General features: G+C 47.0%; 3 protein-coding genes and 4 long non-coding RNA genes across 9 annotated transcripts in view; 4 read left to right on the forward strand and 3 right to left on the reverse strand.

Annotated features, from left to right (window-relative positions):
• The first annotated feature begins 8,216 nt into the window (after window positions 1–8,216).
• LOC135293089 (uncharacterized) lies at window positions 8,217–19,056 on the forward strand. Of its 3 annotated transcripts, XR_010355223.1 has the most exons (5): window positions 8,217–12,812; window positions 13,173–14,370; window positions 14,603–14,690; window positions 16,096–16,302; window positions 18,535–19,056. It is a non-coding gene; the product is annotated as an uncharacterized LOC135293089 (long non-coding RNA). The 3 variants fall into 3 exon arrangements; XR_010355222.1 differs by having other exon boundaries at window positions 13,173–14,690; XR_010355224.1 differs by having other exon boundaries at window positions 13,173–14,690; window positions 16,096–16,230.
• A 554-nt stretch (window positions 19,057–19,610) lies between these two features.
• On the reverse strand, window positions 19,611–29,501 carry LOC135293070 (serine/threonine-protein kinase PAK 3-like). The gene is made up of 13 exons (XM_064407078.1): window positions 29,301–29,501; window positions 28,367–28,404; window positions 27,843–27,965; window positions 27,203–27,325; window positions 26,796–26,976; window positions 25,778–25,841; window positions 23,929–23,977; window positions 22,670–22,782; window positions 22,029–22,146; window positions 21,291–21,390; window positions 20,661–20,857; window positions 19,936–20,073; window positions 19,611–19,788 (listed from the first exon to the last, which is right to left on the reverse strand). The coding sequence occupies exons 1-13, from the start codon at window positions 29,374–29,376 to the stop codon at window positions 19,699–19,701; spliced, it is 1,410 nt and encodes a 469-aa protein (XP_064263148.1). The 5' UTR covers window positions 29,377–29,501; the 3' UTR covers window positions 19,611–19,698.
• A 117-nt stretch (window positions 29,502–29,618) lies between these two features.
• On the forward strand, window positions 29,619–31,201 carry LOC135293083 (uncharacterized). Its single transcript, XR_010355216.1, has 3 exons — window positions 29,619–29,935; window positions 30,084–30,614; window positions 30,816–31,201. It is a non-coding gene; the product is annotated as an uncharacterized LOC135293083 (long non-coding RNA).
• Window positions 31,202–31,205: 4 nt separating this feature from the next.
• LOC135293082 (uncharacterized) lies at window positions 31,206–33,914 on the forward strand. Its single transcript, XR_010355215.1, has 2 exons — window positions 31,206–32,833; window positions 33,447–33,914. It is a non-coding gene; the product is annotated as an uncharacterized LOC135293082 (long non-coding RNA).
• A 595-nt stretch (window positions 33,915–34,509) lies between these two features.
• On the reverse strand, window positions 34,510–47,442 carry LOC135293078 (uncharacterized). Its single transcript, XR_010355210.1, has 4 exons — window positions 47,229–47,442; window positions 46,159–46,265; window positions 35,008–35,091; window positions 34,510–34,791 (listed from the first exon to the last, which is right to left on the reverse strand). It is a non-coding gene; the product is annotated as an uncharacterized LOC135293078 (long non-coding RNA).
• Window positions 36,481–44,779, forward strand: LOC135293077 (uncharacterized). Its single transcript, XM_064407085.1, has one exon. The coding sequence runs from the start codon at window positions 37,110–37,112 to the stop codon at window positions 39,102–39,104; it is 1,995 nt and encodes a 664-aa protein (XP_064263155.1). The 5' UTR covers window positions 36,481–37,109; the 3' UTR covers window positions 39,105–44,779.
• Window positions 47,443–63,767: 16,325 nt separating the features above from the next.
• LOC135293071 (RNA polymerase II elongation factor ELL2-like) overlaps window positions 63,768–69,947 on the reverse strand; it is an 8,562-nt gene continuing 2,382 nt past the window's right edge. The window contains exons 3-7 of the mRNA XM_064407079.1: window positions 69,189–69,509; window positions 66,350–66,416; window positions 64,681–64,852; window positions 64,172–64,216; window positions 63,768–64,033 (exon numbers count right to left, since the gene is read on the reverse strand). Coding sequence (XP_064263149.1) covers window positions 63,935–64,033; window positions 64,172–64,216; window positions 64,681–64,852; window positions 66,350–66,416; window positions 69,189–69,509 — 704 coding nt within the window. The 3' untranslated portion in view covers window positions 63,768–63,934. The remainder of the gene's footprint in view (window positions 64,034–64,171; window positions 64,217–64,680; window positions 64,853–66,349; window positions 66,417–69,188; window positions 69,510–69,947) is intronic.

A 69,947-nucleotide genomic window follows, 5' to 3' on the forward strand; every position in this document is an offset into this window, starting at 1 on the left:
TCTTGCTAGTCCTGGACAATTGCTGGGCTAATTTGGTCATTTCTTTTTGGGGAGAGGCTGTGCATCCTTGCGTGGGCGATGTCTTCTCCTGTGCGTGTTCCTCTCCTTGATGGTTGCAAACTCCCTGGAAGATAGGAAACAAACCATCCATTGTTAACTTCATACACACCGAGATCAAGTGTGTATGAAGTGCATACAAGTGTTGAGATCTCCATTTTTTGATGAATTTCCCTCTTTTCAGGCTGACACATTTATTAAGTGATCAGCACCATGAGTCTGATCTTGCTGGTTTCAATTCTTTGAAATGTCTTCCTCCTTTTGCTTCATCCTAGGTTTAATTGGATCAGCAGCAGTAAAGCAAGCTTTGATGCATGTGTTCCTGCTTGTATGAACTGTGTCTTGTTGGGGCATGGCAAGGTTTCACTGGGAATGCTGGGTTTGAACAAAGCTGTTTGGGTGTCAAGTGGGCTGTAAGCTTGAGCAGGGCTGCCAGGGGCGATCCTGCAAGTGGCCTCAGCTTGCCCTGTGGTGCCTTTGGAAAGGGTCAGCGTGCTTTAGGCCAAAGGGGCAGCTGGGAGCAGAAAGAGGAGGAGCTTGCGCACCGTTGGCACTGCCCGCACGGAAAGGGGCCTCCCGCCGGCTGGGGCGGCTGGCGCGGTTGGCAGCAGGGACACTCCGCGCTGCCAGCCCGCTTGCGGCTTCTCTTCCCGGTCTCCCCAGTCTCCTTCCTGGGAGGGCTTTTCCTCCTCTTCCGTTTGCCCGCAGTCTGGAAATCAAAGAATCCTTATCAGTGCTTCCTTCCTCTCAGAAAGCTGGAATTCGCAGCGTCCACCCCAAAAATCTATTGGCCTAAGCAATTTCTTCCAAACCCCGCGGAGCTGAGAAAAGAGCTGGATATGGCAGTGGGCTGCGGCAGGCTGCCAACCCAGCACTTGGAGGAAAATACTCCCCTTTCCTACAGCTCTAAGGGGGTGGGATAAATACGTGGCTATCTCTAGTTGTACATGTCTTATTTCTACCTCTCTCCCTAACATCTATTTATCTCTGGTTTTCCTCCCCACATGTCTAGGGCATGGCTTTTACATTCAGTCACACTAGTGAAGACACATGATTACCCATTTTCTCCTACCCAAAATAATCTCTCTCTCTCCCTCTCTCTGTCTGTCTCTGTGAAGCAAATTGTTATTTGCTGGTAAGGAAAGTATTAAAGGTGCCATGGCACCGGCAGCTCCTTTTTGGGGATACGCTGTGGTGCTACAAAAGATCTCTAAAATTTGGCAGCATCTCCATGAAGGCAGCCCAGATGGCTGATGTTAGCAAGCAGTGGGGAATGAAGGGTCTGATTGGAACCTGAGGGTGCCAGCCCTTGAGAAACTGATTTGTAGAGAGTCAAAGCCCATTTTGACAGTGGTGCTGCTTTGTTGGGTCAAAGTTCTGCTCCAGAATTCCATATTTTAGGGTAGCAGCACAACAAAAGTCTGGGCAGCATCTGCTGTCCCTCTCCCAGTGCGTGGGACCAAGGGAGCCTGGCAAAGTGGCATCTGGTGTGGCTTGCCAGCAGGGTTTGTGCCCTTCTGCCAGTTTCTTGACCCTGCTGGCATGTCTGGATTTTCTTCCCACTCACCTGAGCAAGAGTGCTGCTGGCAAGTTTCTGCTCTTTTTTCCAGCAGTAGTAATACTCCACACACTGTGCCACAGTCTTACTCGGGATCTGTTGTGAAGAGAAAAAGAGGGAATCTGAAACAGCGTCCTGTAGGGTGCATTGGAGAACAATGATAATACAGAGTAAAGTAGGAATCAAAATGATGGAGAAAATTGAGGAGGGTGTAAAATGAAATCAATATGCAGGAGTCAGAGAGGCATTATGCAATGTAATAAACCGAGTATTGTGCTACGTGGCACCACGTGTAATGCACAGATCAACACCAAGTCCCTCTAGCAGAGTTCTTCTTTGCCCCATTCACTGCAGTTATCCCAGCACAAGGTGTTGTGGAAGCAACAGCACACCTGGGAGACAAGTCTGACAGAACAGAGCTTTGTCTTCCAAAACAGCCTGGAGAGAAAGGCTGCAGAGGCAGGATCATCATTTTCACACAGGCCTTCCATGTCCTGTTCTGTGACTACTTTAACAGTTTTGAGAAAAGAGGGACATAGGTGCAGTATTTGGTACCAGCAATAATCAACATGTCCCTTCTGATGATCTGCCAAGGTGAGGAATGTCCTGTGGCTTTACCTGCTTCTGGATGAGATGGAAATCCTTGCCATAGGTGTGGAAAGCCTTTTGGAAGGCCTCCTTCTCCTCAGCTGTCCATCTATCAGAGCCTGGCAAGAAAAAGCAGCAGCTGAATTGATCCCTCTAGCCACTTGAAGCAGATCCCACTGGCTGCTGAAAGCCAGCTGGCACCAGCCATCATTCAGGTGTGTGCATGTCTGCTCCCTCAGAAGGTGATGAAGACGAGAGCAGGCATTCCCCAGGGAAAAAAGCATGGAAAATGAGTCAAGCTGAAGGAGTAGATGCTGGTGCTTTCCCCATCCCCAGAGAAGGCGAGATCTTGTGCTAGTTTAAAGCACAACTAATTGAAGCAGAAATGCTTGACACGGCCATTAAGGGCACGGCAGCATGTGTCAGTGAAGGAAGAAGCTGGGCTTAGGTTACCTGCATAATGATAATCAGCCAAGGGATGGTCTTGAGCTGTTGGAGGCCCCCCCGAGAGCAACATCTCCAGAGCCTCCTGCAAGATGCAAAGGAAAAAGGGTTGAGCTGCCCCACAACACAAAAAAGGAGCCAAACCCCACCCATGCTGCTTTCAGCTGCTTTGCCTCTTCAGCTGAGGATTCAGGCCACTGCCTCTCATATGGGTCAAAGACTGTGCTTTGCTCCCAGTCCCTCGTTTCTGCTGCCCAGCCCTTGGCTCCTGCTCCCCAAGGGTAGCATTTTCCTCTCCAACTCCATGATTTTGCTCCTCCTGCACCCCAAATTGCCTCAGCTGACTGCGGCTTCTGGGAATTGTCCCTCAAAATGTCTTAGAGAACACAGATCTCCAGGAGGTTTTCAAGGCAGCAGGCTGCAGGACCCTGCGGCGCTTCCTCCAGGAGAGATCTTGTCCCTGCTGGAGCCATTTGGGCTCAGCCCTGCCGCAGCTGGACGAGACACAGCAGGCAGCGAGTGCTCTGCTGCTTGTGAACTCCCTTCTTCAAGGAGCAGCCAAGAAAGGCTGTCCCGTTGCCCGGGCCTTATCAATTCCCTGCCCACTCTTGCCCGCGCCCAAACAGCCGCTTCCTACCGGAACGCTGCCGCGAGCCTGGTGCAGGCAGTGCAGGGCGAGCTCCAGCTGAGCTGCTGCCCCGGGAAGGCCACGGGAGCTGGCCATGTCCAACAGTTCTCTGACTGCAAGCACAACAAAAACCCACCCAAAGTCAGTCTTGAGCCAGCAAAGTGGAAGGCTTTCCATACAAGGCAGAAGGAAAGCACAAGAGCTAAAGCCTGCAGCTTGGAGAGCACGAAAGGGAGAGCAAAGCAAGGGACAGCTGAAGCAAGGGCCCACCTAGTGCTGCCCCTCCCTTCCATGCAGCTTTTGGCATAAGGAGTGGGGGCCAATCTCCCCTCTTCCAGTGGCACATGCCTCTGAACCATTTGGAGAGCAGCACAGTTGCTCTTTTTCTTGCTCGGCTGCAGAAGCAGAGCATTGTCCTTACGCCTACCACTTCCACAAGGGAAGATGGGCATGACAAGGAGAGAAGCAGAGCCTGCCAAAAGCTGCCTTTTTACCCAAAAACCAGCATTTTCCATGCCTGACTATCTCAGGAGTGGAAGGAAAGCTAGACAGCTACCTCTGTCCGGTTTTTCCATGTCAGGGTCGTCTTCCTCCAAGGGCTTCCAGACCAGGGTTGCAGGCTCTTCATCCTCACTTGGCGGCCCGGTCTGCACCTCAGGGAGCTCGGCCTGAAAGTCACTGCCAACATTGATGTGTCTAGAGGAAGAAGGAGGTGGACGTAAGAAAGGCAAGTGGTCAAGAGACACCTGGTGTGCAGCCACGGCCTTGGACCAATCCCACCCTGACTCTGAAAGAGCAGTTGTCCTGCTCGCCATTCCTCAAGTTTGCTGTCCTTTAACCCTAGGCCAAAACTCACGGCTTAGTGAGGACTCTTGCTTTCCTTTTCATTGTGCCTCTCCTTTCCACCTGAAAGAGATCAAAACAACGCTCCAGATAAAACTCATTCTGCCAAGATGTGTCGGTAGCCTTGCTTCTCATCCTCACCACTGAAAACCCCAAGCTCCTCTGTCCCAGCTCCTCTCCATTAGGTGTCATTGCTGTGTTTTTCACTTGGAATGTCTGAGGCAGGTCCCTCTAGCAGTCTGCAGCTTCCTGAAGAAGGAAAGCTGAAGGGCAGGCACTAGAGTGCCGTGAGTCTTGGGGCCAGTGAGAAGAGCCAAGAGGATGCATGGAAGATACACTACTGCAGGCTTGGGTTGGATGGAAGGAAAAGGTTCTTCAGCCAGAGGCGGCTTGGGCACTGGAACTGCCTCCCCAGGGAAGGGCTCCCAGCACCAAGGCTGAGAGAGCTCCAAAAGTCTTTGGACACTGCTGTTGGGCACAGGCTGGGATACCTGAGGCTGTCCTGAGCAGGCCCAGGTGCTGGGCTCCATGATCTTTGGGAGTCCCTTCCAGCCCAGAAAATGCTGTGATACTGTGATTGTGTTCCTGAGAAGCACCACTCAAGAGGGCATCTCACAGCTGCCTCTGACCGTGAGGCAGAGCCAGCCCTACACACATTGAACAACACAGACAAATCTAGAGCAATATCTCTCTGGAAAAGAGATGCAAGGCAGGTGGAAAAAAATCAAAAAAGCTATGAAAATAGAATATTGTTCCAGTGTCTGGAAGTGATGTAAGTATGTGAGTACAAAAGAATTGCTGCAACCAGATCATTTTGGAGGATGAAAGCCAGTATTGCAGGACAAGCCCAGCAAACTCCTTGCATGCTCTGATGGGCAGGCATCCCAGAGGAGAAGTCCCATCCTTCTGGTTTTTGAAGCTTTGCAGCAGGTGTGACCAGAGTGAGGGCGTAACAGGATTTGTGGACACTGAACCCCTGAATTCCTTGGGAATGACCAGTTGGTTTTGGGGTCACCACAACGTAGTTTTAGGACTTAAATGGGTGCCACGAACTTCTAATCAGGCGATCAGTAAACGAGAATCTACAAGTGCACCGTGACAGCTCCCTACGTCCTCTATGGAAAGGTCTGCATGTCCTCTGGAGGCAGCATTATTCCTGGAGAAGTTGCAGCCTGCTTTCATGTGCAACCTCTTCTGGGGAAAGTGACCACACGCCGTGTCTGTGGTGGTTGGTGGCAGAGCCAGCTGGAGCCTCCTGCCGTTCTGTAGTGCTTTGGGGACCCACAGGGATTTTCTTACCTTGCTCAGTGCCAAAGTGCTGTGGGGATGCCTGGCGGCAGACGAGGAGATGAGGATGTCGCTGCAGAGGCCAGCTGTGGCGCTGAGTGCAGAAGGTGGCTGCTGAGGGACAGCCCAGGAGCAGATGCTGCAGCTGCTGCTCCAGCGCTGCTCCACCAGTGTTCCACCAACGGCCGCAGGAGCAGCAGACAAGGGCAGTTGCTATGGGCACAGCCCAAGATTCCATGCAGAACCCCAGGGGAACCATGGGACAGAAACAGGGACAGGCCAACTTTGCCCCTTCTACTTCTTCTGCTGAGAGTTTGCTCTGAGGAGCTCCCCATTGGGGCTTTTCCCCTCAGTCCTCTGGACATGGAAAAGCAGAGCCGGGACAGCTCTGGCTCTCCTCTGTGCTTCTCTGTAAAGTGCCTGCAGCTGAACAGGCACAGGAGGCTGGCTCAGTCCAAGGGCCCATTCCACATTTCCTGCACTGCAGAAACATGTTCTCCTCTGGCTCTGAGAGGAGCTAGAGCTTGCAAATTGTTCCGTGCAGAACCAAGTGCAAAGCTTTCTCTCCAAGTGGCGGCATTCATCCTGCCCCCTTTCTCAATTGTCTGGTGCCCAATAATGTCACTTGATGTTTTCCCTCCTTTGGCCAGCTGAGCTGGTCTCTCACCTCAACACTCCTTCCCTGAAACTTGGAGAAACGGGATATTTCTCAGGGCAGCTGATGGGGACACACACACTGGGGCAGTGCACCAGTCAACACGCCATGCAGAATTTCTAGGTCTCTCTTCCAGCTCCCTTGAAGAAGGGGGAATGTTCATCTCTACTACTCTGGCACTCTTCTAAGGAAGGAACACCAAGAGAATTTCTCTTCCACACTAATGGCCTTCACCTTTGTTGGAATACTTAGGTGCCAGATATGGCAAAACCCAGCCACTTGTACTGCTTTCCTGCCTAAGGTTTAAGCAAAAGCAAATCTTGCTTCCTTCCCAGCCTGCATGTTACACCCACACCAGCCACCTGCTGGGAAAACATCTGGAATGAGGCCCACTGCAAGGCAGATACTTTGTAGGCTCCAGATCCCACCTGCACTGGCTCCAGCAGGCAAGGGCAAGCTTTGGTCGCTTCCCAGAAGCAGCCTGGCCATTCCCCCCTGCCTCGCCCCCTCGCCATCCTCCACAGGCCCTGCTGCCAAAGCCTTGCTAGGCAGACCTATTTGCTGGGCTTGGTAAAAGAGTGACTTGGATTCTTCTTTGGCGCAAATACCAAAGCTGTGAGAAGTGAGAGGATCAGGTTCACAGCCGCTCTGCTTTAGCTAAGGACATTACTGGAGGCTCAGAGCCTGGTCCTTTAAAGAGAAACTGAATCTGAACTCCTGGTGTCTTTGTGGTGCATGTGGATATTTCTTTTCTGGAATCAGAGAGGTTAGAAAAGTCCTCCAAGGTGCTCAAGTCCATCTGTCCCCCAAAATGAAACAAAGTTATGTTGCTGGGCAACAAAAAGGCCTCAACCCACTACTTTTATCCCAGCAAGTACAGTGAGACAAGAGCACTCCTTTAGATCCTGTGCACTGAATTCAGCAAAGCCTCCCCAGCCACTCCCAGCTGAGATGTTCAGGACTCAAAGGAGGAAGCTCCACCATGATTTCATTGGCAGTAATGGGGACACGCCTCTGGAAGTGCTGCCAGCTGAGCCAGGGGCTGGGCCTGGGGGGGACTCCTGTGCCCCCATTGCTCTCTCAGGGCAAATGCCGTGTTTCCAACACCAAGGAAATGTAAGGAATACTGCCTCCAGGAATTTAATACAGACAAGAAGGCAAAATGGAACAAACTTTGGTTTAATGATATAGACAGATCGTGCCTCAACAAAGACAAAAAGGGGAAAGTTGAAGCATAACAAACACCAAACCTTTTACATTTATTGCTAAATCTAACACTACTAATACATCTTTAAAATACTAATACATCTTTAAAATACTAATCTTAACTAATATTAGTATCTTAACTAATAAACAGAGAGATTCCTAACAGGTAAACTAAAAGAAGAATAAAGAATCCTAAAAACTTGAAAAACAATCTTATTTCTATCTAGTCCTCTTGATGCCTAACTCTTGCTAGCCTGGGGCAAATGCAGGGCTAATTTGGCCTTTTCTTCTTGGGGAGAGGCTGTGCATCCTTGCGTGGGCGATGTCTTCTCCTGTGCTTGTTCCTTTCCTTGATGGTTTCAAACTCCCTGGAAGACAGGAAACAAACCATGCATTGTTAACTTCATACACACCATTAAGCCAAGCGCCGAGATCTCCCTTTTTGGATGAATTTCCATCTTTTCAGGCTGTTACGTATTTATTAAATTGATCAGCACCATGAGTCTGATCTTTCTGGTTTCAATTCTTTGAAATGTCTTCCTCCTTTTGCTTGATCCTAGGTTTAATTGGATCAGCAGCATCAAAGCAAGCTTTGATGCATGTGTTCCTGCTTGTATCAGCTGTGTCTTGTTGGGGCATGGCAAGGTTTCACTGGGAATGCTGGGTTTGAACGAAGCTGTTTGGGTGTCAAGTGGGCTGTAAGCTTGAGCAGGGCTGCCAGGGGCGATCCTGCAAGTGGCCTCAGCTTGCCCTGTGGTGCCTTTGGAAAGGGTCAGCGTGCTTTAGGCCAAAGGGGCAGCTGGGAGCAGAAGGAGGAGGAGCTTGCGCACCGTTGGCACTGCCCGCACGGAAAGGGGCCTCCCGACGGCTGGGGCGGCTGGCGCGGTTGGCAGCAGGGACACTCCGCGCTGCCAGCCCGCTTGCGGCTTCTCTTCCCGGTCTCCCCAGTCTCCTTCCTGGGAGGGCTTTTGCTCCTCTTCCGTTTGCCCGCAGTCTGGAAATCAAAGAATCCTTATCAGTGCTTCCTTCCTCTCAGAAAGCTGGAATTCGCAGCGTCCACCCCAAAAATCTATCGGCCTAAGCAAATTCTTCCAAACCCAGAAGAGCTGAGAAAAGGGCTGGATATGGCAGTGGGCTGCGGCAGGCTGCCAACCCAGCACTTGGAGGAAAATACTCCCCTTTCCTACAGCCCTAAGGGGATGGGATAAATACGTGCCTATCTCTAGTTCCTCATGTATTATTTCTACCTCTCTGCCTAACATCTATTTATCTCTGGTTTTCCTCCCCACATGTCTAGGGCATGGCTTTTACATTCACTCACACTAGTGAAGACACGTGATTACCCATTTTCTCCTACCCAAAATAATCTCTCTTTCTCCCTCTCTCTGTCTGTCTCTGTGAAGCAAATTGCTCTTTGCCGGTAAGGAAAGTATTAAAGGTACCATAGCAGTGGCAGCTCCTTCTTGGGGATACGCTGGGGTGCTACAAAAGATCTCTAAAATTTGGCAGCATCTCCATGAAGGCAGCCCAGATGGCTGATGTTAGCAAGCAGTGGGGAATGAAAGGTCTGATAGGAATCTGAGGGTGCCAGCCCTTGAGAAACCGATTTGTAGAGAGTCGAAACCCATTTTGGTGGTGCTGCTGCTTTTTTGGGTCAACGTTATGCTCCAGAATTCCTTATTTTAGGGCAGCAGCACAACAAAGCCTTGGGCAGCATCTGCTGCACCTTTCCCAGTACATGGGACTGTGATTGGTGTTACCAGTCACAGCTAGAAGATCTGCCTTCTGATTCCCCAGTGGGAGACAAGCCATACCAACTTGCAGAGCAAGCCAAATAATTGTTGATTAGACACTTCTTTTAGCATGGAGTGTTCTGTCCTTTTAGCTGTCCTGGTAATATAGGCCAAATCAGTTACTAGATTAAAAGGTTGTTAATCTAGATTAAAAGGAATTTTTTTAATGCTCTGACATCAGCAGCCAACTCAGGAATTTGGGGGGTTCCTTCAATGACTTGAACATCCGACTCCCACTTCTGAGTGTTTGGATCCTTCCAAGTGATAACCGATTTGTGTGATTTTCCAGAGCCATCTGTAAAAACTGTGAGGGCTTTAAGAGGAACCTTACCTTTTAGAGAATTTGGGACTAGATGGAATATTTGTTTTAGTAGCTTGTGTTTTGGATAATGAATAGAGACTTGTCCAGGATAGCTGTCTAAAGCAAACTGAAGGTGTTAATTTGTCTGTAATAGGGATTCCATTTTCTGTAGCTGAAATGCTAGACAAATGTATGTTGGGTCACACGCTGCAGGGGTTCGGAGGCAGTTCCGGCCCTTAATGATTAATTGAGCTAAAAGCTCTTGAGGGATTGTAATAGTTTTTTTTGGTGTGGCAAAAATACCTATTCTATAATTAACAATTTTTCTGTAGAAGACGGGTCCCACTGAAAAAGCAGTGCCTGGAAATGTGGGGATTTACCAAGAATAGCAAACTGGGAGGTTAGAGAGCGGTCAACATGGTGTGCTTTTCGAGATGAGATAGCAGGTGCTACCTTTCGCAGCGCGTCGTGGGCATCGGGAGTTAAGATGCGCTGGGAAGTCAGGTCATGGGCACAGCTCTTCTCTCGTGAGTCCAAGCAGTGGTCGGATCCAGGTGATGGAGCCACACAACTGTTGTATATCCCTTAGCATTTGAGCGTTATCTTTGATGGAGACACTTTGGGGAGTAATGGCTGGCTGACTGATTAGGAATCCAAGGTATTTCCATGGGGAGGTGTACTGGGTTTTTCAGGAGCCATATCAAAACCTGCATCTTAACTGCTGTCATAGTCTTTCTGATCGCTGTGTTAAGGTAAGTCTTGTCTTGGGAGCAAATTAAAATGTCGTCCATGTAATGTAGAATTATAGCTTCAGGGAAGGCTTTCCTGATTGGAGATAGAATCCCAGCCACAAACATTTGACATAAAACAGGGGAAGTTTTCATTCCCTGTGTCAATGTGACCTAATGATATCTTTTAAAGGGTTCTTGACAGTTGATGATTGGTATCGAAAATGTGAATTTGGGAGTGCAGGACAGAGAGGGATGTTGAATAAAGTCTTTGGTATCAAGGATTGTGAGCTGCCAGTCCCTGGGAAGCACAGAAGGTGAGGAGAGGCCTGGTCGCAAGGGGCCCATGTCTTCTAAAACATCATTTACTTTCCAAAAGTCTTGTAATAACCTCCATCTGTCTTTGCCAGGTTTTTTATAAAAAGACAGGGGTCAGGGGCTAGTTGATGGTACAATGTGTCCTTTTAATAATTGTTCTCACACTAGGGCGTGGAGTGCTTCTAATTTGTCTTTTGGAAAGGCCCAATGATCCACCCACACAGGATCATACCCACAGGGAGGGATCATACCTTTTCCCACAGATGGACAACAGCCATATTGAGTGGTTTAGTTTTAATTTCTTTTTAATTCCCAAGGTTTCATTTTTTTCAACATTGTAATACAGCATCTCTATTCAAATCATTATACTCACCTTGGTTAATTAAATATTTATTAATTTATTTTCCCCCCATAATATCAGAATGGGACAAAAGCATAGGAAGAACAACAAGCAATTACAGAAATACAGAATCTTCCCTGAGAATCCCTTGGGAACCATGTTAAAAGAATGGGAAGGACATCAGCTTATAAAGACCCACAGCTGAAGATTGTGCATTGCATGTTTGAATGGCCAAAGAAGAAATTAAAACAAGGTCTTCGCTGGCCGAAGCATGGGTCTACCGGGATGCAGATTTGCAAAGTACTTTACAATTATGTCCAAAATAAATTAACTGCAGACACAATTGAATTGCAATATGTGGAGGTCTGGTTTAAATATTGGAACATCAAAAACGAAGTAGAAAGAGATAAAACAAACCAAATTCTCTCTGTAACGATCAATGATAAAGACACAACAAGGAAAACCAATCAGCCAAGGTGGGTCCTATTAAATTTCCTCCCCGCTACTGCACCTCCTAACGAACCAGCTGCAGTTGCAGCTGAGTTGTTGGAGGCTTCAAATGAGTCATGTAACTGAGAGGGCTGAAGAAGTTGAAGTAGAGGTGGACATCAGAAGAAACATATAATCTATCATCCTCCTCCAGGCAAATTACAAATTCAGCCATGCAGGAAGTTCCATCCAATCAAGAAGGTCCAGCCTTCTTCACTCGAAGGAGAACCCTGGCAGTACAAAAATGTTCCTCCTGCTCCAGCAGTAAAGATAAAACAAAGGTGCCACCCCTCAGAGAGGTCCCAATGGGGGGTGCACAAGGTGGAATAGGACATGGAAATGCACTCCTCACTTCTTCAGAAGTGAGGCATTTTAAAAAGGAAATGGAGATATCATTCAGTGACCCAGTAGGTTTGTCAGAACAATTTGACCAATTCTTAGGGCCTAGGATTTACCCTTGGGGAGAATTAAATTCAATCATGCAAACCTTTTCTCTCCAGAGAAGAGAAAAGTTATTTAGACTGCAGGGATCAATATATTGTACAGAGAACATAATTTAGGACCAACTGGAGAGAAGAAATTACCATTAACAGATCCAGAATGGAACCCTAACTCAGATGAGGGAAGAAAAAGTATAGCAGAATACAGAACCCGAATTTTAAGGGGAATAAAAGAGGCAGTCCCCAGAGTTAATAACATGAAGAAAGCCTTTGGTGATGAACAAGAAAAAGATGAGAGCCCAACTGACTGTATAATTCGCTTAAGTAATAACATCCAATTATATTTAGAAAGAGATTTAGATAGTGAAGGAGGGAAGACAATGTTCTAGGTCCACTTTGTGTTACATTCTTGGCCTGACATAAAACGGAAATTAGAGAAATTAGATGCATGGCCAGAAAGAAGTTTAGATGAGTTATTAGCTGAAGCACAAGAAGTTTATGCCAGGTGAAATGAAGAGAAAATGAAGACTAAAGCTAAGATGATGGCTGCTGTCCAAATTCCTAAACCAATTAGGCAGGATGGGGAGAATATTAAATTAAAGAAACCTATTTGCTTTTATTGTAAGAAAGAAGACCATATGCAATCCTGCTGTTTTAAGACATTGAGGGACTTAAGAGATTCTCCGAGTGGACAATCAGCCCTCAGAGAATTGAAGGGGTCAGGAGCTTTTCTTCTTGGGGCACAAAATCCATCTTCAAGAGCCCTTGATAAAATCAAGGATAGGACTCCTAGAACAATTAATGGAATTATTAGTAGACACAGGAGCAGAGACAACTTGTGTAATTGAAAAACCAAATGCATGTGCCATAAGCAAAGACACTTTCAATATTTGTGCTGTTAAAGGGGAATCCTTTCCCATTCCCATCATTAAGAATGTCACTATAAAGGGTAACGGACTAACCAGAAAGGGAGATTTGTTTTTCTGCCTCCAGCAGGTAACAACTTACTTGCTCGGGATCTCCAGATACCTTTGAAAGTTGGAGTAGTTCCACAAGAAGGAAGGATGAAGGTCAAATTGTTTACTTTATCCACACAAGATGAACAACTGATTAATCCTACAGTGTAGGCCTGACCAGGTAACTGGGATAAAATGAACTTTACACCCATTGTAATGAATCTCCTTCCAGACATTAAACCAGAAAAGTACCCCAGCACCCCCTTACAAAGACCAAAAGGTATGGGCTAAAACCCATAATAACCCAACTGTGACATGATAACATACTAGAGCCATGTACTTCCACATACAACACCCCATTCTTGCTATTAAAAAGCCTGACAATAACTACAGGCTACTTCAAGACCTACGTGAAGTAAATAAAAGAGTGCAAGCTGTGTGCCTGTTAGTACAAAACCCTTACACCTTGTTAAGTTATCACCTACGCACTCTTGGTTCTCAGTAACTGACCTGAAGGATGCATTTTGGTCATGCCCTGTAGATTCTCCTTCTAGACACCTGTTTGCCTTCACCTGGGAAGATCCAGACACTGGAAGGAAACAGCAGCTCACCTGGACCTGGCGGCTGCAAGGGTACATGGAGTCTCCCACACTCTTCAGTCAGGTCTTGGAGAGCCTGTTCATTTCCTTTTCTCCACCCTCAGGAATACAAGTATCACAGTATGTAGATGACATACTACTCTCCAGAGAGCAAGAATCCACTGTAAAATTAGGCACCAATCAATTACTGAACCTTCTAGGAGAGAATGGACTAAGAGTATCTAAATCCAAATTACAATTTGATAAACCAAAGTAAAATATTTTGGACATGTAATTGGTCATGGTACCAGAAAATTGAGTACTGAAAGGATAGAAGGAATTTTAAATTTACAACCTCCACAAAAAAAGAGCGAGGTTAGACAATTATTAGGCTTAAGGAGGTATTGTAGAATATGGATTGATGAATACACACAAAGTATCACAATTTTATATGAAAAATTAACTACATCAGAACCTATTAATTGGACCCAAGAGGATAATAAAAACTTAGAAAATTTAAAGCAAAAGATGATTCAGACCCCAGTTCTCTTTCTTCCTTCACTAGAAGAAGATTTTCACCTATACATTAAACCTATATAGGAATTACTTATGGGGTCTTGGCCCAAGAGTGGTCAGGATTCCATAAACCTGTAGCCTACTTGTCCATATTGTTGGTCCCTCTGTCCCAAGGATGGCAAGCATGCATCCAATCAATCGCTGCAGCAGCCACCCTAGTAACAGCCAGCCAAAAACTTATATTTGAGAGAAATCTGATAGAATACATATCACACTCCATCCAAACCATTCTTAAACAACGAGCAGCCAAATGGCTAACAGACTCTCATATTACACAATATGGGAGCACCCTCATCCATTCCACAAATGTAACCCTGAAAACAACCACCCACACCAATCCCGCACAGTTCCTATGTGGAATCCCCAAAAACAAGATCTCATGCACAACTGCATAGTTTTTATAAACCTGCAAACAAAAATTCGAGAAGACCTCCAAGAGAGCCCATTAGATAAAGGAGAAATCCTGTTCATTGACCGATCATCTAGAGTTGTAAATGGAAAGAGGTCCTCTGGATACTCCACCAGAGATGGAAAAGAACTGTACATGACAGAAAAGGAAAACTACCACCTTCCTGGTCTACCCAGGTATGTGAATCAGATGCTTTGGAAAAAGCATTGTACAGACTAGATGGAGGTATTGGAACCATTTATACAGACTCTAAATATGCATATGGAGTAGTCCACACATTCGGGAAAAGCTGGGCTGAAAGAGGGTTTCCCACATCTAAGGGCAAAGACGTTTTACACAAAGAACTTATATTAAAAATTTTAGAGGCACTTAAGTTACCGAAAGAAATTACAATGGTACGTGTTCCAGGTCATCAAAAGGGATCTCTGGAGAAACTAGAGGAAACATCCTAGCAGACCATGCTGCAAAGGAGGCTGCTTTTGAGGGGGAAGTAAAGGTATACAGATTTTATCCAAGACACACACCCGAGAGTACACCACACAACACTCTTCCCATCCCTATTTTTAAAGATGATGAAAAACAGAAACTCATATCACTAGGTGGAAAGGAAGATTCCGAGGGACGGTGGCATCCTCCTGATGGCCACCAAATGTTAAATAAAGAGCTCACTCGAGAAATTTTACAGAACTTCCACCAATCCACGCACTGGGGATCTAAAGCTTTAGCAGGTCACTTTCTTCAAAATTTTGGATGTCGGGGAATTGATGAATTAGCTAATCAAATTACCATAGGTTGTATAATTTGCCAAAAAGTCAACAGAAAATTAATGAGGAGAACGAGACCTGGAAGAATTGAAATTGCAATTAGACCCTTCCAAAGTATTCAAATTGATTTCACAGAAATGCCCCATGCCCAAAGATGGAAGTATTTCTTAGTGATTGTAGATCACCTTACCAATGGGGTTGAAGCATTTCCAACTGTTAATGCCACTGCTCAAACAGTAAGTAAGGTAATCCTAGAATAGACAGTCCCAAGATATGGAATTATAAATAACATTGATTCAGACCAAAGTACCCATTTTACACCATTAGTATTGCAACAATTGGCTCAACAATTTGGAATAACTTGGAAATTACATACCCCTGGCACCCTCAAAGTTCGGGAAGGGTAGAACGCATGAATCAGACTATTAGAACAACCCGGACCAAACTGATGTTAGAAATGAAGTGGACTTGGATAAAGTGCCTACCCCTTGCCCTTCTCAGAATCCAGAGCCAACCCAGAGCTGACTTAGGTTGTTCCCCATATGAAATGTTATACAGGCTTCCCTATTTAGCCACCCTGCATCAAGTAACTGCCAAAGAGTGAGGAAATAGAAATGTGCAAAGGTATATTCAAATGATTGCCCAGAATCTAAAAGACTTAATGCAGAGAGGTCTTGTACCCCAGAACGTTCCTTTAGACTTCTATTTACATAAGATCTGCCCCGGAGACTAGGTACTTATTAAATGCTGGAAGGAACAATCCCTGACTCCATCAGGGGAAGGTCCTTTCCAAGTTCAACTGACCACAGAGACAGCCATCCAAACACAGGAAAAAGGGTGCACTTCCATCAGCCAAGTAAAAGGTCCAGTAACACCACCGCAAGATAATGAGAAACCTCCATGAACTACTGTCTACAACAGTCCTCCCCAGTGTTATCCCTGAAATTATTATATCAATTGTTATTCTCTCACTGTTTTACAGAAAAGAATCTAATGGATGTTGTAGTTACTATTTAACAAGTTATTACAAATTTTCAATTCCATTTCTCCACCAGTGAAGAGTATCATTTCCCTGAGGAATGACCTTTCCTCTCAATAACTACGTCTTTTTTTTTTTTTTTTTTTTAATTTCCTTAGGAGAAACAACATGAATAGAACCAAGGCCAGTTCGAGGAAGGACTTTCCTGCACTTAGGTCCCTTCCTGCATCCAGGTACACTCCCATGACAACCAAGGGGTTCGAACCCAGGAGAAAAACCAGAGAGCTTGAAAGGTCTGCACCACCTATCAGAGAGTACCACGGCACTTCAATCTTCCCACTGATCCCTGAGCGAGGGAAGGGAAGGTGCGCCCTACTCCTCATACTCTCCCTCTGGATCCAGTAGATCCCCCTTGTCAGAGCCTGCGTCTGCTGCCACCAATGCTAACATACAGTGTACCTGACCAAAGGGAACTCCTACCTCATAAAACACTCATTCCAGGCACATACTTTTGTAAATCCCTTTTGTTATAATATGATGACACTGAGTAGATACTGACAATCAGGCAAAAATCAGTGGATTGGTAGAAATATTGGAAATGCAAACCAGAAAAGGAATGGAGAATGTCCTGATCAAGAGAATTGGCTATATGTCAATTTTAATTATATAGCCTAAAAGGAAGATTTTTTTTAAAAAAGAAAAAAGCTTGTGAAGTTGATTTGGTTCGAGAAGTTCTAATAACTGAAAGGGAGAAACAAAAAGAGGACAATCCACTAGCTACCAATAAAAACTTATTTATTGTTTTAGCAGAACAAATTAGTAAAAATCAAAATATAACCAATTGTTGGGTTTGTGGAGGCACCTTCAAATCAGAAGCCTGGCCTCACAAGGAGTCAGTACTGGACCCCTCAAATGACTTAAACTAAATTATTTCCCCTCCCAAACTCCAAGAGATCAAGACAATTGGCTATTGAGGGACACAGTTCTTGGAGAAGAATGTATCTGGAGAAAAGGAAAAAGGTACACTGAGGAAGTTGTAGAAACTACCTGTAAAAGATATTTATTAACTGAGGATCACAAGATGTGGTGGATACTGAACGAACCACATACCTTTTAGTCAAAGAAGAAAATCAGAAACAAGAACTGCATATTACATCCCAATGAACAACTTTATCAGTGCTGGGACCCTAAAAGCCAGCCTTTATTCAGTATTACCCCAAGTTTCTAAGTATTGGACCTCCACTTTCATCACTCCTTCACATTTTTGGGAGGCCCCCCACGGTTTATACTGGAATTGTGGGCAAAGAGCATATTCTAAACTCCCTTCTCACTGGTGTGGCAATTGTACCTTAGGAGCAATACGACCTAGCCCCTTTCTACTATCAGAAGCAGCTGGAAACCAGCTAGGAGTTCCCCTAGATGATAAATTAAAGAGACAAAAAAGATATGAAATAGGGGGAATGCAACAATGGGGCGAGGAAGAGTGGGCCACCAGAGAGAATTTTAGAAACTTACGGACCTGCCACTTGGGCTCAGGATGGGAGCTGGGGCTATCAAACTCCCATTTACATGCTAAATCGCATTATTAGACTACAAGCCCTGATTCAAGTCATATCTAATCAGGCCAAGAGTGCAATTGATTTTTTCAACGCCCAACAGAAGCAAATGAAAACAGCTGTATATCAAAACTCTTTAGCCCTAGATTATTTATTAGCCAAAGAGGGTGGAATATGCGGCAATTTCAACACATCAGACTGTTGCCTGCATATTGATGACCATGGTGAAACTATTACTAAAATTACCCAAAACATCAGAAAGCTTACACGTGTTCCAGTCCGGTTTTCCCTCACTACACCTGAATAGTGGAAAAACATGTTCTCTGGGGAGTGGTGGAAGAAAGCCTTAATTATTTTTGGAGTTTCCTTAGTTAGCCTTCTCTTTCTCCCCTGCTTAATCCCATGTTTCATTCATCTAATTACCTCAGTAGTACAAAGCATGTTCGCTAGTCAAAATCTTCAAACGAGACAACATTCTATGCCTACTGTCAAGAAAATCATAAATTTCAATCCAATCAAAAGCGATAGGAAAACGGGTAAAAAGGCCCAGCAAGTTTAGATTAATTTTAAACAATTAAACGCTATCAACAAAGAACTTTTACATTTATGTAAATGCAAAAGCCAACGACTAACATAAGAGATAGAGGGAGGAACTGTCATTTATAAAATCCCTTACATGGCTTTTGCATTTGTGACTGGTTTATATTTGTAACTGTTAATTAGCTTTTGCATTTATAACTGTTTAAAGTTACTAGTTTGATCAAATAAAAGTGTTCAAATTAATGAAGTAAATAATATAAAATCATTATCAAGTTATACTAGCTATTCAGTAGATCCCAACTGAATGTTTAACAGTCCTGTTAAAATAGGTAGCAAAATAAGAACTATATTATTTTTATAATCCTTTGTTCTTAACCTAATTACATTATTTGTAAATTTAATGATCTCTTTTTAGTAGCCTTATACTTCCAAAGGTCCCAGTGCAGTTTCCTCTCACCAACAGCATGCAGCATTTTACAGACAATTTCTAACCCACTCCAGGTTGAACTGGTAACTTGATGCCACAGCAATGGTGCATACTAATGAGAGAGCTTCCCATCAAAAACCTCAGAGAGATCATCCCACCCCAGTGACAGCACACTCTGGGAAAGAAGATCTTACCTCATCATCTACTAGCACCAATCACCTGAGACTATGGGGGCAGAACTGCAAGTACAGACTGAGGGAACTGAGAACATCAAAGGGGCAGCCTGGCCTGAAGAGCTGTCTTTGCTGTCTTTTACTGTTCCTGGGACTGTGACTTAGCTACAGCAGGGGACCCCACACTGCAGATTTCAGTCAATATCTCTTTTTAGAGACCTTTTTCCAGATTTGAGGGCAGACTAAGTGCATTCACTGCAATGCCCTTGGGTTCTTGCCTTGGGGCCAAACGCCAGTTCAGCTAGAGATTTCCTCAATCCTTGGGCTTGGGACTTTATCCTTTTTTCTTTCTTTCCTTTCTTCTTTTTCCTTACCTCCCTTTTTGTTTTTCCTCTTTAAATAAACACCCTATTTTTGTTCAAATCGCCAAAGCTGTATCTTTTTACCACATTCAGCAAATTTTCAGACTTCATGCCAGCTCCTCGGAGCAAAGCATGAAATTACTCCACCAAGGCAAGTATGTGTAGTACTCCCTTGTGTTGGCATCAGTTCCCGTGGCAGAACTTGTCTTCCCACTGGACACTCACATGCACCTGAGCCTGTGGAGAAGCCCGGCTCCCTCCCCCTCTGCCCACAGCAACACAGACGCTCCCAACCTTTCCCAAGAGCTGCAACACAACCACAGGCACAGCAGCATCCCCAGCAGTGACACCACTGCTCTGCTCCATTCTGCCCTGCTCTGCTCCTCTAGTCACAGCTGCAAGCCTGTATCTCCACAAGAGGCTGTGGCCTGGAGGCGAGGAAGGAAAAAGATCTTTGCTCACAAACCGTGCCACAAACCCCATCCATGGGTCTTCCCACATAGCAGAAACACCTGACCATTCAGAAGCAAATTTAGAGCTTATTCACAGGGTGAGAACAAAAGGAAGCTTCCAACACGAAGGGTTTATGTATTTATTATAGTATTTATTCTGACTATCACTCATAACAAACTACAAACTACGAGCTATAAACTACAAACTACAAACTTCAAACAACAAACAACAACAAAGGCCTCTTCCAGGGCTAGTATCTCCTGTTGGCCATGAACTGCTGCGTGGCCATGATCAGAGGTGTCAGGGAGGAGGCTGGCTTGGCTGATGTTACAAACGGATGCTGCCCAAAGAGAAAAAGAAGCAATGAACTTCTACTTTCCCCACAGGCTGAAGCAGGCTTTCTCTGGCTACCAGAAAGATACAGAAAGGAGGGCATTCTGTGCACCTCTCTCTCCACATCCAGGACCTGCCGCCGCTTTGCCTTTACCTGCAGAAGTTCCTGGGCAGACCAGCGCCTGTCCTCGTCCCTCTCCAGGCAGCAGTGCAGAAAGTCTCGCAGCCACGCCGACTGCTGCCTGGGCTTCTGCAGCTTCAGGGGGGGGCCGGTGCTTATCAGCTCTTGAACCTAGAGAAGAAGGAAATGCCACACTCTACCTGTCTGCTTCGCACCCCAAACTGCTCACACAGACCCCACTGGACAAGCTCCACTCTCCAGTGGCACTTTACTCCCTGCCACAGGGTGGCAGATACCTTTCCTAGCCCTACTAAAACAACCCAAAGCCAGAGGCAGCCATAGCCAGTCCAGTATGCAAAGGCTCTTGCCTTGACCCCTGATTTCACTGGATGCTGGAATTAGCAGCAGCTCCATCAGCAAAAGCACACTTTGCTTCTCTGAGCACTGACACCACCTCTACAGGCATTTTAAAAGAAGGACTTTGGTCTAACTCTACTATTTCCAAGGATTATTCCATAAAATGCAGCTCAGCACTGCTCACTGCTCCCTTAGGCAAAGCTTCTGCCAAGCAAAAGGCATCCTGATTTTTAGGTCCTGTTCATGCACAAAAATGGCAAGGGGATGATCTGGCCAAGAAGCACGAGAGACTGTGCAGCCTGGAACCTATCATTTTCAGTTGTTGGCAAGCTTCCCAGGCAGAAGAATGGGAGCAGATTTTGTTAGGGTGACAGTAGTGTCTGAGAGCAGCTGCAGAGTACCGTGCGGGAGGTTTTCATCAGGTACGGAGGCGCTCCTTCCACCATCTCGATCCCCACGATGCCAAAGGACCAGATGTCCACTTTGGGGCCGTAGGGCTTCCTGGTGAAAATTTCTGGCGCCATCCAGTAAGTCGTTCCAACAGCTGATCTCCGTTTGTTCTGCTCAGCAGTAAGCTGAGTAGCAAGGCCAAAATCAGCTGAGGAGGAAAAACCACTCTGATCAAGCCAGCGTGACTTAGGAAAGCAAACAAAAGAAATCCCCACTGTACCAATGTCCAAGAAGGCAGTGTGGAACCCAGCTGTAAAGGGGCCATGCTGCCATTCCTCGGGCCTGCAGCCAAGGAAATACGGAATTGGCCACTTAGCCAAAGCCCCCAGTTTCAGGCAGTGGATTATAGTCCCCTGAAGCTATTAGACTGTAACTGCCTTGCTTGGGAAGGGACACACACAACCCAAAGCCACCCCTGACCCCTTTTTCCCAGCAACACCTCCCTGCACCTTGTGGCTGTGCTCTGTGCTTGCAGCAGGGCAGCCTGCACTGCCACAGGCCCCACTGCAGGGAACTGGAGCCACCCAAAGGCAGCCCCACACCGCAGCCCGCCACGGCTGAGACTGGCCAGCAACACCCACCCAACTTGACTGATCCATCCAAGCCCAGGAGAATGTTGTGGCTTTTGATATCTCGGTGGATCACTTGCTTGGAGTGCAGGAAATCCAGGCCTTGCAGGCACTGAGAGAGGAAAAAGAAACACGAGCCTAAGTGGACTTCATCCCACAGGCAGCAAAGTGGCACATCTGCAACACTGACTTCCTGGGGGATGGTGAGCCATGGCAGGACAGGCTGCTGGCAAGGGCAAGAGCCTGCTGCTCCACCACGAGAACAGCAGTGCCTTTCTAAGTGAGGGTGTGTTTGCTTCTGAAAGAGAAAGGGCAATTGTTCCTCTGGCCAGTGCCCTGCAAACACAGACCGAAGGAGCCCTGCTGCAGTGGCTGTGCTCTCTCCAGCCAGACAGCAGTGGATGCTTTTGCAAACACCACTTTGGGTGCAAGGCTCTCCTTTGAGGCTGAGCTCTGGGAGACTCCTGTCAGTATCTCTTTGTCTTTGCTCCTTGCTTCACTTTGCGCCACCAGTGCCTTTGCCCTTACAGGGAAGGAGTGCAGCACACACAGGCTCCAGGCAAGTGTTTAGAGAGGCAAAGACAAACACACTAGAAGAAGGGCAGGGACACTGGCAGGCACTTCAGATGCTCTTGCTACTGCCAAGGACATAAGAGAAAGGCTTGGAAGATGAAATCTCTCCTCTCCTTTTCACCCATTTGGAAGGACCATCCTGACCAAGCCATGGGAAGCACAAGTGCCATCCCTTACCTCCCGAGAGACAGCTGCTATCTCTCCTTCTGCCATGCGAGTCTCCCTAATAACATCGTGTAAAGAACCTCCGTCCATGTATTCCATCACCAGCCAGAGTTCCTCATCCACCAGGTAGCTGAAAGGAGGAAACAACAGCCTGGAGATGAACGCACGCACTTACACAACCTGATGGATTCTTGTTTCTGTGTGTCTCTCAGAGGAACACAGGAGGAAGTGAGTAGTCATTCACTATGCTCTGCAGGACTTGAAATCTGTGCAGTCTAAAAGACTGCTCGGTATCCACACCAATGCAACAGGCCAAGGGAAATACAATAGACAGTGCTTTGTCAGCACTTCAGACCCAGGGGAAAAATCAAACCCCAAACCCAACAAAACAATGTGGAGAGAGGACAGGAACTTGGAGGCTGTTGACTCAGTAAGACAGGGCCCAGTCCTGTCTTTGAAAGCACCCTTCAAGCAAGGTATGCCAGGAAAGATGAAAGCAGCCCCAATGCAATCTTTTCCCAAGATGCTGTAGATCAGCCCAGAAACAGGAATTAACAGCTCCATCCTCTTTTGCCAGTGCCCAAAGGAGTGGTTGCACCTCTGGCTTGCAGGATGTGAATGACCTTTCATGGCAGAACAGCAGAACCACTCACCTGTCTACATAGTTCACAAGGTTGGCATTCTTAGTGCCACACATGACCTGGATTTCATTCAGGCACAGCTCGCTGCTGCTCTCTTGCAGGAGACTAATTTTCTTGATGGCCACCTAAAACAACATGGAAAGCCATGAACCAAAGAAGCATGTGGCACAGGTCCACAAGGGGATGATGGAGACAGTGATTATGGGATGACAGCAGCCCCAGCTGGGCTGGGCCAAACTGCCTTGTGACTGGACATCAGACCCAGTGCTTGGGCACCTCCCAGGACAGAGTGACAGATATCCTTTGCCTTGTAAACCTGGGAGAAACACAGTCTAAGCTCTCCACGTCAAAGCTCTAACAACACTCACTGTGCCCACAGTCTTCCCCAGGGCCTTCCTTTATCATTCCCATTGACATTGACACACCTCTTGCAAGAAGGAATCGATTCTGTGCCAGTAAAAATGGAGCAAAACTGCTGGGAAACCTTGGGCACTTCTAGGGGCTTGATCATTACTCCACCAACCACTGGCATTCTCCATTGCACAACTACAAAGCAAACCCTTACGGACATGACAGATAAAATTGTGTCCTAAAAACATCTTGAGGGTTATTCCCCCTAAGAAATACAACCCTACATATTTCACAGAAAAAATGCCATGATGATGAAAACATCATTAAGGACACCTCCAAAAAAGACAATCCTAGCAATTCCTCACTTCAGGAATTTGCATATTATTCCACTAAAATACTTTACTTCACACCACTGATATTTACAGTTACTGCCTGACTGTAAAAAGAAATAACCCCTGCCTCGATCCTCTAGGGATGTACACCAGGCTCTGAGCAGGACTCAGGCCATTGAGACACTCCTTGCAGACCTTTCTCTCTCTCTAAGCACAGATCCCAAGGGCAGCACTGCAGGTGGCTGCAGAACTACCAGCATGATTCCCATGTATTGGCTAACAGCCTGAAATGAGAATTCAGGAATGCTGCAGCCCCAAAGAGCAGTGCCATGCTCTGAGACACCACCTGGGCACTTAGACCCAGCCCTGTGTCCTCCTCTGAAAGACACCGCTTGGCCTCCTTGCATCCTCTGGGGCAGCTGAGAAGGACAAAATCTGTCCCCACTGTATTTGGCAGGCAGACACTGCTCTGCACTCCATTTGCCTTTGCAGCAAAGCTCCACTGGCGACCCAAAGCTCAGCCAATGTTCACAGCAGAGGGGAGAGCACTCGAGAGCTGCAGAAGCTGCGGCGCTGCTTGAGGCTTACCTCTTCTCCTGTGGCAGTCTCCACTGCCATGCACACAGTGCCGAAACCCCTAGAAACAAAACAGCAGCAGAGAAAGAAGAAGTCCTTTAGTCCCTGCAAGTGCAAAACACTGCAGCCCAACGGGAAAAAAGTCCTGGGGAAAACAGTAAATGGAACACGACAGATTCTTCTATGGGTCTTTTCTCCCTTTTCTCTTTCTCTATCTGTGCATGTGTCTGATTCTTCCACGAATTTGCCAGTTGGGTCTCCTTACACCTCTCCTTGGAGTCTGTCTGCCAAACTCAAGCAGACACAGATCCCTTTTCCAGCTTGCAAGGACAATAGTGTCCAGGCACAGCCAGAGCAGGCAAAGCCTTCCATTGCTGCACACACAAATGGAGAAGTCCTCAAAACACAGGATCCTTAGGCAGCTGTGTTCTGGGTCCAGAGCCATTGGCAGCTGCTTCTCTTCTGTGCACCAGACACTGGAAGGACTCCACTTTTCTGGTGACTTCTTGTACATTTGGCTTCTGTTCTGGGGTGATGTTATGATGCTTGTACCCCCAGTCACCTGTTCTGTTTATACTGGATGTTATATTCTGTGCCTCCAAGACTGGATCAGACAGTAGGTGTCAGGAGAAGAGGGAGCACAGAGTTTTGTTATCAGCTGCACTCTCCCCCGCAGTCTGCTGGAACACAGAACTCCAGTGTTGTTGTCTGGGCACAGATGGGGCCACACACCACACTCCTTTTGCTTTTTAGTTAGTTTAGCTAGCTAAGGCAGTCTGAGTTTTCCCTTTACTGTTTTTCTTTCCCTTTTCTTGGAACCATTCAAACCTGCTCCAGACTGGGACCCGGCAAAACACCGAGAGTTCACACTTTGTAGCCCACCAGGGCCTACTCTGCAGCCTTTACCAGCACTGGAGAATGACAACCCCCAGGAGAGACTTTCTGAACTTGCCATCTCTTCAGAGCAGGAAATGAGTTTTGTCATCCATGATTGTTCATTTTGTATGCTGGGAAGTGCTTTGCCTGTTAAACAAACAACTTCTTTCCACTTCTCTCCAAGGAAATTGTTCCCTAATCGGCTGGGGGAAGTGGCCACGTGGGTTTGCTTTCTGGAGGTTTCCTGCCAAATTTGCCCTGAATCAGGACAGCCTACCCAGAGAAAATGCTGCAAGTCAATCCCATCTACAGTCAGCAGAGCTTGCTTTCAAGGGGAGCAGTTTGGTGGATTCTTTGCAGCAAAGGCCTAAAGCTCACAGGATCCACGAGGGGTCTGCCATCAGGCAGATGATGCCTTTTCCTCTAGGGTGCATTGACACTGGGCATTCCCCTGAATCTTTGTCTTTTGCCATCTCAGCCACAAAAGACAGCTGCTGCTTTCATTTCTGCTTTTGGCTTCTAGACTAGGTGGTGGTCATCCTGACCACTGAATCTTGTTTTCAGCAAAATACTGGAAAGAAATGTTACTGAGAGCTGTTCCCAGACAGCTGTCAGCTGCTACCTTGACCTTTGAGGCAATGAGGTTTCTCCTCATTTCATTCCCACGTATTCTGTACTGTTTCAAGACACTCAAAAATTATTTCTCCTATGAAAAGCGGCAAACAGGTGCAAACACACTTGAGGGACAGGAGAGCTGCCAGGTGCTGCTCTTTGCCACAGACAAGACATTTCCAGCATCCAGGTGCCTCTGCTGTGCCTTTGGACCACAGCTATAAATGCTGGCCAGCACTGAGAGATCACCTGGCATCATCTTAACGCAGTGTCTGAACAGCTTTGGAGCTTGCCTGATGTCACTCTGGGGAGATGGGACACCAGCAAAACACACTGCCCCTCCCTTTGAAGAAGGAACTGTGGCTGCACTCACCCTTTGCCAATAGTCTCCAGTTCTGTGTATTTAGCCTCAGGATCTCCCTCGCTCACCAGCATCTCTGTAAAAATCCCAAGGAAAGATGCTCACTTCAAAAGAAATCCCACCCTGCAGCAGGTCACAAAGGCAGCCCCACTCTCCGGGACACTGGGCCCTTTCAACTCAGTCAGTCGGGAAACAACAACACCACCGCACCAGCACCACCTCAAAAACAGCAGCAGCAAGACAAGCAGCCCTGCAGCACAGATGGCCTGCACAAAACTAAAAGTCTGAAGTAAAATCTAAGCACACGGAGAAACAGTCAGAGGAGACAGGGATCAGAAAACTCTAACCAAGAGAAGTGATTGTTGTCTATAAACATTAAGGGCAACAGGAAAAACAAAACCTTCCTGTTCTTGGCAATGAACACTCTGCCACATTCAACACAAGCTTTCATCCTTGCAAACATCAAAGGCATCTTGGGTTCTGGAATCAATTTTTGTCATCAGCTGCCCTCTCCAGAACAGGAATAATATTGCAAAGTGCTTCCAGCAGAGCCCAGATCTCCAGCTTTAAGCAGGACTTTGCCTAAACATTGCCCTTCAGCCTTTCAGGAGCAGCAGCTCATGTTATAAGCTACTGTGATGGCCTCACGAATTAGGTCCCTCAGCCTTTAGGACAGGCTGAGTGCTGAAGATGACCTTGGCCGTGCCCACAGCAGCTGGGCCCCGCAGGAGCTCCTTGAGGCCTACTCATTCGCGAGGTCACAGCCTCCTGCTCAGCCAGAAACAATCTCTGCCTGGCCTTTTGCCCACAGGGAAGCTCAGGCAAAGCCAAACCAGGCCGAGCTGCTCTCAGAGGCAGGAGCAACACCCTGCTGATCCCTCACCACCTCAGAGCACAACAACAGGTCCTGTGTGGAGGAGGCCTCAGGACCTGGCACTCAGCTGAGGAGGAGCAGGAGGTGGGACAGCTCACGCTGACACACGCGCACACAAGGCACTGCTCCGGCACACGAGGATCACAAAGGACCTACTCAGCATGGCCAGGTACTTGTCCTCTGTCCTCTCTTGCTGCTGCTCTCTGCTGCCAGATGAGCTGGTCGTGCTCCAGGTGCACGAGCTGCTCGTGCTTGAGCTTCCAGCCTGGGCACTGGAGCCTTCTCCCGAGCCTTCAGCTGCAGCTCGTGCAGGTGCCAGGACAGAAGAGGTGGAGCTCTGGGACAAGAAATGAATTTGGGTTACAAATGTGGCTGGCAGAGATGCCCCTCCCATCCCATTTCAAATGCAAGCCCCTAGGAAGATGCTGCTGGCCACACCCAGGGCTCTTCACCTCTCAGCTTGTGCACCCGCTTCAACAGCTCAAAGCACAAAATCCAAAGGCTGCTTTTACATGACAGACAAAATGACACCAAAGACGCTGCTACCCAAAGCAGGCACTTACTGGTGTTGTTTGCTCCGGCCATGGGCTGACAGCAGGGCCAGGTTCATTGGCACCTTCCTCCTCTTCAGCCTCATCCTCAGGTACAGAGGCTGCCAGAGCAGGTGCTGACGCTGCCCTTGTGCTCTGTGGACAGACAGCAGCATGAGGGACAGGAAAGAACCTGTCATTCACCACCTTACCTATATTCAGCTACAGGCCCCGCTGCAGCTCAGCTCTTCTTTAGCTACTGACTTTAGCTGCTCTGTGGGGAGGGCCAGGTCCCTGCTGGGGACAGTGCCTCCTCATATCCTGCAAGCTTGTGAACTGCATCTTTGCACTGCTCTCCTCACAGGGGACAGGGAGCCTGCACAGCCACTGGCCACCAAGGGCCTCACTTGTACCCCAGGAGCATCCAAAGACATCCTAATGCTACCTCTTGTCTCTTGCTAAGACAAATTCACAGCCCCTTTCAGAACAGTAGGAAGCTGGTGCATAAACAATCCAAGTTCCACTCCTCTTTTCCAGGCCCCACTGACTGGGGGAAGGGCTGGAAAGATTCTGGCCCACAGCATCTTCAGCCAGGCACAGGAGGTGCTGTCTGATCAGAAACTTGCAGCTATGCTTTGCTCCAGCCACAGCACGACCCAGAGCTGCCACTTACTGATGCTGGATGCTCAGGCCCTGCAGTGGCAGCAGGCGCAGTTTGGGGAGCATCTTCCTCTTCTTTGGCCTCTTCTGCAGGAAGACACGCAGCCAGAGGATCCTCCGAGGTTGGTGCTGGGCTCTGCAGACAGACAGCAGTGTGAGGGACAAGTGACCTTTTCTATGTTCAGCTCTAGACCCAGATGCACTAAGGAGAAATCATCTGCAGAGAAATGGGATTCTAAGTTGTTCCCACTGAAGTGAAAAGGCACAATTAGATGGGACTGCACTGTCTTGTGCAGGACAAATTCCATCATGGCTTAAATCACAAAGCAACCCCACTTCCAGCTGCTTAAAAGCTCTGAAAAGGAATTGGAGAAAACAGCCTGGGCTCCTCCTGCTGCTGCTGCTCTTGCTGCAAAGAGCCTGGACTGTAGTTTCATTCATCTAACCAGGCTGGCACTGGACTGCAACAGGCCCAGCTCACAGCTTGCTCCACAATTGTCAAATGCTACCAAGGCCAGAGGCTCCTTTCCCACTCACCCAAAGACTGGATTCTCTCCAGGCACGGGTGATGTGACCTGCAACACAGAAGGGAAAAACAACCAGATGCTGTAAGAAAACTGCCTGTGCTGGGCAAGCCCACAAAAAGTCAACCCAAAGACAGAGCATTCTGCTTTCACTACACCACTCCAGCTGCAACCCCTGTGTCACACAGCAAGCAAGTCAACAGCACAAAATACTTCCTTGTCCTCCATGGCCACTCAACCCATAGAAACTTGAGACTCAGAAAGGCCCAGTGGTTCTGTAACAATCATTGCTTCTGCCCCACCCCACCCAGCAGGAGCTACAGCTCCTCCCTTTCCTGTGCTTCAGTTTTCTCAAGAGATTGCATGCAGCAATTGCCATGAGCTCACTGGAGCCTTTCCCCAGAAAAGCTTCACCCAAGTGCCCCTTAACCAGGGTGGCAGCTCTATCGTGACACAGCACAGGAACAGCTCCAGGGTTCGGGAGCATACAAGAACTCCTCTGAAATATCTATCTCAGAGGCCTTTTCCAAGCTGATTCTGTGACTTCATCACAGAACACATGGCTCTTTTAGTGTGCAGGAAGTGTCAAGGTCCACAGGCACATGCTGGGATGAGGGAATATAGACAAGAAGACTTGAACTGAGGGACTTTCCCTTAGTCCTGGAGAGCAGTGCACAGCTTTTACAAGGACTCCTGACAAGCTCTCCCACTCTTCCTATCCTGGAAGTTGTCTTCCTTGAGCCAGCAAACTGAGGAGACTCTAAACTCCATAGCCACAGGCTGTGCCATGGGAGGAGTAGAATCCCTGCAGGCCACATTACAAATGCTGCCCAATCCCCACTGGCTAGAGACACCCCCTTCTTGGCTGGAGCTGTTGACAGCGGCTTTACCCAACCAAAGGCCTCTTTGTGGCATTTTGGTTTCCATATGCTGCAACATCTACTTACGTGCCAGGTGGGTGAGAAAGTACCCAGAATAAGCCACGGAAAAAGCTGTGCAAACTGCAGCACACACTCCCTCCATGGCTCGAGCAGCACTGCTCAAGTCTGCAGCAGACAACGCCTGTGGGAAAATCAAAAATACTCTGAGTCCTGCTGGCAGAGACCTCGTCGATCAGCAGGTTCTGCCCGCAGTGAGCGTGCCACAGAGCTGCTCTGCACACTGAGCCCTTCCAGGCCTCGGCACAGCAACTTTGCCTTGACAACGCCGGGATGCGGCCGCTGACATCACAATAGCAGCCGCCCTAGGCTGGATTGTGAATTCATGCATAGAACCAGACATGCTCTACACCTAATGCAAAAAAAAGCCTGCAAAGTTCTCCTCTGCTACAAAGCAACACAAAAAGCCCTCCTAGTCCATCACCTGTTGCTCAATGCATGTAAGAGTAGAAACACAGTGAGCCCCTAGAGCCCACACTGAGAAGCTGAGCACTGAGAAGGGACCAGGATGTGAGGAACCACATTAGTGGTCTTTGGCCACTATTTCTGCTGAGCAAAAATCAGAAGGCTTGTTCCTTTGTTCTAGAAATCAGAAAACAAGGAGAAGAAGCACTGCTTTAATTACATTTAGAGGTTTCTCCTAGGTACAGAGACATGGTCATGGATCTTTCTCTATATATATTTTATATATATATATATATATATATATATGTATATGTATGTATGTATATTATATTATTCAATACTATATATTAAAAAAATTTTACATCATAGCCACGGGTGTGATTTCAGCAGGGAAATGCCATGACAGCAAATGCAAGGAGGATCGTTCTGTCTGACTCACTCTAACAGGGAGGCCTTGGGACCAAAGCACCACCACCATTTTTTCCCCCATTTTTCTCCTTCCACAATATTGCTCAGGAGGCGGGGCTGAAATGGGTGGCACGGAAGTGGCAGCTCTGACACACAGCTGAAACCATCAGGGCCAGGGTGGCATGTGGGACTGTTTTTCCACTGCAACAGAACCAGGCAAGCCAGAGTGGTGACACTGATCCCAAGTGAGTCCAGCCAAGCCAAGTGGAGCCCAGCAGGGTGGTAGGAAGAGGCAGCAAAGTGGCAGATCCCATTCCCACACACATGCCCAGTGTGGAAGACTGATGGCAGTGGCAATGCCAAACAGAGCTCTGCAGGGACAGAGAGACACCCATCACCATCGCCACTGCCACCATCCCTGCTGCAGAGAGGGAGCAGGAAACTGCCACTGCAGGTGCACAGCTGCTCCAGGCAGCACCAGCAGCCCCCATCTGCCGTCAGAACCATTCTGTAAGCCCTCGCCATCCTGTCTTTGTTCCAGGGGCCTCATGTGACACTTCACCTTTGTTGCTTAAGCAATTACCCCTTTTGAACAATTTTCTTCTTATTGTTGTGCACTGCTTTTTATTTCCTCACTACATTGTAACTCTAATAGTTTTAACCTCTCATTTATTGTTTTCTCCATTGTCCCTTTCCATTGTCATGGAGAAGGAGAGAGAGGAGAGGCTTTACAAGGACTACCTCAAGAAGAGGACATAGAATGGAGGGAAGGCCTTAGAAAGAATAAACAACCCTCATGCTGCTGCTTTTGGAAGGAATAAATGTCCAAGTTACTTAATATCCAGCCACAAATCTGTGGAGTCTTGACAGCCAAGAAGCACAGGAACCTGGACACCTTGTTGTGAGAGACTAGAGGAGATTGCTGGCTCAACACTTTTCAGGGGCTTGTATGTGGGGAAGGGGGCAGATCAAGCCTTGTTCTGGTGAGGCGATGCCCCACTCGGCACGCCCCACACCCCCAGGCCTGTATCCCAGCCCAGCAGCGGCCACTGATCCCATGCACACCAGAGGCAATGCTCCACACCTGTGTCTGGAGCCCCTAACCCAGCTCCTAAATGGCCAGGTGAGTGGGAGCCCCATGTGGGGGAAGGCCCCAGGAGAGCCAAAGGCTATTTGCCTAGGGATATGTGGCCACCACATGTCTTGACCCTACATCTTCTTGGAATTTCTATCAGCTGAACACCACTGGAACCTGCAGTGATAGCTGTGTTGGTTCCTTTCTGTCATTCTCTTTCTCTTTCTTCTCCCTTTTTCCTGCTCTCAGATTTTTGAGTAATTTAAAATCTCAACAGCCTTAATGATCTAAATCTAACTCAATTAACACATTTTGTTAGATTGATAGGGCTAAGTTAATGCTTTATAGAATATTCTCTGTTATGTTTAATTTTTTTACCTTTCAAGTTCTCTGATTTTTGAAAGTTGACAGTGAAGGGTTTTTTGTTGTTCCAATCTCTTGAGAACATCTCGTCAGTATTTTTCCTGCTTTTCTGTCTCAAGAGTACAGGAACAAGTTTAAGTCGTTTTACAGTATCCCACAGAGCAACGTTTTTGGGGCCTTACATTTTAATTGGCGCAGCAGGCAGGGTACTCTTGAGGTGACTTGGGCCTTTTATACAGCTGTAAGTGCTTGTGCCATAATAAAGGAGAAATAAATGTTCAGTCTAAGCTGCTATTTTCTGGCAGGAAAGTAATGGACTTGCACCCAGAAACTGATCTGAACTGCTCTCCACTGACACACTTGCTAAAAGCTTATATGGAAAACTTGTCCAGCCCTAAAGAGAGATGGGGACGGAGAGAAACTAGCACCATCCACAGTTTCTTCTGGAGAAAACATGAACTTTGTTAGAAGAAAATTAAAAACTGCCAGTAAAGGACCATGCCTGGTATCCATATGCATGGAGGTTTGACTCAGAGCTCTATGGTGCCCATCAGCTGGAAAAGGAGCTGCATCAGCTGCAAATTGCTGAGCCTGAAACAATAGCCAGCCTCAGGCCAGAGTAGGAATTGAATGCCAGGATGAAGCCAGCCCCCAAACCATGAGAAACCAGTGAAACACGCTCCTCCAAAGCCAAAGAGCTTTAGAGTTGCAATTTAACACTGCTGGGGAAGGCCTGGAAGCAGTGTTTTCCAGACTCCAGGAACAGCCAGGCCTCCCTGACTGCAAGGTCAGCCCCACAGCCCTTGGGAGGGCTTTAGTGCCTCAAAGTCCAACCCCGCCCCTCACCCTAAACTCTGCCAGCCCCTATAAAATACAGAGGCAGGATGCCCCGAAGATGATGTCACCTTCCTCTGCTCCCTGGAGGAGAGGTTCGGCTCTGCAAAGCCAATCTTCTTCCCTCCTCATCCCAAGCCCTGCTCACTGATAAAGAAGGAATTTGCTTATCAGGATGTAGTGTCTGGCAGTAATACCTCATTCTGCAACAGAAGTGGTTGAACTACACAGGAAAATAAGCAATGATCGCAAAGAAAGGGAAATGGAGAATGTTTTGCGAATTGGATTTGGGGGAATGAAATAGAACTTTTGGAGAAGGAAGCACATGGTGAAAATCCCTGGTCTTTTGCCTGGGGAACAACCTGTGATGTGACAAGTTTGGACCCCTTGCAGGGGAGAGAACCCCAAGCAACGCATGAGAAACAGCTGATGCCTGTTGACCTTCTTCTGTGTTATTGTAAGTTATTTCAACATTTAGGGATCAAACTCAGAAAACAAGATCTCAGCACCACCTCCAAAAAGTTATGGTTGTTGGGAGAGGGTGGTGGATTGAAATATCTGCTCTCTGGAGGCTCTCTGGAAAGAAAATGGGGATTAAATGGGGATTTGGTTTCCCTGGATTCTTAATGAAGCTTTGCAAACTGCTCCTGCCCTGCCTCCTTCTGGCAGCCCTGGCTATTGAGCCTTCTCTGCCACCAAAGGCTGGAAGCCGAAATGCTGCTGCTAGAGCATAACCCTTAGGAGAAAATGCTTTTATCATCGTGCAAGTTTGTTGTTTTGGTCTCACTAATAAGCCTGAATGTTCAAGAATGTCCTCACTAGTCAGGAGACTGGGTGTACATCCAGACCCGGAAAGGAGAGCCACTTAACCAGAAGTGGAAAGGACTTTTGATCCCATGGCTGTGAGATTTACAGCTGGACACTCCTAAATTATGTGATTAAAGTTAGCTCTGGACACATGGAATTCTATTGGACAGTCCAGTAAATGTAATTCTGCTGCAAATAAAGCTGCAATGGAACATTTCTAAAGTGAAAAACATTAAATGGTTTCTCTTTCTGCCCATTTCCAGAGCAGTGTCCCTGGTATGGCAGCATGGCTGTTTGTTCCTGAATTAGTCAACCATCCTAGCAGGACCGTGTACCTAATGACTACAATAGCAAGTATGGCTTTGAGTGCCAGAGGGGTAAGAGACCAAGAAAGAAAAGAGAGCCATGTCTGTAGGAGTGTGCACCCTAATGGCAGAGTGGCAAAACTAGCCTTTGTCCCCCAGAAAAGGAAAGAAGGCCAGAAGTTTCTCTCAAGGATTAGGTGAAAAGCCACCTCATGGGACCTCAGGGACTTCACCAAATACTTGAGGACATCTAATTGGATAGAAGCCAAAAAGTCCCGCTTGATCCATCAGGGAGAAAAAGAAGAAAAGAAAAGAGCTAAGTGCTTTTGTGAGGTGTTTTTACCAGGAGCAGACCTCTGCATCTGGCTCGAGTTTTTCTCTTTGTTATTATGCCTTTTATTAAACCTTTTTGTTTCTAACACTGCAGCAGAAGTCATCCTGCTAATTTTATGCCCCCAGAGTAATAGATAAGCTGTTCTTGGGTGTATTATATTTCTTTTGAGGGCTTATGAGACCTGGCTAAGAAAAAGAAACATAATAGAGCAGAGCTGGGCAGCAGCTGGGGGTACTACAGTGCACTCACAGCCACCTGCCAATGCAGCTAGCCAAAACTAAAACAAGCAAACAGAAGCAAAACCAAACAGACCCATCCTCAAATAATTTTTAAAAATTAAAAAAAAAAAAACAAAAACAAAAAATCAACCAAAACCCCAAACAATACAGGTGCTTGGCCTAATGGCCTGGTTACTGATAACATAAGAAAACAACTATTAAAGATGACACCTGGTACACCAGCTGGCCAGAGCCAATTTACAGCTATCCCATAACTTGCCTTTCTGTGCAAACACAGAGGTTTCAGTTGCCCACCTTTCAGAGAGAGGAGCCTGCCAGACCAGGTTGAACATTCAGCAATGTCTACTTGAAGGATCTAAAACTTTCAGTCCAGAAGCCCAAGCTTATGAAGTGTGATTCTTCCTTTAATTTCCTAGATTCAAAACTGATTCTTCAGATCTACTCATGAGACAGTTCTCCAGATTTATTGAGGACATGCAATGGTTTGGAAAGCAAACTAAGGAAGAAGGCACAAACCCAAATTTTATAGGACCAGGGAGAAAATGCTAAGAGCAAAAAGGGCAATTGTATTTTTATTCCATTGTTACTAGCTAGAACTTGCAATTGCTGTGGGGTATTTAAGAGTTTATTCAGGTTGACAGCTTGAGTCAAAAGTTTATTTCATTCCTGAAGCTGCAGACTTGAAATGCTTCAAGTTCTTCCATCCCAGGGGAATCCTGTATGCAAAATACTAGAAAACACATTTTTTGTCAGAAAGAAAAAGAGATTTAAGCATTGTTGCAAGTGTTTTATATATTCATAGAAATCTCAAACTACTAGGTTAATTCCTGAGACTATTTTTATCTTTTGCTCTTGTGCTTATTGTTGTCTGATTCCATATTCTCTTACTGCTTGTAACCCACACTAATCCTATTTCAATGCATGCAATAATAAAGCAAAGAATTACCTAAGGGATGAAAAGAAGGCATTCCTCACTATCTTGCATAAGGAGGAAAACGGAACATTTCAAGGACTTCAACAACTCATTTCTCTGAATAGGACCAAAGAAATAAAAGGCAGCAAGCTTTAACCACTCCACAAATTCCAGCTCAAGTAAGAAGCTCACAAAGGGCACTAAGGCAGGGAGACGTGGACACGTGCACACCATTGTAATGGACAATCCTATAAGTTAAGGCCATTGAAAGTGTTACTGTTAAATGTGAAGTTTCAATAAGTTAAGCGTGTTAATTATGTTGTTGTTAAAATGTAAAACTTCTAATGTTACTGTTGATTTGAAGTTGTAATAAGCAAAGTTGTTGTTACAAGGTTGAACCTGTTAGTCCCTGCAGTTCACACCCACCCTTGTTACCTCCGTCAAGTGCTGCCTCCACTGCTCTCTAAAATGGCGCCGAGGAAACCTCCCTGGGAAATATGCAAATCAAGAGGAAGTCAAGAGAATCTAACTAAAGACCCTGAAACCAACAAACTAAACTAAAATTTAAGAAACTAAGTGAATGGTTCTGCTTGCAAAAGGTACTCTTATTCAATTAGTGAGGTTTTAGAACTCACTGTAATTTCAACAGAACAGAGATGAAGTGAGGACCCTAGACTTCGAGCCAGACAGTTGTCTTCCTGGGCACGCTCGTGAGGACGGAAGCCCCAGTTCTGCTGTGCAGCAAAACTGCGTCACCTCCTCCTCTGCGTCGCTACCGGGAGCAGTGGCGGTGTGCGCGACCCCTCGGGCCCCCACCCAGAGCTGATCCTTTAATAAAGGCACTGAAAAGGAGAAAGATCTCCTGCCCATTTTTATATCAGTTGGGGGCTCGTCCGGGATAGCCACGCCTGAAGAGGACACCAGGAACGGGACGGCCGCCCGCCTGGACCTCCAGGACAGCTGGCTACTCGGACCCAAGAGATCAGCCTGGGACCAGCGACGTCAAGGAGTGCCGAAGGAGTAAGTAATCCCGGCGGCGGGCGTAGGAGGCGTGCGATTGGTGTGTGAGTGAGACGAGGGCCGGCAGCTCGGACCCTCGAAGCGAGTGAGGACCCCCTAGTACCGCGGTTCCGGACTCCCGCGAGGGGGCCGGCCGGGAACGGGGGGAAGCAAGAGGTACTGTTGAGTGAGGCGTCTCCTGGGGATAGTGTGGGCCCCCTCCTGGGCGTGCAGGAGATAGCTAGGTGTGAGTGGCACGCATCAGGGCCTGGTCTCCCTTGGTAAGACCATTGCAGTCTAGGTAGGTCCGGGCGTGTGGAGTGCCTAGATATTGAGTGAGTCACACGCATCACAGGGTGCCCCCAGGCACTGCCAGTACCAGGTGCCCACGAGGGTCCTTGCTTCCCAGGACCGGGCCGGACGTACTGTAGGTGGTGTGCTGCCGCGATTTCAGGGAGGAAATCGTGAACCCACGGCCCAAGAGCACTGGGGTGGGAAGTCTTTAGATTAAGGCAAGGACAGGCACCACACATTCTTGCACACATCCCTTTCGCCTAGGCTATTCTGCTGGGGAGGGATAGCCAAGCCGGATGGTGGACGGCAAAGGGGTCGGGCCCCGCTTGGGTTGATCCCAGATTCTGGGAAGGGATACCCCCGGGTAACCCCACGGAGTCTCCTGGAACCTTCCTACCTCCATTCAAAAAGTGAGGAAGGCAGATACAGTATTAGAACAGGACAGTCTAGTCCGGGGTTAGGACTTGAGGTCCAGCTTGGCGGGTGGCTAGACAAGGGAAGGTCCTGGTGCCCAGGGAGGGGATTCTAATACTAGGGACCCTGGCTGCGTCGAAAAGGGTGCTCAAGAGTCTCTAGGGTAGAGGCAAGGCGCGGGGGTACATTTAGGTGGTGTGAATGTAGTTAGTTTACCCGGGTAAAAAGAGAGAGAGAGAGTGAGAGGGAGAGTGATTGAGAAAGGGTATAAGTTATAAAAAGGGGGGGAAAAAAGACTTAAGTTAAAGTTATTTATTCAGTTGAAAAAAGACGAAAAATACTTGATTTACTTGTAGATTTGTGTTGCCCGTCAGTAAATTTCCGTTTGGGTAGGGGCACATTTGGGATCTTAGTTTAGTTATTTAAGGATGGGTCAGTGTGTTAGTAAAACAGGGATCCCTTTCAAAGGAAAAAAGAAGATAAAGAGTATTCCATTAGATAGTCCACTTGGACAGTTATTAGACCATTGGGATTCTCAAGAAGCCACTAAAACCCTTGACCAAGTTAGAATGATTTATTATTGTACAGAGATTTGGCCAAAGCTGAAATTACAAGGAAGGTGGCCATGGTATGGAACTCATGATCCATGGATGTGTTCCCAACTGAACCAGTTTTTGCGAACTCAGGAGAATCCCGATATAGAACAACTAACATATGCCGCCTGTTGGCAAGGTGGGGTTGTGAGTGAAGGGAGCGTGAAGATCTGTAAATTAAAGAAAAAAGAAGAAGATAAGGAGGAAAGTGAAGGGGAACAAAGAGTCACTAAGACCTGGGATCCCCTAGATCACCTACCACCTCCTCCTCCAATTTACCCAGTCCTAAACCCCAATTCTATACCTGCTCCCCCAACAGTAATTCCACTGCCACCTCCTCCTAATGCCCCTATGCAGGACCCTCTACCTGTTCCTCCAACAGTGATTCCACTGCCACTTCCTCCTAACGCTTCTGGGCCAGATCCCAATCCGGTACCTACTCTTCCAGCAGCAAATCTAGTCCCTCCTACACTCTATCCCTCATCTTCAACCGCTCCTTTAACTTCACCTCCTTCCAACATTCCTAACCCTAGACTTGAGCCCTCATCTTCCCCTATGGTTACTCTTTCATCCTCCCCCAGTCATGATACATGTATGCCACCCTCTGTACATCCTCCATTATTATCCCCAAATATAGCTCCTGACGTTAATACTATGAATTTACCTCCTTCCCCCTCACCCATATCTATTCCTTTACCACCCGCCAATTGGAAACTGAGTTCGTCCCCTTTGTCCAGTAACGAACAAGACTCCGTTTCCCAGGTGACCACCCAAACTGACTATAGTATTGAAGGCCCTTGGTGTAACACTAGGTCAAAGACATCGAAACCTGAAAAAATGATGCCTCTCAGGGAAGTCCCAATGGGTGGGATGATAGGAGGGGTAGGATTTGTAAATGCACCACTCACAGCTTCGGAAGTCCGAGGGTTCAAGAAGGAGTTAGGAAATTTAGTAGAAGACCCAGTGGGCATTTCAAACCAAGTGGACCAGTTCCTTGGACCCAATATTTACACCTGGGGAGAACTCAATTCTATACTCAATATCTTGTTTTGTCCTGAGGAGGTTAGGATGATCCGAGCAGCGGGAATAAGGATTTGGGAAAAGGAGAATAGAGTTGGACCCCCTGGAGACCTTAAGATGCCTTTGGTAGATCCAGGATGGGATCCAAATCGGGAGGAGGGCAGGAGGAACATGAGAGATTACAGGTCTCTGATAATTAAAGGTATAAAGGAGTCTGTCCCTCGTAGTAGTAACACTAAATTGGCTTTTGAGGGTACCCAAGAGAAAGATGAGACTCCAGCGAGTTGGCTTACTAGACTGAGGAGGAATTTTCAGCTATACTCTAATATAGATCCCGATAGTCCAGAAGGACAAGTACTTTTAAAAGTGCAGTTCGTTACCAAATCTTGGCCCGACATTAGAAGAAAGTTGGAAAAAATTGAGGATTGGCAAGACAAATGTATAAATGACTTGCTAAAAGAGGCTCTGAAGGTTTACTTAAGAAGGGAAGAGGAGAAGGCCAGGGCAAAAGCTAAAATAATGGTAGCTGTGGCTCGGGAAAGCATCGGGGCGGATAGTAATTCACCGGTACGGTCCCCGGGAATAGACCAAAACAAGCCACCTCCATCGGTGGGACGATATTGGGAAAAGCCAGGATTTAGAAAGGATGGAGAAAGATCAAGGAAGATAGAAGGAGTACCCAGTGACAGGACCTGCTATTATTGCGGGGAGGTTGGACACTTTAGGAGATATTGCAAGAAATTGCGACTAGATGAAGCAATTGTGCAAGAACAGGAAGCATTAGAACGGGTTTTGAGGGGTGATGACTAGGGGTGTCAGGGGCTTTATCTATTAGGGGATCCAATAAGACACCAAGAAGAGCCCCTGGTAAATTTTAATGTGGGTCCCCAAGATGAAGACTTTGAATTCCTTGTGGATACAGGAGCTGATAGATCAAGTATTAATAGACTGCCAATGGGGATGACTCCTGGAAATAAGATCTGTGAAATATTAGGAGCAGAAGGGAAACCGTTTTTAGCACCAGTTGTTGAAAATGTAGAAATAAAAGGAAATTCAAGACAATGTACAGTAGATATTATCTATTTGCCAAAACTAGAAACCAATTTGTTGGGAAGAGATTTACAAGTCCTGTTGGGAGTAGGGATTGTACCAGATAACGGGAAGATGGTCGTTAGACTCATGAGGTTAACTCAAAAGGACTTAGAGGAGATTCACCCCGAGGTGTGGGCTGAAGAGGGAAAATATGGATATTTAAACATTCCACCGATAAAGGTAGAAATGCAAAAAGACATTCCTCCCATACGGGTAAAGCAATACCCCATATCATCAGATGGAAGGAAGGGACTGGCACCAGTGGTTGAACATCTATTAAAGGAAGGCATCCTCGAACCCTGCATGTCCCCCCATAATACCCCCATACTAGCCATTAAAAAGACCGAAGGAAAATACAGGTTAGTCCAAGATCTGAGAGAGGTAAATAAGAAGACTATTGCAAGATACCCCGTAGTGCCTAATCCTTACACGTTGCTAAGTCAAATCCCGAGAGAACATGCTTGGTTTACTATCATAGACCTGAAGGATGCTTTTTGGTCTTGTCCCTTGGCAGAGGATTGCCGGGATTGGTTTGCATTTGAGTGGGAACATCCAGATAGAAACCGGAAAATGCAGTTAAGGTGGAACGCGCTTACCACAGGGATTTACTGAGTCCCCTAACCTGTTTGGGCAGGCACTAGAAGAGCTATTAAATCAATTCCATCCTAACGGAGAAATAAAATTGTTGCAATATGTAGATGATCTATTAATCTCTGGGGAACAGAAAAGCGAAGTCAGAACTGCCAGTATACAACTATTAAATTTTCTAGGGGAAAAGGGGCTGAAGGTATCGCGAGATAAGTTGCAATTTGTAGAATCGGAAGTCACCTATTTAGGACATGTGATTGGAAGGGGGTATAAGAAATTAAGTTCTGAAAGAATTACAGGAATTCTTTCCATCCCAGCTCCAAAAACTAAGAGAGATGTAAGAAAACTCCTGGGATTATTTGGGTACTGTAAATTGTGGATAGATAATTACACACAGAGAGTAAAATTCTTGTATAATAAATTGGTAGATCAAGAACCAATCAAATGGACAATAGATGATGACTGGCAATTACAAGACCTAAAGAATAAATTATCTTCAGCCCCTGTACTAAGTTTGCCCGATCTTAGTAAGGAATTTGATCTATTTGTAAGTGCAGAAGAAGGAATCGCCTATGGGGTACTTACCCAAGAATGGGGAGGATCACGAAAACCTGTAGCATTTCTGTCCAAATTACTAGATCCTGTAGCCCGGGGGTGGCCAACTTGCCTGCAAGCGATTGCAGCTGCAGCAGTCTTGATTGAAGAGGCCCAGAAATTAACATTACAAGGAAAAATTAAAGTGCATACACCGCATGATCTCAGAACTGTTCTTAGCCAAAGGGCCCAACAGTGGCTCACGGATTCTAGGATTTTAAAATATGAGATCATCCTGATAGATACTAAGAATCTGGACCTTGCTACCTCTAAGTGCCTTAATCCTGCCCAATTTCTTTTGGGAGAACCCGTGAACAACCTAGAGCATGATTGCCTAGAGTTAATACACATGCAAACAAAGGTGAGAGAAGATCTTGGGGATGTACCCTTACCTTATGGGAGAGTCTTGTTCACAGATGGATCCTCTAGAGTAGTCTCTGGGAAAAGAGCTTCTGGGTATGCGATAATAGATGGTAAAAATATGGAAGTTGTAGAAAAGGGGAAGCTGTCTTCGAATTGGTCAGCACAGTGCTGCGAAGTATTTGCATTAAAAAGGGGACTAGATCTGTTAGAAAAAGATAGCGGCACTATATATACTGACTCGCAATATGCATTTGGCATCGTACACACCTTTGGCAAAATCTGGGAAGAGCGTGGATATTTAAATTCTAAAGGGAAAAATCTAGTACATACAGAACTAATAAAGTTAGTATTAAAATCTTTACAAAAGCCAACAGAAATAGCAATAGTGCACATCAAAGGACACCAGAAAGTAGATAATTTTGAGATAAAAGGAAACAAACTTGCTGACCAAAAGGCTAAGGAGGCAGCCTTAGAAATAGGAGAACCAATTAAGATCTTCAAGCTAGAAAGGAAAGCCAGACAACAAGAAGACGAAGTAAGGCCAATCTTTAGTGAGAAGGAACGAAAAGCGATAGAGGAATTGAAATTACACCAAGGGGAACGTGGTGAATGGTTAACTCAAGATGGGAGGAGGTTTCTAAACCAGGCATTAGCACGGAAGATATTAACAGAAATCCACGAATTAACACATTGGGGAACCCAGGGACTATGCGACCACTTCTTGAGAGAAAACATATGCATTGGAGTGTATGAATTAGCTAGGACAATAACCAAAGGGTGTGTAATCTGCCAAAAAGTTAATCAAAAAGTAATGAGAAGAATAGAACCTGGTGGAAGAGAATTGGCTCTAAGACCATTCCAAAATATACAGATAGATTTCACTGAAATGCCCCTAGCACAGGGATATAAGCATCTATTGGTAATAGTAGATCACCTCACCCATTGGGTGGAAGCTTTCCCCACCAAAAAGGAAACTGCAGAGGTGGTCGCAAAGATAATCCTGGAAGAAATCATTCCCCGGTATGGTTTAGTAAACACGATTGATTCTGATAGAGGGCCTCACTTTGCTGCTCAGGCCTTACAACGAATAATTGAAGCCTTGGGGATGAAATGGAGACTACACACTCCATGGCATCCCCAGAGCTCGGGCAGAGTTGAAAGGATGAATAAAACACTTAAAAATGTGTTGACAAAGTTAATATCTGAGACCAAATTAAATTGGCTAAAGTGCTTGCCCTTAGCCTTATTACGTATTAGAACAAGACCTCGAGCAGACATAGGGGTTTCCCCCTATGAGATGATGTTTGGGCTTCCCTTCTTATTGTCCCCCTACAGTACTGGAAATTATCTAGATGGAGAAGAAGCTACACGGAAGTATTTAGGAGTAATTGGGAAAACGTTGGAGGACCTCAGAAAAAAGGGATATATACCTCAAACCTCTCCTCATGATACAAATGTTCATGATATTCATCCTGGGGATTGGGTACTAATTAAATCATGGAACAATACGCCTCTAATGCCTAAGTTTGAAGGTCCCTTTCAGGTGTTGCTGACCACTCACACGGCGGTATTGACTCAAGAAAAGGGTTGGACACATATTACTAGAGTTAAAGGGCCGGTAACACCTCCCAACGCAGGATCCAACTCCCTTGATCCATCTACCGGACCAGTAGAAGGAACCTCATCTACCAGTTCGCGGGAATGGACTGTAATCCAGAACCCGACAGATCTAAAGATAACTCTTAAGAGAAACCCGAGGACTGACAAAGACTGAAAGTGAAATCAGAGAGTTATGTCTATAAAAGTTCAGAAATTTGTTGTAATGTTGTTAGTGTTCTAACAGTTAAGAAGTTAAAATTATTCCCTATGGAAAATTAATGAAAATTAAATTCTCCTACTGAGCTTTCCTAAAAAGGGGCAGTGAAAATTAGTAATTAGAGAGTGAAACAGCTAGTGTAAAAGGACTCTTATCAGACCTCTAAGAAGACCTTAGATCCAAGAGGCAAGACCGGAGGGAGCAAACAGGGGAGAAATGGCCCCTACCGGACTCTTGGGGAAACTGGTACTGGTGCTAGTGATGAGTGCTGCTCTTAGCAGAGACGATGACCCTTGCACCAAATGTTATCATCCTATCTATGATGGGGAAGACCTGAGGTCCTTCTTTAGAGTCCATACCAACATAAACCCGAGCTGTTTTAATCACTCTCAGTTAATTACCTGTCGAGAAGATGGGAAAGTATATTGGACTACCAGGAATACAGCCACTTATAGGCAACGCCTGCTTGGGGAGTGCCCAGTAGGAGAATCCTGGTTTTGTTTTGAACATGAAGGATTGAAAGACTTGGTAAAGGAAAAACAGCTGATAAGGGAGAGAGAAATCCCGGATGCTCCCTTAGAGAGAAATTTATTTATAGATCTAGTGGAGAAAATAAGCAAAGAGTTAAACTTAACTGAATGCTGGGTTTGCGGAAGTACTCAAATGACAGAAATTTGGCCATGGGAGGGAATTAGCCTAAGCCCACTAGAAATTCTAAGATGGAAACAAACAAAATTAGATTATGAATCTTTGACATCCCGTGGAAAAGAAAAATGGAATTTAAAATCAAGAGTAGTAGGTGAAGAATGTATACTGAGAATAGGAAAAAGATACAACACCCCTGTAGGAAAAATGGCATGTAAAAGGTATATAATGATAAGGGAACAAGATTCCAAATGGGTCCCAAAGGAACCCAATACATATTGGGCTGTTGGAAAAACTGAGACAGGATGTATATATCATGAAGGATATAAGCTCCATAAATGTACAGGAAAAAGAATAAATCCCTTCTGGGGGATTAGGGAACTATCAAAATTCTGGGAATTGCCAGGTGAAACTGAGGATGAGTTCTGGCAAGCCCCAGAATATTTGTTCTGGATCTGTGGAAACACCGCTTACACCAGGTTACCTGGAGATTGGATGGGGAGTTGCACCATAGGGATCATTAAACCAGCCTTTTTCCTATTGCCTAAGAAATCAGGAGCACACTTAGGAGTCCCGGTATATGATGACTTACGGAAAGATAATAGAAAGAAAAGAGATGTAATTGACATGGGAGGTACACAAGTATGGAGAAGTAAAGTATGGACTCCAGAAGAAATTATTCAAACATATGGGCCAGCCACATGGGCTCAGGATGGATCCTGGGGCTACCGTACCCCTATCTATATGTTAAATAGGATAATCAGGCTCCAAGCAGTACTGGAAAAAGTTTCAAATCGAACAGCGCTAGCATTCGAACATATAAGTGACCAATTGTCCCAAACGAGAACAGTAATTTATCAAATTAGGTTGGCAGTAGACTACTTATTGGCAGATGAAGGAGGAATATGTGGAAAATTCAACTCGTCTGAGTGCTGCTTGGAGATTGATGATAAAAGTACAGTAATAAAAAATATCTCTAAGGAAATCCGCAAACTGGCCTATGTTGGAAATCAGGAATGGACACCTCTAATAAATAGTAACTGGTGGGATGAGTTCTGGTCCTTTAAAGGAACATGGTGGAAAAAGGCTGCGTTTATAACCATCTGTTCAATAACCGGTTTGGTGTTTTTACCTTGTCTGTTCCCTTGTCTAGTCAAAATACTAACTTCCACAGTACAGGCAAGTATTCGACGTCTTGAAGTAAATACTCAAAAACAGGCAAAAATAATGTTGATGGAAAGCCAGAGGCCAAACCACGAGACGGCAAAAGAGATATATAATAAATATCAAAAACTCAGGAAATTTTATTTCCAAGAGCAAGAAACAGCAAATTGATGCGGGCATCAGCCCGATCAAAGGAATAGAGGGGGGAGTTGTAATGGACAATCCTATAAGTTAAGGCCATTGAAAGTGTTACTGTTAAATGTGAAGTTTCAATAAGTTAAGCGTGTTAATTATGTTGTTGTTAAAATGTAAAACTTCTAATGTTACTGTTGATTTGAAGTTGTAATAAGCAAAGTTGTTGTTACAAGGTTGAACCTGTTAGTCCCTGCAGTTCACACCCACCCTTGTTACCTCCGTCAAGTGCTGCCTCCACTGCTCTCTAAAATGGCGCCGAGGAAACCTCCCTGGGAAATATGCAAATCAAGAGGAAGTCAAGAGAATCTAACTAAAGACCCTGAAACCAACAAACTAAACTAAAATTTAAGAAACTAAGTGAATGGTTCTGCTTGCAAAAGGTACTCTTATTCAATTAGTGAGGTTTTAGAACTCACTGTAATTTCAACAGAACAGAGATGAAGTGAGGACCCTAGACTTCGAGCCAGACAGTTGTCTTCCTGGGCACGCTCGTGAGGACGGAAGCCCCAGTTCTGCTGTGCAGCAAAACTGCGTCACCTCCTCCTCTGCGTCGCTACCGGGAGCAGTGGCGGTGTGCGCGACCCCTCGGGCCCCCACCCAGAGCTGATCCTTTAATAAAGGCACTGAAAAGGAGAAAGATCTCCTGCCCATTTTTATATCACCATCACCTCATCTGACAACAATGAACCTGTTTCACAGCACCAGGCAGCTCATAGAGCCAAACTCCTTCCCCAGCCCCATGGGAAAGCAGTGTCAAGGCACAGGAACCGGGAAGTGTCCCAGGGGGCAGAGATAATGCTGGCAGCATTTGAGCCAGCAGCACTGGCTCAGACACACTGAAGTTCAGCTGTTGCTGTGCAGCAGTTTCTTCACACTGCTAAGTTTCATGGGGCTGGCTGTATTTTTCACAACAGCCACTTCAGTACAGGACTGGTGTAGTGAAAAGTTCTGGAGTTCTGTTTCCTCTCTTGTAAATTCCTATTTCTCTTCTTCTTTAGGACACCCACAACTTGAGAGACCTCAAGAGGCAGCATTGAATTGCAAGCAGTTCCCAAAGTGAGCTTGTAAAATATGCTCTATGTTTAGATTATGTAATATGGGGATTTCAAAACTCTGTATTTCCAAAAACTGTTATTTTTCCGGTTAAAAATGCCTGTCAATTAAAAAGCTTAAACTTGGCCAGTTTTAACTACAGAGGAGAATACTCTCTGTCCCAGACCACCACCCAAACACACCCTTGCTTGGATACAGCTCTTGGAGCTTTTGGGTAGCTTGACTACAGAATTCTAACATCCAAGGACAGGGGTACAAATACAAATCCTTATGTAAACGTCTGGAAGCAACTAGGAAGTTGTTGGGTTGTTCTCATTCTGTAGGAAGAATTAACACAGCAGTAATAGAAATTACCTTTCTCCAGAAGCAGCTCTCACAGCTAGCACACTTCAGACTGCACCACAAGCAGTTCCTAGGTGTGGAATCTAGTTGTTACATGCCACCAATAGCATGTGGAACTGCTGCAGGCAAACACCACAGACACTTTTTCTTCTCTTTTTCTTTCAGTTCCGAAGAGAGTCATAAAACCTGGCTGGCTCCCTGGGGAGCTGTGTTAACACTAAAAACACTGACCAGCAGAAATGATTGCAATCACACCACTACAATCTTCCACGGAGGAGGGCAATCCTACAGATCAGTGTACGGTTAAATTGGCCCCGAATTCTCATCATGTCCATCTACTCTGGATCCCCTTACTTGGGATTTTTGTTTCTCAGCCCTCACAGAACTGAGAGCTGAGAAAAAGAGAAAAAAACAAGAACAGCCCTTGGGTAAGGGCAATACTGGATTGTCAGGAACTAAAAATAGTTGATAGCATCTGTATCAGGCATTGTTTTTTTACTCTCTACCAGTGTCCATTTCAGGTATCCTGATAGCATGATTTAGGATTTTGCAGCTAAATACAATGGGCTGCAATTTGAGAGGCTACAAAAAATAAAACCTTATCAGATTGGGTTTTCCCCTAGGTGACAGGTGCAAATTAGAAAATGAAAGGGCCTAGAGATAATTTTAGAAACATATAATATTTGCATCAGATTCTAAGGGGATAGAGATATTTGAACAGCAAGGAAATGCTCCCAGAAATGTTTGTGTAACCTGAAGAGACCAGCTAGCCACAGGAACAGGAGAGAGCCACTTCTTTTAAAATGTGTACATTACTGAATGCAAGATCCATTGGCCCTTTCAGCTTCTGTTTGCAACAAAAAGTAAGATATTAACTTGTGTTTATGATGACTATAATTAGACTTCAATGTTTTTGAGACACTCTCTGAGCAAAACACAAAGAAACTACATTCCATGTTAGTAAATGCAGCATTTAGAGTAGCAACTAAATAGTCCTATCTCAGAGTTAAATGTTCAATTCTTCATAAATGCAGTACCTAAACCAGTTAACTCCCACCTACACCCCAGACATCCACCTATACCTGCTTGTGTAAATGGTATTTTCCACTCCACTCCCTATTCCTCCTCTCACCACAGTCCTCAAGCCCTCAACCAGGCACAAGCCAATTTCTCACCTGGCTGTCAGTAATTACCAAGCAGCTGTTGGTAATTACCTGAGCACCTGCCCCACCCACAGCAGCTGTGCAGGTCCCTGACTGCTGGGAGAACAGGCTTGAAATGCAGACCCCACCCCCCACCACCACGAGGAAAAAAAAAAAAAAATTACAACATTTCTGACCAATTTCAAACTAGTAAAAGATCAGGACATAGAGAGACTTGTTTATTCCCTTTAAGAAAAAGTTTATATCCTTCTCTGTAAAGGGAAGTCATGGTATTTTGTTGAAGCAGAAGCATGTTTTGTGAGCCCACTTTCCTTCCTTGTTTGTCCCTGCTCCCCACGAGGCCACTCACTAGGCATATATAGAAATACCTGTGTCTGAAAACACATCTACATGAGTGCATGACTTGCACTGCAGCAGTTGAAGGCACTGTTTTTATTGCACAAAGATCACAAACCTCTTCTAGAAGAACTGCAGGGTTCTTACTATGGAGCTGTAAGAACCCTGCCAGCACATCTGCTGCTAAAGCAACAATTCCAGCTTTGCAGTGGCTTAAGCGGGCTGAGACAGAAGTGTTGCTCCATCAATGCATAAACCACAACAAAGCAGTGGGGACAAGCCTTTGTTCCAAGCGTGACTGAAGCTTTGGGAAGCAGGTTTGCCTGCAGAGGGCACACAGAAGCATGACACCTTTGCCTACTGTGCACCTACAATTTCTACACCATCATTATCACTGCTCGAGTGACTGTGCAAACTGGCAGTGTATGACAGATTGTCTGTCGTGTACAGAAAGTCACAGAAAGAAGAAGGGAGGGAGAAATCAGGGAAGATGACAATGCAAAAGATGTTGAAGGAGTGTGGCAAGGATTGAGGATTAAGAGACAGAAATAAGAAGAGACCATACCCCTAAACTGTCAAGTGCTGAGGGGAAACTGCAAGTACTTGCATATTTCAGCTCACCACCTGGACTTGCATGCCTTGTCCACATTACCATAATTTCAATAATTTTTCTTCCTGGAGAAGCTGCCAGGTCCCCAGTACCAGTCCTACCTCCATTCCAGCAGTCTCTCTCTGGGCAGAGTCGAAAATAGATCAGGGATTACCTTTTACTCCATAAGCATTCAAGACAGCCAGAGAGCTTCCAGGAAAAAGGCCATAGTGAGTGCCCAGGACAAAGAGATTTTAAGCAAGTGGAAGAAGGAGGTATTGATTGAGGATCACAGTTATCTTGAGGTTTAACCTTTCAAAGGTTTGTTTCTTTTGAAAGAGAGATTTTTGGAGCTCCCTTGAGTTAGCAATATGAATTAAGCATTTAAATTTTAGCTTGCAGAATTATGTGTTGAATTTTAACCTTTTACTTAAGAAACATGTGTCATAGTACAAAAAGAATAGAAAAATGCAAATTTCAGAAGCTTTTTTGCATAAAGAACAATACTGGGAGAAGACCAAGGATGCAGAAACCCAGATAAAGGGGCTCCTCTGTCTCCAAGCTCATCAAGACCGACAGACGTACTCATATAAGCACCAAGGGACTAAAGCACACGCGCAAAGGAGAAAAGTTCAAAGGTTCAGCCATAAGGATGACCAGAATCTTCGGCCTCAGAGACCACCAAAGACTCCCATGTGACCCCCACCATGAACAAGGCATGCTCAGAAGGGCGTGGATCTAATTATCACGCCAGGCGAGGACAGGCGGGGCCAGGGGTTGAATATGCATTAAAAGGTTGAGCAACGTCATCTATATGGAGCACCTTTGTGAGTAAAAGATGGGGCTCAGACCAGGGCTCAAGGCACAAGTTTCCAGGAGAGCTATCTCGCTTGTGCCGGGTGCTGACAATACAGACCCACTTCATAACTACATCAGGTTGTGGAGTCTATTTATTCCACCTATGGCTTCACTTTTCTACTGAAAACTGCAGGTGAGAAAGCCCAGGCAGAAAAGGGAAGGAGAAGCCACGTAAACAAACCCATAGCTCTATACAAGGACAGAAGCAGATTTCATCTTCACCAGGCTCAAGAGACTTGAATTTGCTCTGGCATTCTTCACATTCATTCTCCTGTGGAAGAGTGCGGGGCTCCCCTTACCTGAGAGGAAACGCGCTCTGCTCCTGGCTCAGGCACGGGCTGTACAACCTGCGGCCAGTCCCGTGCTGGTGTGGCTGGAACAGCTGCGCTGCGCTGTGAGCTCAGGAGAATGGAGCTGTAGCTGCTGCCACCCTTGGCTGTGTTTGGGAAGCAGAAGGTAGGAACATCAGTCATCTGTTGTGTTTGACTTTATTGTTATTTAAGTTTGTAGTAAGTACTGAGCATGAGCTGGGGTGCAGATTGTAATTGCACCTACCTCACTGGGGGCTCCTGGGGAAGCAGTTGCCTTGAGAATCAAGCTCCTCTCCTCCAAAGGCACTTCCCCAAATGTCTGCATTTCCCAGGGAACACCAACACACACTTCAGAAACCCTGACTGAAGGCTGAATTCCTTCTGCTCCTTGCAGCACAGGCACTCCAGCTCAAGCTCATCTTCCTTCCCCCAGCTCTGTGTCGCTTCCTTCCCCACGCCCACGTGTCGCTTTGGGCGCGCAGCCCCGGGCCCCTACAAACACGAGCTGCCCGCTGCCTCTGCACGTGCCTGATCTCCTGCCTGCGCTCACGGCAGCAAAACCAGGCTGTTCCCAGCCAGGGAGCGGAGCCCTGTTCCCGCAGGAGGCTCTGGTCAGCCCCTTGCAGGACGCTGCGCTGTGCACGCAGCACTTCTCCTGCCCGCCCAGAACGCTCCTGGCACAGCAGAGCACAAGCTGGCCAGCTCTGGGCTCAGCACTCACCAAACATGGGCACAGGAAGACGCAGCAGCTGTTTTGCAGCCATGCCCAAGACAGCTGGGAAGGGTCCCCTGCCTCTGGTCTCACTTGGTTGGCTTTCTGACTGGACCTGAGGCAGGGGCTGCGATTCCTCACTGGTGGGGAGAGCAGAGCTGCCAGAAGCGCACCCAGCCTGCAGGCACTGCCTGACAGCGCTGTGGCCACTGGGACGCTCGCGCCTCTGAGTCACAGCCACTGCACTGCTGCTGCTGCTTCATTGGCTTTGAGGCACACCCAGAGCTCACTGTTAGGCCATCATGGTGTCTGGTTCTGCCCTCTTCCTGTCCCTGTGTATGCATGGAGCATTGCTGTGCTTTCAGCAAGCTCTTGGGCAGAACTTCCAGCACCGCAAGCTACTCTGCCCTCGGTGGATGCTCACCATGGAAGAGCATACTCAGGCTGGCTCTTCTAAAACCCAGGGTCCTTGTTCCCTTCAGTGTGCTCAGCACGACCTTCAACTCCATGGTGCTGTGCAACTGGAGCAGCAGGACAGGGACCTCTGCAGCCTGAGCTGCCCTTGTTCCTCTCTGCCCGTGCACAGACGATGGCGTGGAAGAGAACGGCAGCAGGGCCCTGCGTGTCCCCGGGCTCAGGATTTGTGCTGCTTCAGCTCCACGGACAGATCCACGAGTCAAATGAAAAAGAAAAACTGTTTAATAAGGGAAGGCAAAGCAAAGGGGTGAGCTGGGAGGGAAAAAAGGGGATGGGCAGGGCGTGGGGGCTGGAGGGAGGGAGCTGCCAACAGGGAGGGAGATGGCAGGAGCTCCTGGAGCTTGCCACAGACTCAGCTGTGAGCAGCAAGAGCTGGGCCTGGAGCTGCAGCTGGTCCCCTCTGCTCTGCAGGTGCTCCCATCTTCAGTGGGAACTGGGGGACGCCAAAGGACACCAGTTGTTCTGATCCTGCAGATGAAGTTTGGCAGATCTCCTGGACACAGACAGCAGATGGGACATGTGGGAAGCAAAGGGAACACTGAGTCAGTATGGGGACGTTTCCCTTGGCAGCAGCTGCACTTCCATCAGGGTTAGAGGAAGTGCCAGAGCCTCCCCAGGAGGGTCAGAAAGAGAAAGCTGCTGAACGGGCCGGGCTGTGGTGAGCACCCACGCCAGCCTCAGCCCCACCCTGCCTCCCCGGCCCTGAGGCCTCACCCGGGCTCTCTCCAGGCTGGCAGCAGCAGGGCCCCGCTCACTGCTCCTGCTGCTGGCACTCAGCTTTTCCCTGCTGGCTCCCGGCAGTCTCCAGCTGTCGCTGAGGTCTTCCTTACAGCTGTGGCAAAAGTGGAGGTTCTGGAATTGGTTCCAAGGCCTGGCAGAGCTGCAGTCGCGGAGCCCTCTGTGCTCCCTGCTGGCCCCTCCATCCCCTCAGCCCCGCCATGCTCTCAGCAAACCCCCAGCCCCCTTCAGCTTCTTCAGCCCCTCACAGTCCCCTCACCTCCCTCAGTCTCTTATGACTCATCCCATCCCCTTAGACCCGCCACCCCCTCAGCCTGTGCCACTTGCCTGTCACCTCAGTGCCACCATGGCCCTGGGCTGCCCCACAGCCCTCAGCCCCAGCAGCAGCTCAGGGTCACCGTCCCTTCAGCGCCACCGCCCCCTCAGCCCCCCCAGCCCCCTCAGTCTCACCGTCCTTCAGCAGCTCCTCAGGGGACACTGCCTGGGGCCACCGGCAGCTCCCAGCGCTCCAGGGACACTCAGGGCTGGAACTGCTGCTGCGCCCGGCCTGGCCGCCAGCTCGGACCCAGCCCAGGGAGAGGGGACACAGGGGGCACAGGGGGAAAAGCAAGAGGTGAGCGAGGAAGTAGAACAGGCCAAGAGGTTAAAAAGAGGTGTATATAAATATCAATCTATGTGTCTAAACCCCCATATACAAATATAAATATGCATTTACAAATGTATATATGTAAACGTAACTATACACAGGTATAAGTGCAACTGTGCACATCTATAACTACAACAACACATCTAAAGCTATAATAATATACCTCTAAAACCAAAAATAAATTAACTGTACATATTTCTATCTATATATATACATAAATATAATTACATAGATCTATAAACAAAACTACCTAGATACATAAACATAACTATACACATCTATAAATATAACTGGAGACAGAGGCATTCTACCTGCCCGATGGTCACAGGCTCTCCCTCTGTCTCTTCCTGCCACACAGGGCAGCCCTCCTGGAGAGGTCAATCACACGGGATCTGGGAAGCAAAGGGAACACCGAGTCAATATTGGCCCTTGTGCACGTGTTCCTTGAGCACCAATTGTCCTTCTACAAGGGACTGTCAAAGATGGCCTGAAAGGCAAACTCTCACTTGGCAATTTGAAGCCTGCTCTTTAAAGAACAGGGATCCTTCCAAGTGTTCAAAACTGAACTGTGTGAAGTGTTTAAGTATCCTGATAAAGCCTCAGCAAAGTCTCAAGCTTGAAACACAGACAGTCTCAGTGACAGAGAGACCTCAGTCCTCACTGAAGTGGCTGAAGCTGAAGGCTGCTGGGAGCTGAGTTATGAACCAAACTGGGACACCAAGCTTGGTGACACAACTGCCACAAGGTCAGATTTATTCCCTGCTCTCTTGCCACAGCAGAGGACTCAATGTCAGAGCCTCTGGAGAAGCGTGGAGGGCAGGGCTCGGGGAGGTTGTGCCAGTGCAGGATTTGAACTGAAGGCACCAGGCAGAACCAGCCCTGCAGACAGGAACTCAGCTCTGCTCATCTCCCTTGCTGCCAGAGGCAGGCTCAGAGCAGCCATCTCACACCTCTCTAAACCAAGGGGGGCTCTGTCCTTACCAGACTTCTCGGGCTCTGGGGAACTGCTCCTGCAGCTCTCCGTGCCAGATGAGGCTTCCTCTGCTGCAGCCTGGTTCACAGGCTCGCCTCCAGAAGACTCAGGCACAGCATTAATATTGCCCTTGAAAGAACAATGGAAAGAAAGAAAACTCAAGATCATTTGGTATTTTCTTGGAATCACATCAGGGATGCAGTTTCTCTTCTTCTCCCTGTAAGCTCTCAGCCCAGCCTCTTCCTTTCCCCTGCCATGGAGTTACCTGAGCAGAGGGAGACCTCTCAGACAGGGATCTCCTGATCTCCCGGATCATTTGCTCGACAGCAAAGCCAAGATCCACTGGTGGTGACTGCTCTTCCTCAGGTATTATGTTTTGGGCTGAGCTGGAGGCTGTCAATGCTGCCCAGCCTGCACTGTCAGGTGGAGCGCTGGGTGGGGTGGCTGCAAGAATCCAAACACATTGATCAGGCTCCACAACGTGGCTCTGGGACACAGATCTCTATTGCTGCCTTGGATCAAACATCACAGGCAGCAAGCAGGAACAAAAAGGCAAAGAATTTTTTGTCCTTCTAGGTTCCCCTTCCTAGTAGGCTTGACAATTTCTGACCAAGAATGACAGAGCCTTGTAGAAAAATACTTCAAACAGCCACTTTTAATAACGTTTTGGAAAAACAAGGCTACAACTCTTTTCCTACCTGGTGGGTCGAAAGCCAAGGGCTGGGGCTGCTGCTCCCTGTGCAGCTGCTGGAAGCTGCAGGGCTGGAGCCGGAGCACCTCCCGGTCGAGCGGAGGCAGCTGCCCCCCGTAGAGCTCCTGCAAGCGGCTGGGGGGCCCCTCCTGCCCGAGCGGCAGCGGCCGCTCCCCGTGGAGCCCGAGCAAGCGGCAGGGCGGGATCCCGAGGACCTCCCGCTCGGCGGGCGGCGGCCGCTCCCCGTAGAGCTCCTGGAAGCGGCTCGGCCCCTCCCGCCGGGCCGGCAGCGGCCGCTCCCGGTGCAGCAGGTGGAAGCCGCAGGGCGGGCGCCGGGCGAGCAGCGGCCGCTCCCCGGGGCGCTGCTGGAGGCGGCCGGGCCGGGGGCTGCGCAGCTCCCGCCCGTCCGGCAGCGTCCGCTCCCGCTGCAGCAGCAGGAAGCCGCTGGGCGGGCGCCCGGGCGGCAGCGGCGGCCGCTCCCGGGGCAGCGGCTGGAAGCGGCCGCGCCCGTGCCGCCCGTCCGGCAGCGGCCGCGCCCCGGGGAGCTGCCGGGAGCCGCGGGGCGGGCGCCTGCGGCGCTCCCGGCCCGCCGCCGGCCGCCGCCTGTCGGCCGCGCTCCGCCGCCTGAGGCGCAGCAGGAGGTCGGGGCGGTCGCGGCGGAAGCAGGGGCTGCTGTAGTGCAGCCAGCCCCCGGCATCGCCCGGCGCAGCCGCGCCCAGCCAGCCCGGCACCTTGCGGAAGCCGTAGCGGTACAGCTGCCGGACGAAGCTGCGGAACTGCGTGGCCCTGAAGGGGCGCGGCACCGGCCCCGCCCCAGCGCCACCGCCCCCGCGGGCGGGGCCCGGGCCGAGCAGCTCCCGCTCGAAGAGGCAGCGGTCGACGGGCAGCCCCCGGGCCCGGCTGTCCCAGCGCACGGAGCGGACGTGGGGGCTGTTCAGCAGGCGCGACAGCTTGGCGGGGAAGGCGCTGGCGCTGAGCCCGGCGGGCAGCGGCAGCTCCGCCATGGCTCCGATCGCCGCCTGTGGCCGCAACGCCCGCGGCGCAACGACCGCGGCTGCGCCGGCGGCGCGCGGCCTGAGGGGGGCGCTGCGCTGGCGCCCGGCGCGGCCCCGGCGCGGGCCGGACTTGGCGGGGACGAGCGCGGCAGAGCCGGGGCTGCGGGCACAGCGCGGGCGGGCGGCTCCCGGCGCTGGCCGGGCTCCGCACGGCACGGCACGGCAGGACTCGGCGGGCAAGGCGGGCAGGGAAGGGCAGGGCAGGGCACTGAGAGCAGCGGCGGGCTCTGTCCCCACGCTGCATCCCGTGCCTGGGTCACCATCGGTGACAGAGAGGAAGGACATTGCTCTGTCTTGGCTGGGGAAAGGATGAAAAGGGGGCATTAGAAAACATTCATTTGGTCTCCTTTTCAGCAGACTGGCTCTTTTTATCTCCCATGTCTGCCTGTCTTTGGCAGAGTTGGCACATTTCTCTTGATTTGAAGTCAGCTACAGCAGCAGGAAGGGGCAGCAATTTTGTCAGCATTGTCATCCAAGCTAAAGTGCTGGCCTGTGGATGGATGTTGCTTTACCCAAGGAATTGTAATACTTGGGCAATAAGACAATGTTGCCCCATCGCCCTCCTGGTTTTCCCCCTCTTACTTTGATTCTTTTTGGTGCCAAGGCAATGAGGAAATGCTTGAGCTATGCTAAAAGCTGTAGCTGTGCTGAAAGAAGCATTTACTTTGTAACAGGGGATGGGAATGAAGCGCTTTCCAGAAACCAGCAAATTTAGCAGAACAAGCTAACTGCAAATGGTAACCACTTGGTGTTTGAGCAGACAATCTTGTAGACCCTGCAGAAATGAGAGGTGAGAAGTTCAAGCCCGAGGAAGCCTTCTGAGCCCTCATCCAAAACAACCAGCAGGAGAGTGATGACCACCTTGTGCAGAAACTGCAAGTGTGCCACAAGGGCTTTTTAATCGTGTAATTAGAAAATATGCTACAATGTGAGGTTTGGAAAAGTTAATGTGCCCATGAAGTAAAAAAAAAAAAAAAAGTATAAAACTAGTACTGTGTGAAGAATTGGCGAGTGAGTTTGTGGTGGAGCTATCCCCCTCACTGCTGGTGATGAACAAACCAACACCTGCCCTATGGGCCCCACAATATGGAGCACTGTTTTATTACCTACTTTTTGGGCACCAATTAATGGCCTAGAGTTGTGGGGAACTCATACTGGTGTCTTCCCAGATGGTGTTGCACTTTTCTTTCCTCAGGAATCACCTCTTCCTCCCCCCATCTGGGGAGAGTTCCAATGCAAATGCCTCCTGCAGCCAGCTCTTGTCACTGTAGACTGACAAAGGAGACCTTGCAGTGGAGAGAGACTCCTAGAGCTGCTGTGGAGAGCTGAAGGGGGAAGCTTTGTCCCTCAGCCTTGAAGTCTTGTTGGGGAGCTGCTTGTGCTCTGGGGGACGCACACCAATGGTGTTTATCCATGTCCTGCAGGTTCATTCCTGAGCTTCCTGACACGCCACAGAGACATTTGGGCTGTCATGTTGGGGAACAAATTTCAGTCTGGGAACTTCTTCAAATGCTTCAGGTTTTTTTTTTAGTTTTTTTTTTTTTAGGGTTTTTGTTTGTTTGTTTTTGTTTTTGTTTTCCCTGCAGAAATATTGCCATAATCTTTTGCTTCCAGAGAATCTTCTCCATGTCTTTAGGAAAATTCCCACTGCTAGGCTCCCAGATCAGGCCAATTCCCAGGTTCCTTCCCACACTGAGGTGTAGCCCATGTTTTCCACTCTCCAGCTGGAACAGAAGAAAGCAGAGAGTTTGCTGTTGTGGGAGAGCAGCTTCTCTTTCCTGCCTGCTTTCCCTTTGGGACAGGTTGGTGTGTGCTCATTAGATAAAGGCAGGTTTAAACTCTGGAGGAGTTGTGTTCCAAACTGCTCCCTCCTGGAGCCCTTCTGTGGGCATCCTTGGACAAAAGGCCTCTTGGTGGGAGCTCCCAGTGGCAGGTTAAGGAAGGAGGTTGACATTTCAGGGCTGTGACTGCTGAAAGCAGCTGGTTTCCAGAGGTGTCCAGAGCTGGGAGTGGCTCCTTTTCTCAGCTGCCTGCAGAAAAGGAAGTTGCCAAGTGGGAATTTCATTTGCAGAGATGGGCACCAGGGATTTTTCCAAGAGATTGGCTGGCAGAGAGGCAGGTCTGGTGCTAAATTGGCTGTGTGTTTGTGTTGATGGTGGGGAGGGTCAGAGATGCAAACACAGACACCAGCTGGAGGAATAGTGGCATTTACTGTAATGCAAAAGTGCAAGAAAGAGTCAGAAAAGGAGAAGCCAAGCAGTGCACCCCAGCATTATTACAAAAGGTTGCCTCTAGTGGTTAAGAAAGATAGATCAGCAGATATCCCAATGCTTTCCCCTTCATCCAGAGCGGCACATCAGCTGGGGGAAGCTGTCCCAGCCAAGCCCTGGAGAGCCACGGCCGGGAACTGGGAAATCCTGCGGAGCCTCCACCTTTGGCGGCCACGAGGCTTCCGAGTGCACTGTGAGAGCAGCCCGGCTTTGACAGTGCTGGACAGGCAACGTGACAGAGCTTCTGCTGGGGGACAGCTGATTTCATTCTCCTCTTGGTTTTCTCCCCAAGCCTGCCCAGGGCTCAAGGAGGAGCCAGGGCCAGCTGTGGCCTTGTCCATTTTCCTAAAGCAGAAAGGTGCAGACATGTTTCCCCAGTGAATGGATGCATTGATCCTTTTGATAGCAATACTTGGTTAAGGAGCAGATACACAGTACATTTGGTTGGAAGGGTCACCTAGAGGGCAGCTTTGGCTCAGGTCCTGTTGTTGAGGCTTCAGGCAGGGTCTGAAGTTCAGCCTTCAGTCCTTCAGTATTTTGTGGTGCAAATCAATGCTGTGCAGAGCTGGAAACAAACAAGTCTGTCTTTAGCACATTTGAGACAGGGAACAGGATTAGCCCTGCAAGGCCAGGCTAGGGCCCAGAGCAGAAGGCCAGCAGCCTGCATTTGCCCCCAGGGAGCCGTCCAGAGCAAGAAGCCACTCCTGGCCAGGGGCTGAGGTGCCCGAAGCTGCCTCCCCGCTGTGCAGCTCTGCAGAGCCCGCGCAGCGCCGGGTCCTGGGCAGCTGGGACAGCCCGGCTGCCCTGGAGCACAAGGAGTGTCCCAGAGAGAAGCTGCTGCCCTTTGCTTTGAAACTGTTTCACAGAGTCCTGTCATTAATCCACAGAGTCTGATATGTTTTCCTTTTGTCTCCCAAATTTAACACAGCTTTTTGATAAAATTGACTGATGCAGCTTCTGCTGGTGGTGGTGCTTTTGTCTGCAGGTGAGGGCAGGTGATTTGAGCCAAGGACAGAGTCCAATGTTAACATCCCAGCTTTGCCAAGTCAAGGAAACCTCTCACAACTGGCCTACTGGTGCTCAGCAGTTTTCCTAGTTTTTGGAAAGCTTTGACCTTAAGAAACCCAGCAGATTTTCCTCCATGAGGATCGCATCAGTAGCATGACGCCAATTTTTTCCACCTCTTCTCTGTCTTTGTGCTTTTAGGAGTTCCTCAGTGCCCAGCAGGAATGAAAGGACCTGTGATGATGTGATTTGAGAGATCTGTTGTTCCTTGCCACATGAGTGTACATGGCAAGCTGGACACCCCACTTGTGGCTCTGTTGAGTTAAATTCATCCCAGTTCTGTGCAAACAGCAGCCCCGAGGTGCTGAGGAGAGCAAGGACAGTGGGTGGGTGTGCATGCACACAGCCAGGGCTGACTGCTGTGTGGGCAGAAGGTTTTGGACTGCTGTACATCTTCACTCTCCCTGGCTGGAGGAATGTATCAGATCTATACAAAATAAAAACATTTATCAAAATATATCAAAATGTATCACACAACACATATGAATTTATTATATATGTAATTTGTCATCTGTAGACTACATACTATATATTTTAATATAGATACTATAATAAACAGAAAATATAAAATACAGACTTGATATTTTTCTCAGCCATTGCCTGAGGGTCATACAGACCATCTCCTGGTGTTACTGCATTTGTGTATTCTGGTACTACTTATTAGAGCATCCATGTCCCTGGGAGTTCCTTCAGGGAACTTCACACAAAGGGCTTCCATCATTTCAGTGCTTGTCAGAACTTGTTCCTTCCCAGTTCTCCAGCCTCCTTCTGGATTTTGGAGCATCTCAGCGCTTGTGTCCATGGCCCTTCCTTCACCCCCAGCCTGCAGCAGTCACAGTCACTGCTGCCTCCCCCTTGCTGCAGCTCATTTGCCCAAGTGCTGCCAAAGGCAGCGGAGCTGGCTCAGATCCCTGTTGGCTTCTGGGCTCTGGGATGAGCTTCAGGGGGACACTTGGAGCTCTTCCTAAAGAGCTGCCCGTGGGATGTGGGGTGGATTTGTCCTCCCCAGGTGGCTCCTGCTTGGAGTTCTGCTCTCAGTGGAGTCCCAGAGTTTTCTCAGCAGACCTTGGCAGCGAGTTCTGAGCCAACGTGTGGCTCTGCTGCCATCCCAAATCTGCGCTGCCCTTGCCCAGCCTGAGTGCAGGTGGGGCATGTGCTGGGCATGGCCGAGGATTTCCATGGCCCAATCCTGCAGCATTTCCATCTGCTCCTGGCTTTGGGTAGCACAAATCTACACTTCCTTCAATTGAATCATTGCATTTATCGCAGATAGTTACACCTGCACTAGTAATGTACAAATATGCAAAAACCCCTTGAGTTTAAAAATAAAATTTGTTTTAAATTGCTACACTTGTGCTGCCAATGTATGAACATGCAAATATCAATTTAAGTTTAAATCTAATTCTTTTGAGATAATTGTGCTTTGTAAATATATACAAATATCAACTTCAGTTTAAAAAATTAGTTTATTGCAATTCTACAACTCACTATACACAAATATGAATTGAAGTTTAACAATTAAATTTTTTACATATTACTGCAACTGTACAGCCCATATACAAATACAGGAATATCAATATCCGTCTCTAAAGAATCTCAGATCCAGAACTAAATAAATACAATTTTAGAACTATGCAACTCCGTCTATATCTAAGTAGAAGTAAATACATATATATCCAAAAGAATATATAGATGTAAATATGTATTACGTATTTCATTCCATATATGACTTATAATACACACATAACAAACATATCTATAAATATACAAATATCAATGGATCAATAAAAAATCCATACAACCCCAGCAATAGAACTACACTGCTCCACAACTGTACAAGTATGTAAATATAACTACAGATGTAAACACATCAATACACATGCATCAATATAACAATACACATACATAGATACCTACACAAATATCAGTCAATGTATGTAAATATCCCTACACTTGTAACTATCCAAGTCTAACTCTACCCATCCATAAACAGAACCAGATCAGCAGGGATTGCAGCCCCCCATGTTCCCAGGCTCTCCCTCGGTCTTCTCCTCCCATGCAGAGCAGCTCTCCTGGACAGGGACAGCAGATGGGACATCTGGGAAGCAAAGGGAACACTGAGTCAGTATGGGGACGTTTCCCTTGGCAGCAGCTGCACTTCCACCAGGGAAGAGAAAATGTCAGAGCCTCCCCAGGAGGGTCAGAAGGAAAAGCAGCCGAGGGGCCAGGCTGTGGTGAGCTGTTCACTTCTTTCAGGCATCCCAGTTGCTCTGGGGGAACTCCCTCATGTCACGTTATTGAACCACCTCTGCACTTACCAAGACTGTGGCCTCCAGATCAAGCAGTATTTCTGTCTCCAGCTGCTTGCACCAATGACAGGGAACGTCCTCTGACAGCGCTGGGGCACAAAGTTACCTTCCACAGCTCATCTGACAGGGCCTTGTTCTTCCTCTGCTTCCTGTCTTTCTCCTTATTTCCACTTGGAATTTTCACAGGATTTTCTTTTTCTTTCCCCTTGATCAGTGCTAAAATGAATATTTCTCTTCCAATCTTGAGTTTGTTCAGTGATCCTGTCAAGCATTTTCTCAGAAGTTTTTCTCACAGAATTGAGTGTTAATTTCAGCAGTTTTGGTGATTTTCTGTGTGATTTCTGCAAGTCTTCTGTTCATTATTGCACCACTTAGGAAGGTACAAAGAGAAAAAGGATGTTTCTGTATGTCAGTCCACTAGTGGAATATTCATGGGTAGAGAGAGCTGCCTTTTACATGTGGTCCTAACCTGAAAGTGCAACAGGTAACTTGGGGAGAAATCAAAGCCAGATCTCTCCTTCTACCGGCCTGTATTCAAAAGTAAAGTAAATAGAGCAGGGTGAGAATGTTAGTGCTCCATTAGTGCATCCATAGATTCCTGCTATGCCTCGGAACCTGATGCTCGGAGTCTTCCACGTTTAGGGGAACTGCATTTCATGGAACTGCATTTCAGCAAAGAGAGTCCCTGTGCACAGGCGCCAAAGGGAAGAGGGTCCCACGGAGAGTCGGCCGAGGAACAACACTCACAGCCCTTGTGGCTACATGCTGCTCCCCTTTGTTAAGCAACTTTGGCACATTTATCCTTCTCTAGACACCGTCTCACGCCACTAATGCTTAATGCTCCTTGGTTCAGTAGCTGCATTCACACATGCATGTTAATTACTGATTGGCTGTCACACCATAAGCATCTTTAGCTAAGGTGTGCCAAATTAGCAGCTCCCACTTGTGTGTGCTTGGCATTTGGTTTCATCTGGGCACAATGCTCCTTCTTCCTTGATGTATCTGTTGGAGGACAGTACATGGTCTGTCTCGTTCTGGGGACAGTACATGGTCTTCAGAGTAACTGTGTAAACTGCAGACCAGATTTTCCAATTGTCACAGGAGAATATCATGGCCTTGTTCAGTCAGGAACCCTTCTACAGTTTGTGGACCCATTTTCTGTATGGCCAGAGGCTTTTCCTTGCCACAAAAAAACCCCAACAGAAAAACAAAAAAACCCCACAAACTTTCAAATACAAAACCAAAACAAAACAAAGCAAAAACAAACAAACAAACAAACAAAAGACCCAAAACAAAACAAAACAAAACCACCACCCAAAATCAACGATAGCAACAATAGCAAAAACCCAAACAAACAAACAAACAAACAAAAACCAAAAAAACCAAACCAAAACAAAAAGGTAAAAAAAATAAAAATCAAAAAACCAAAAACCAAACCAACTCAAAGAATTACCTCAAGTAATAATAAAAGAAAAACTACTAAGATTAAGATTCATTGATTCCTTTTGGAATGTCATCCATAGAGATTCTCATTTCAGAGCTGAAACTGTACAAAAGTTATGTAAAACACTTCCAGTTAAATGGGACCTACTCAGCCCATGGAGGTCATTCCCAGCCGCAAGGCTGAGAGAACAAATCAGAGTCTAAAACCAGAAATGAATAAAAGTGACCAGGAAAACTCACTGAAGTGGCCACCAGTGCTTCCCCTTGCTCTCTTGAGGTGCAGAATTCCAGTGGCTTCTAAAGAAAAATTGAGCCCATAGGAAATGCTCTATGGAAGGCACTATAAAGTTGCAATGCTTTCTAGAGAAAATCATATGATAGGAAATGATAATTTCAGTCCCTTATCATCTTCTTGGAAAGTGATCTCATCTTTCCACAAGTCTCTGCTGTGACCAACCCTGGTGACTTTGGATACTCAGATACATCCTCATCAACCTGGGGACTGTGTCTTGTGTCAGAAAGCACAGCAACAAGCCACCTAAAGAAAAGTGGAAAGCACCATTTGAAGTGTTCCTAAGCACTCCTGCAGCAATAAAAGGGGATGGGATCAGTACATTGATACACCTGCCCCTGAGGGAAGCCAGCCCCAACACATAAGGGACTTGGGGAAGGGAGTACAGATAAGAATTTGAAGCCTCAATTTGTTAAAGCATGGAAATAAAACTTTCTAATGCAGTGTAGAGTGAGTTAGAAGAAATCCTATCAAGGGAAAGATATGTCATGAAGGGGTAACCATGAAAAGTCCTCAGTCTCAGCCCAGCCTGGGCAGCAGCACTCTGGCACGCTCTGTCAAGCAGCAGCAGCCAGCAGGCCCAGGGGAGGCAGCCCAGCACAATTCATCCCATGCCCCCCACGGCAGCGTCCCTGGGGCTGCTGCACTGCAGAGCTGGAGGAGCACCCCCTGAGCCAGGCAAAAATGGACCCAAGTCTCAGGGTTTAGGAGGTGACATTTTCTTGAACTTGGCTTGAAGGAGAGCAGAAGGGCAACAACGGCTCAGGTGTTCAATCACAAAACACCCCAAGGGCTCTCAGGCACAGGGACTCAACATCGTTGGCTTGGAGACAATGGAGGAATTTGTAGAATGCTCTGCAAGGAAGAAAGGGGCATTCATAGCCACCTTTGAGTGTTCCCAAATATTATCCTCCCTCAATCAATTTCATATCCTTTCCCTAAAGACGCTTACAGCCTTGCTGGCAACAGCTCTACCATGTCAGCTGAATGAATACATGGAGGAAACTTAGGAAAAGTCTCAAACATCAAAGTCCCCATAGGTTTGTGCTGGAATCAAGATCTGTGTCTCTCTAGAAAGGCTGCTTGAGACAGATTAGTCTTAAAAATGCTAAGAAATGGACAGCATTTCCATAGGGACACTTGAACTGAATTTCCATTTAAAATCCATTGAAGTACCTTGCCTCCAACATTTCTCCAAGTGTTTTAGAAAACTCTTACAGAGATCTGGATCTTCCCTGGCTCACTGACAAGGGGAGGCCATGATCTCCAGCTGCTTCAGCTGACAGCTTAGAGTAGCCCATGTGCACTCCTCTGCAACCCTCCAAAACAAGGTCATTTGAGGACAGGTTTGTCCAACTTCTAAGCCTTTGACAACTTTGGCAAAGAGTTTGAATTAACAAGAAAGGTCAAAAACCACCCCTACACTTATCATAAAGAATTTCCATCCACTACAATATTTTCTTAAAATGAGCTCAACTTCATAGTAGAGGTAGTGGGCTTCCACCCTCTATTGATCAATTTCTTTCAGTGGACAAACTTAGGACTTGAAGAAAACAAGTGACCAGAAGAAACCCAATCCAAATGATACAATCAACAAGGAAAGAAGGAATTACCGATAGTTAGATTTCTTTATTGTTAAATTTCAATACTATCATCTTTCAACTTTGACTTAAACTTAACTAAACTTCTTTGAACTAATCCTACATTTATAAGAAAGCACCTACTGCTCAGTGCTAAGATAACCTATTGTTCTGTACTAATTTAAAGAATCCTAAAAATCCTAATCTTCTAGTTGAAATGAAAAATCCAGATTTCAGAGATGTTCCATGCTGAAGCCGATGTCTGGTGCCAGTACTCCACTCACTGCTGCTCAAATTCAGAAATGCAGCTCTGAATATGGGCCAGCTTCTTGTGGAGGTACTGGCACCCACTCTTCATTTCATAATAGCTGGGGCTACTCTGTGAAGGAGAAAGAAAAGAAAATCAGGGCATGCAAACACTTCTGCAGAGCTTAGAATCTGATGTCCTTTGCTTTAAAAATGCCTTGAGGCAAACTTAGCAGTTGCCATGGCCCTGCAGGTCTGGTGTCACACGTACCTGTTGTAACTGCTGATAATCTGCTAGGATTCGATAATGCAGCATCTGCAGGAAAAACAAAGAAACAAAAATAACAAATCATGAAGAATGTTTCACTGGCACCATAAAATGCACGCTTTGGTAAAACACTAAAAGTACATTCAGTCTGACTCTATAGAGATTTTCTTCTCTGTGAGCCACCACTCTTCTGGGAGCTCTGCAAAACAAATCTCCACCTCCCAGCATCACCCAAGATCTGTAACTAAGCCTCTCAATAGGCAAGAGAAGGAGTCCATGCTCTAAGACTCTGCTTGGGACACCTCTCACAAACAGCTGTTTCTTCATAGACAGCTCAAACAGGGGCTTTTGGGCAGGGTCTTGCAAAAATCAGACTCAGCCCAAGCAGTGTCTGCGCATATTTGCCAGTTCCACAGTTTCCCTGTTCCACAGCTGCTCCCTCTGAGCAGCTCCAGGGAATCCAAAACACTGCTGTGATGAAGCACAGTCTTCATGGTTTTATCCTTCTTTACCTGATAGGCTTTGGAGCCTGGAGTCAGAGACTTCCATTGTTCCTGAAAATGTCTGAATTTCTTGATGATCTTGTCAGTCTTAAAATATAAATTCCAATATTCCTCATAATCTGCATTGAAGGCATCCTTGTAGTGCTGGCGTTGCTCCAAGGAGACAATGGCTCCGTATTTTCTAAAGGACAAAATGAGACAATTTTTCTCTGAGTGAACTCTAAGAGAACATTTGAGTGTGTTTCAATTCCATAAAACACACATATAATTTGACACCAAGCACAGGGAAATCTCAAACACAGACAACCAAGCTTTGAGTCAGTGGCTCTGGGCCTGACAGTTTTTGCTTTCAAGCTCATGTGCATCAAGAGAATGTAGTCAGGTAATTCTGGGAATCTGACACATTTCTATGTGGCCCATTTCTAGTTCAAAATCGCTGACATTGTAGAGGTTTCCTTCATGAGCAGGTGGAGCACATTTAGAAATTATGTGCCCTCATTTCAAATGTCAAAGGAAAAACAAACACAGCAGCTTCAGGAAGACAAGACATAACTAAATTATAATCTCTTCCTCTGTAGGAAAAACTTAATTGAGTTACATGTGACTGCGAAAATTCATCTGCAAAATATTTTTGTAAAGGAATGTATTTATGGAGATGAGTGAATTTTTGAGCTACATTCTTTTCTGTCTAATGGTAAAGCAGAGTCAATGATAATATTTGATTCTTCTAGTGGAGAGCAAGTTACATCACTGAGCTGGGAACTGAGGCATTTCTAATACACAAAAGGAAACAAAGCCACAAAACCAAACTCTAGTCAAGTCAGAATTTACAAGAAGAAATACCCAAAGCACATCAGCTCCTAAGGAGGGAAAAACTCATTAATGCTCAAAGCCACTGATGGGAGTCAAACCTTCTTCATTCCCTTCTCCCTCAAATCAGCAGGTGTGAGGTTTATCAAGCTCATGATACAAATCCAAGATGAAGTGGCAATGAGAGCAATAGATGCCACTTGCTAACACTCTCACACCAATGCTTCTGCTCCTCTGGGCCTGAAGGTCTGGTTCTTACTGCATGACAAAAACTCCCTCCACGTCGGAATCAATTCCTTCAAACCACCCTGAGATTAATATTTACAAGCAGTAAATTGCTAACAAGTTGAAATTCAGTAGTAGGACAGACAACAACTTGTGCCAAGGATGCATGCCAGGCCTGATACACCTCAGTAGTATGCAGGATAATTTTGAAAAGAAAACCACAGATGCCTTTCCACATTTTGGGTGGTCCCGGAGCAATGTGAGCCGGGGCCCTGCTGCGCCTGCTCCAAAGGCCGCAGCTGCCCCAGAGCCCCAGAGCTGCAGGAGGCCTGGCTGCCCCTGCCAACATCACTGCCCTGACAAAAGCTGCGAGCAATTTCCAGGGCTTTATACCACACACACACTTCTTCCTCCTCTCCTGCAAATGCCATGAGGGGATGCAGCAGCACTGCTGCAGCTGAGCCTGTGCAGCTGCACTGCAGGAAGGGAGGGCCCATCCGGGCCTCACCCACCTCGGTGTTCATCTCTGCTCTGAGCCTTGGAGGCCCAACAAAACCTGCTCAAACTCATCCTTTCAGCACAGCAAAGAGATGGACACTGCACCCCACTGAGAGTGGCAAGAGTGAATTGCTATTTGACTCACCTCAAGTAGTCTGCTTGGTTGCTTGTTGCAGAGCATGTGGAGGCAATGGAAGTATCTGTTCTTTTTCCTGCAGAAAAGCAGAATTTTGACACTCTTCATCAGGAGATCATTAAAAGGCCAAAGGATCCCCATTGGACAGTCTTGAGAAAAGTCCTTCAGACCTTTCTTTTCACAAGAAATTGTTCAGAAGAAGCAGTAACGTTTATTAATGGGGCACACACAACCTTTTCCACAGTAGCCTGTCCTGGGGTTTAGAAAGAGGGAATGGACACTTTATCCTACAGATTGTGCATTCCCAGAGTGTTAGCCCCAGCTATATATTTTCTCATATGAAGGCATGAGGTGCCATCTGTAGAGCCATTCAACTCATGCAGCAACAGATGCAGCTTCACAAAAGACAACAGCTTCAGAGAGACCAATATTGAGGTTCTAACAAGAAATGAAGAAGGAAGCTGAGTTCTTCTCACACCATGTTTTTATCCCCAATTCCCTGCCAGTTCCAGAGGCCCAAAGTTCAGAGGAGTGCCTGCACTCTTGTCAGCAGAAAAGCCAATTCCATTCTATTGGGCTTACTGGCACTAAGGCTCCAATGACCTGCAGCCAAAACCGATTAACGTGGCAGGATGGGGTTGGAAACAGCTCTGCACTTGTGAATTGCCCTTTGGCTCTTTCCAAAGGCATTTGGGAGGCATTGCACACATAACCTCAAAGCCCTCTTTCCAAAGAAATATTGAAGAGCTACGATGATAATAAAAAGAGCTGCCATAAGGAAAAGTCAGCAGAAACAGGAAGGAACACTCAGGATCTTGGAAATCTCTGCTTTCCTCTTGAGGTTTTGTGCCAAGCATCAAAGACCCACAGGATCCTTTATGTTCCTTATGAGCTTCCATTGCCCTTATTTACACAAAGTAATCTTGTTCAAACTCAGCCATTCTTGCCAATCTTTAGGCCACCTGAGCTTTAATTCTTGAGGAAAAAGCGGTCATGTGATGTTCCATTTGCTTTTGTTGATTTCAGTGTTCAAACTATTACATGGTATAGCAGAAGTATAAAAAGAAGTGTAAATATAGTAATAAAGCTGGACAGAAATACCAATAGTCAGAGCATGTTGAATACAACTTGCCTTTGCTGTGAGCATTTCATTTCCAAAAGTGCATTTGCTCTCATGACTCAGTCCACAAAAAAGCTTCAGCCTGAGCCCCAACTTGAAACACAGAACAGATTTTTCCTTCACCAGCTGGGCAGAATTTTGTTACTGCCTCCTGATAAAAGCTGCTCATGTGTTTATGGATTCAAGCAGAAATCCTTCCAAAGGCATCCCAAGGTTTGCAGGTGCTGTGTTCATGTCCAGAAGAAATGTGGGAAGACCATCTCAAAGCACCTGTATCTACAAGCACAGCACTTGCAAGAGGCATCTGCACACTCTAAACCTGCCTCCACACCAAATCCAACTTGGAATCTGCAAGGTCAACCTCCAGAAGAGACAAGCCACAGATTTAACAAAGCAACTGAACTCTGCCCTACTGCCTGTGTCCCTGTCATCAGAAATCAAGTGTTCTTTATGCCTTTGTCTTTAGCTTTTCAACACTGTTTTCAGTCTGTACTGCTTCCACAGCTTTTGAAGAAGGAAATTCTGCAGCTGGAATGGAGAGGATCTCACAGCCCAGTTCAAAGTAGATCTCCAGGAAACCACACCCCAGGTTTCGGGCTTTTGGTGTTTCCATGAAAAGGCTGAGTTCAGTGAAAAAAACATGGAATCACAGAGATTTGACTGTTTCAGTAAACTAGCCTGAAATCAATGTGTGACAGGTTTGTGCATTCAGCATGCAGTCTTGGAAATCTGCTGATGGAAAAAGCAGTGTCTCAGTCAACTGTCAGTTTACTAGAAATCAAATGGAAAGAAATAACCCATTCCCTGTGGTTTTGTAATGCCTGGCTCTTCCTTTTAATCAGCTTCTCCCAACAGCAAGCAATTTCACATTTCTTTGTCCTCGACTGGTTTTTGCACTATTTAGAGGGAGAATTTCTAAAAATTAATGTCATTTCAGACAAGGTTCCAGCAGCACAGGTTCTGGGCTTTGCTGTTGTTGTCTTTTAAAGCAAGAGATACAATCTAATCTAACGGCAGAAAAAAAAAAAAGAGTCTTGATTTTTCATGACCATACAACAGGGGTAATGGTAGAGCAGCAATGTAGAGCAGTGCCTTTGTGTATCCAGAGCCAGCTTTCAAAGCTCCCTTGTCACAAGGTGCAAGAGCACAATTAACTGTTTCCAAACACTGTCAAAGAAGGATGTTTCCATAAGATGAACCACCACAAAAGGAATCTGAGAGAAGCACAGATGGCAGGAAGAAAATCACTAAGCCTTGGCCTAGCAGAGGTGAAGGTTTGGAATTAGGACACCAGACAGAAACTCCACTGTAGAGAGTGTGGGTAAGGAGAATCACTGCTTCCACAGCTTCTAGCCCAAGATGTGGGGACAGCTGTGACCACCCTGTGGATACCCCAGTCTTGGACAGTATAAAGGTGGTACCTCCAGAGAGACTTGGGGCCTCCACCACCGAGAAGACAAAGGGTGAGGAAGGACCAGCTGGATGACAGAGGGCCCATGTGGGGATGGTATCTTCCTGCTGAATGTCTCTCTCTTCCCCTCACCCTGCCTCTCTTCCCTTATTTCTTTCCATCTGCCTAGTTTTTGTTTACTGTTCAGTAATATTTTTACTGTTGACTGTGGAACTAGGTGCACTTGCACCTTAATTCAGGCAGAAGCTTCACTTAATAACCAAATCTTTACACCACAGTTATGCACACAGGAGTCAGGGAAACCAGCTCATTAATACCTTCATCGAAATCCAAGGGATGCAACTGCTTCAGCCTCCCCAATTCATTTTTCTTCCTGTTTGAATTGGGGATCTCCTCTGCACCCTGGCAGGCGCTGGGATGACGGAACTCTGAATTTTCTCTGGTTTTTGCACCACATGGGTGCAGGGGGAAATGGAGCCAAAACTTGGAAGCATGTCCAAAAAGCAAAGGGATGTGGAAGGCAGAAAGAAGGAAGAAAAGTGGCCACCAGCTGCTGCCTGGACATGACTGGGCTGGTGACCAATTCTCCTCTTCTTGCTCGTCACAGGACTGGTCAAGTCGGAAGCCAGAGGGCGTTTCTGCAACAATAACAAAATAATTAGTTCATGAACTTATGAGCAGGGTCAGCTTTTGCTCCCATTCTAAAAAGGCAGCATTTCTGAACTGGCCAAGGTTGAAAACACATCTTTCTTAACTAAAAAGAGCATTCAAACCAGCAAGTACTGCAGGTAAATACAGGCTCTATCTCATCCCTCCTTTCTCATCTTAGCACTTAGCAAGTCCTACTTCAAGTCTGGAGCTAAAATGCTTTGGGAGAAAGACATTCCCATTCAGGAGCTCCATCAAAGTCTTTCCCAAAAGGGAAGGTCCTGCACATTCACATCACAGCTTTTACACCACCAGCAAGTCTGCTAAAATTTACCATACAGTCCAGAATAGTAAAAATGCACAAAATACCTGAGCAGGTCTTGCTGGAGTGTCTCTCTCAGAAGGTCCCAGAGATGTCACTTGGCTGG

Source organism: Passer domesticus, unplaced genomic scaffold (assembly GCF_036417665.1).
Source record: "Passer domesticus isolate bPasDom1 unplaced genomic scaffold, bPasDom1.hap1 HAP1_SCAFFOLD_67, whole genome shotgun sequence".
NCBI classification, from domain to species: Eukaryota; Metazoa; Chordata; class Aves; order Passeriformes; family Passeridae; genus Passer; species Passer domesticus.

What these genes read in the sequence shown, in the direction of transcription:
- LOC135293077 (XM_064407085.1), top strand. Translation starts at nt 37,110, where the DNA reads ATGGGTCAGTGTGTTAGTAAAACAGGGATCCCTTTCAAAGGAAAAAAG.
- LOC135293070 (XM_064407078.1), bottom strand. Translation starts at nt 29,376, where the DNA reads ATGGAGGGAGTGTGTGCTGCAGTTTGCACAGCTTTTTCCGTGGCTTAT. An exon ending in AGACTGCCACAGGAGAAGAG is followed by an intron (nt 22,783 to 23,928) that starts GTAAGCCTCAAG and finishes ATGTTGTTTTAG; the next exon opens with GTGGCCATCAAGAAAATTAG. An exon ending in CTGCCCAGGAACTTCTGCAG is followed by an intron (nt 19,789 to 19,935) that starts GTAAAGGCAAAG and finishes CTCTTTGGGCAG; the next exon opens with CATCCGTTTGTAACATCAGC.